Source organism: Lotus japonicus, chromosome 2 (genome assembly GCF_012489685.1).
Source record: "Lotus japonicus ecotype B-129 chromosome 2, LjGifu_v1.2".
NCBI classification, from domain to species: domain Eukaryota; kingdom Viridiplantae; phylum Streptophyta; class Magnoliopsida; order Fabales; family Fabaceae; genus Lotus; species Lotus japonicus.
In genome coordinates, this window is record NC_080042.1 from 75,476,623 (window position 1) to 75,547,862 (window position 71,240).

Below are 71,240 nucleotides of genomic sequence, written 5' to 3' on the forward strand. Positions count from 1 at the left end.
TCATCTAATCATATGAAATGTGTATTAAATGACATGTATGTAATGATAAATCAAAGTACTTGAAATCTGATGGATATCACGAATTATACTTGTGAACTAACAACGCTTTGTGGTTTCAAGCAGTCGAAATCGTTAATTGTTGCTTTTGTGCTTCCTACTTTGAATATCACTTCACTGACAGACAGTAAGGTAGGCGGTTAGCAACTGAAATGACAACCATTTAATGTTTGAGATTGAGTTGTAGTTCTAAATGAATTACCTTTGATCAATTTGGCGATGGAAAACATACGCAGCTAGGTGCACCTGCTTCGATGAAAGGTTCATTTTTTTTGTTGGTCTGAATTTTGTCCTTATCAACTGGTTGAGAACATTAATTAGGTCAACACTGTCAGCCAATGCAGTTCAGCATACAAGTATGTAAATTATGCCAATGTAAAATGGTTCATTTACTCTTACTTTGTCCCCTGTAGTTGCTGATGAGTTTGCTATATGTGTGTCTTTGACACCATTCGAGGTAGTGATAAGCAGCGAAGGACCCAACCTTGACGTAATGGCTATTGGGTTAAGATTAGTGGCTTTCAGTACTTGTTCAGTTTTTTGTCGTTTTTTAGGTGCTGCAAATGGCAAAGTTCTGGACACCACTTGACCTTGCGGACCCTGGGATTGTGAGACAAAATTAATGTGTATACATACAAGTGTGTGTAAACAAATTGGAGCAAAACCAAAGTACTAGTGATCACCTTTTTTTTCTGAGGGGCCCTTCCACCAGAGCCATAGTCCTGGCTTGTCTGTGATCCTATGTCTTTCAATGTTTCTTCTACGAATAATGTTGTTCCTTCAGACATGAGTTGTTTTGGTGGTTCATCGTAGTTTGAAAGACTTCTATACCAGTCATACCACTGCACACTATGGTCAAGTTGTTGTTCTTCATCGTCATCTGTTTCGTCTACAACTTTGTTGTTGTAGTCCTCACTAAACGAACCAGGAGATAGAAATTGACCATTTTGCCTTCGTGCGATATGCGTACTGTTTTCACCAAAGTCTACCTTTGATGCTGTCCGAATGAAGTTGCCAGGGGAATGGTAATCCACGTTTTGGGTATCATATTGTTGATTCCTGTCTTCATTTTCCTCCCTTGCTTGATTACCGGAGTCAATTTTTGTCGCAATTAATTTGTACCTCATCTCCAGGTCATCAAGCTTGAGCAACATGCCCTGAATAGTAACAGAATGGGTTATATGATTATGTATTTGTAACCCTTCTTCGAAATAGAATACAGTACATGTATTGATAATTTTGTTACCTGGTATTGGAGCATGAGCATTTCCTGCACCCCTGTCAACTTTTCTATGAGCACATTTGTGCGTTTTTCACTGTCTACAAGCTGAGTTACGATTTGCTGCCGAGTCAAAAAAATAAACCGTTAGGGTATAAAACCATTAACAGCGCAGTTGAGTTATGATTTTAAGCCCAATAAAAGTATGGTTACTGATCTTACACATAGTTTGTCTGACATTCCACGCAATATAGTCTCCATAGGAGCATGATTAACGTCATTCTGCAATGTTTAGTGGGTTTAGTGCACGATAGATGCTTACACAGATACTACAATCACGCGCACATGTTTACTATAGAAAAGGAGAATAAAAATTAGGACAAACCTGCTTAGATCCCGAAGCACCCATTGCGGTGGATCCTTCTTCACCTTCCATTGTTGTCAAGTTATCAAGTAATTTGTGTTAGAACCAGGTCACCAACCATCCCACCGTCCACCGTATACGCACCGCTTGCTACTTAGGTTTTTAGTGTTACGCGATTTCCCATAAAGTGAGTTTTTGTCATTTTACAGTACCGCCACCCCCTTCACTGCCCCATGGAATAGAGTTTGAAACCTAATATTAGTTGTCATCGCGTGGGCCGCGTGGAACAAGTAAGATTCATGGTTGTTGACCAAGTAGGGCAGTAAAGCGTGTTGTATCAATTTTTTTTAAACCTATCTTAAATTAAAAAGAGGGAATGTACAAGTGTTATATCCTAATTTAACACAATAACATACGATACATTATTTAGGGTTAATCTTGTTAAACATGGACAAAGTATACTTCTCAATAAGTAATTTAGAAACATAACAACACGAGGTTCACTACAAATATGCATAACATACGGTACATAGCGGAAAAAAGTAAATTACAATCCATATCACTGACGCATTACAACTATTCATTGTGTAACCAAGAAACCCAAGCTTGGTGCGCTAGGTTCCAAGAAGGATATGATCGATACACACAATGACTAAACCCATGAACTTGTTGTTGACATTCGGTCCAAGTGAGGTAAATACCCGGCTTTCTTCCCACGAAGACAACGTAAGTCTTCCTCGGTACATTCTTCTCTTTCTGTCCTGCAAGATGAGAAAAAAACATATATGCGTCAAGAAAATTAAACCAAATAAAAACTTGTATTTAGTTTTAAAAAAGTAAAACTAACAATGATCATGGTGGTAGGTTGGCTTTTAATATACGAAGTTCCTCAAGCAGAACTGCATTTTCTACACTTAAATCAAAGTAACGGAATATACTTTGTCGTAATTGATTTTCTAACAACTCAACATTGTGGTGATTGTAATCTATTATTTTTTTCCCGGTTGATGAAAGTATGCGACGTATTAAGAACACCGCCGCATCTTCCCGTGCGTCGTCTTCAGATTTTGCATATCTACCCAAAGATACTGTTGGCCGGCCAATTATTTTACATGACAATGCCACCCTGTATCGATACATTTTTTGCCCGTTGAGGATACATGTGTCATGAAGTGTGTATTGTGGCTCGAGTTGCCTCATGGTGAAGCATACGTAACGCAACCTTACTTGCATGCTTTCCTTGTGCACTATGTTACTATCTACATGTTCCTCAATACACGGGCTTAATTCTGAATTTTAAAAAATTAGGAAAAATTAAACATACATAGAGATAGCATGACATCCAAACATGGACATAGCAAGTGAGAAGAAAATATAAAATACAATCGTTCAGTCCATCTACATTGAAATACTCTTGAGATTTACCAGGAGCCTTTGAGTGGCTACCTCTGGATGATGAAGATGATGGACTTTTGTGTGCTTCAAGAGCTGCTGCACCCTCTTCCAGTGTATCGTAGGACTTGAACAGACATCCCTTAAAACTGTTCACCTGTGCATGGCAATCAATCCAAGACAGATAAATTCCCGGTCTCCTTCCCTCGAACACCACATAACATCTCGTCATTTCTTTGTGGAGGAAGATACACAGTTGTAACAATGGTTGTTCTAAAATGAATAATGGCCTCACCGGTGATATAAAGGCCAAATTTTAAGTGGTTGAAGGAAGGTTGGTGTGTTAGTAAATAAGCAATTAATCTACAGCGAATGAAATCCGGTGGGACACGTTAAAGCAATGGTGGGTGTCTAGGGTGATTTGTGTTTGTAGTGTGCATTTAATATCCTTCAGACACTACAGTAATCGAAACCTACTATAACTTTGTCAGACATCCTCAAAATACGATTTCCAATGCTTGCGCACTCAATCCCTGGTTAGTTTTACCAACCAATCGCAGATCATTTCCATCGCATTTAATACGATTGACATTCCGTACCTATAATGATGCTCGAAACCGGAAACAAGATCATATTTTTGGTTCAGTTACGAGGGAACCGAACTAATGTGAGACATAATAACCATGAACGCACAGTAAACGAAACAATAAAACCAATATTACATACCCACAATGTTTGGCACCCAATGTTTGTCGTTAAGTTTTGAGTACATAACAAAGGGCCATTACAAAAGCAGGTTCTTTATGAACCTCATAAGTAATCGAATGAAGCATGATACTAATACCGCAAACCCTACATAATTGCCAAAAAATAAAACGCTGCACACATGCCTACGGTAACCCAAGGTTGACCGTTACACATTTAGCCATTCATGCAACGAACCCAGTGAGATTCGCTCTTCAGTGTAACACCCAAGAGCTTAGGATTGTAGAAACCTTTAAGAAGATACAAAGCAGTGTCCATCCTGATGCATTCTTTATTGGGCTGACAAAATGAAAACCACAAAGTTCAATTCCAATCTGCTAAGATAGATATAGTCAAAAAACAAGACAATATTTTCCTATGGCACTCACATTCCATTCCGGACGGGAGTGGAAGTCATGCTTCATTTGCAACCAACGAAGCAGCCACACAGCGGAATCAGAGCTGATTGACAACGTCAAAATGGGTTTTTAATGGGTTTTCTGGTAACATTTGAACATAACATGTAAAATGCATGAAGATATAATGTTGTGCTACCTTTGAGGGTAGTTTGGAATACCCCTGATTAGTTCAATCTCCCAGCCACACAAGTTCATTGCAAATTGTTGTAGGATCAGAGGATATGCTTTTGTCCTCATCACTTCTGAGATTGTTGCGCACTGTGGTGAATCCACGCATGTTAGAATAAGAAAAGGCTTTAGCACGAAAAATACAAATGGTTAAAGAAATATATGGTACCACTGATGCAACCAGTGACTTCCTTTCAATTGTTTCAGCAATCCAAAGATTAGTGTCTAAGTGATACACAATATGGTCCTTCAGTGAGATGACAATGAGGAACCAACGTCTGAATTCATCACACACTGGAACATAGACCTTGCAGTGATTGAAGATAACAAAATCAAATAATGTACTAAGTTGATAATATCATTCAACGTTTGTGGTATATTGTGAATGACTAAACACGAAAGCATATGGATTCAAATTTCCTTACATATTTGAGACGTTGATATGCAGGCATCCAATCTTTGCAGTATATTTTGCCAAGCTCGACAAATGTCAGTCCATTGTTCACATCTCTCTGGAATCAAAACCATACACAAGTTATAAACTAAACACCATTGCATTATTCGCGTAACTTCAATGTAAGGTTCAAGGTCTGAGCTTACAACGAATGAGGGAGGTAATGCCCACACACAGGGGTATTGAAGCTCTTGCTGCCCATGAGTAATTTTCATCGTCACCAGTTTTATCATCTATGGCATGGGTATGAATGATGTGTTAACATTGTATATAGATAATTAATAACCAATATCAAATTGCTCCTATAATATTATCAATACCTCATCACTGACTTGGTTCTTAGGGCAAAGGCATTCAAAATTACTTCGTTTGACATTTGTGTTCCCCGCACGAACCAAAATTTCCCTGGAGATAAAAGTTTCCAAAAATGTGATCCAATTTACGTGCCAAGATTCTTCAAGTTATTAACATTAGCTAAACATCACAACCATAGACGTACTCAGGGTCTAGATCCGGATGAAACACATATGCAGCTAAAATGACTTCTGAACGCAGCATGAACATGCCTTCAGTAGGTGGAAAATTAGTTTTCATGATCTGCCACAAGATTCAAAATTATTGATAGCCTTAAAAAATATACCATGGCAGGAAACCAATAAATGACCATCATTCTTTGCTTACCTTTGGGAGCAAGAAACCTCCAGGAGATTCAATGGCATCTTTTGGGTCAGTTGCCTCAGCTATGTCCTCTGAAATTTCACCGTTTCCTACTATCACCCCTTTTCTTTTTTTAAACACAGACTTAGGTGTCTCCATGGGTTCATTCACTTGGGTCTCCATCACGTTGGTAGGAGAAGTTGGACTAGTAAAGAGTTTCTTCACGATGGTGTCTGATGCTTTAAGCACATCCTACATGCAACACATACTTGTCAATATAAGAACCAAACATAACTTTGACAATAAAGACAGAACAACCATTGACGGAACTGGTCGGTGACGAGTATTGTATCGGTGAGCAGATGCAACGGCCTGTGGCACCCTTTCATTGTCAACACCAAGTTCTTCTTCTTCCTCGATGACATCTCCAACAACAGCTGTAGGAGTTGAGGCAACCATGGCCAACTTTGCTATGGCCTTTTCTATGGTCACCAACGACAACCGCAAGGCATCCACGCGAGGATCCCTTTTCTATAGTGCACATTTTCAGAAGGAAAAAACAACATATCAGTAAAGGGTTTAAATATCTTTTCACTTCAAGAACAAAGATTCAGTTTCATTTAAGAACCATGGTTAAAAAATGGTGACTGAAGGTTTAAATATCGAATATAGTACAAACCCATAAATCTTACGTTGTAGTTCACTAGCGTTTCGGTGACAGCCTTTGTCAGAGACCTAAAAGCAACATTGAACTCCTTCACTTCATACTCGACAGAATTCATGTTGGTCACATTCCCGGTCCTACAATATAATTAATAGACCAGTTAAGAGCATCAGGGAAAGAGGTTTAGTTTAAATACGAGATATCTCAAAGAACAGGAACATATGAAGACTTAAAACCATACCCATCATCCACCGGCATCTCTACACCGCCAACGGAATCCATTGAAAGAACACAAGGGTTATTAAGGTAAAGCTGAGGTCCCCGCAAGTTGAAATGAATGGGCACTACTCCTAATGTTTATCTTAGCGTCACACAAATGGCGGGTTCTAGATAACCTGTGATACATTACAAGTGATTGGATGCAAGGTACTATAATATTAGTTTACTCACCCTGACATAAGTGGGCTCATAGCTAGTACCTATACCTATACGCATATAAACAAGGTGCTTGCTACGATACCACAACACTTGTGTGGGTATGATACACGAAAAGGTTGTGGACCAATCACATCCTCCGTATTTAAAAAGAAAAAAATGAAAATATAAATTATTTTTGTTGTGGACCAATCACATCCTTCATGTATGATACATTGTGGGTATCATAGAAACCACCTATAAACAATAGTGGGCTTACATAACTTATAGCAAATTGCCCTAAATCACAGTAATATGGAAATTACTCAGCACTTTACTCAGGTGGGTAACATTAGGTAACGTTATTAAGGGTTAACAATTATCTGTCGCGGTATTTAAGGGGTATTTAACACTATTTAAGTAAACATTTTGGGATCACGATGATAATCGAAAATGTGATAAAACCGTCGAAATTAAATACCTATCCATATTTAATTAGGAAATCTCATAATACATCTTAATTACGTTTGGTCAACCAATTTTAATCAAACGTGGCACCAATTTCCAACCGCTTATTACTTTTTAACGCCTTTATTACTTTTTCGTCAACCAATCTTAATCACAGCTATTAATCAAAATTTCAATGGTTCCTTTACGTTTTCAACGGCGCATCATTTGACCAATTTCTAAAAAAGCAAGTGTGAAGACCTATCCAATAATAACCAAATTCAGATGGATGTTGTTGCAAATAAAATGTGTAACCCAACGTCTGATTAGTGAAACTCAATGTCCAACAACTACATTACTTCAGCATAAGAGACCATAATACAACACATTTGCAATGCAATCATCTGGGGAAATTAATCATCTACTTTTTAAAAACAACACCCCGACTAACTACACAGAAGAACGCAACATACATGACAACAAATATTGCAACCAATACTACAAAACGAATCCAGTTCCTGCAAACCATTACATTATGGTTTGGCTCCGGCTCACCAGAGAACCTCCGCTAAGCATCTTGAGCTTCTTCCAACGATCTGTATGATACATACATGCTTCCCCGGAAACCAGCAACCTGATTATAACACTCGACCCATGTAGAATAAACACCGGGTTCACGGCCAACGAAAACGACATACGTTTTCCTCGCCCGACGAAGCTCATTATTCTGCATCCCACCTTCACGCCTTTTGTACAAAGCTTTGTTTGTTCAGTCTTTCACTCCTGGCCACTAACAAGTGAGAAGAAATGGGAAAGAAATGGGGCACAGCAGATTTAAGAAACAGTGTAGCTAATAGGTTTTGGGTTTCACCTTAAAGATAGGGCCACAAATAGGGGCATAGACCTCCGTCAAATGAATAAAAAATCTCACTTGCCAGAATAATGTAATTTCACTATGAAGAATTATCACATCAACACTGAACACACCCACGTGACGAATATCATTTCTTGGGCCATATTGAGCCACGTCCTATTATGTGCACTGTCAACTATAAAAAAGTTGTTTGCCGTCGATTAAAGCCTTTTATCGAGAAAAGAAATAATTACTGATCTTACGTCATGTCAAAGTGAACAAAAGGAAAAGGGGGGGGGGGGAACCATGACCCCAAAAACTTGCGGTGCCGCCAATATTATTTGAAAATGTTAGCCAACTCGCATTGAGCACCCATTCCCCCCTTTTTTTCATGTCACGCCATGCATAATATTGCAACAAGAAAAATGTTCTATACACCTTTCTTAGATGTGGAGAGAGATGGAATAACCATATACATCTGTTTCCATACTGAAAGCACCTTCGACTTCAGTTCAAAACGGTCTTGATTTCTTCTCCAATTCGCTTTCTCACCAACGTCAGTGTTCAAGGATCTAGAATCGTAGCTACGAGATGACTACGACGAACATCGGCATCCCCATGAATCTTCCAGTTCTCAATGGGAAGAATTAGAATCGTTGGAGCGTTCAGATGAAAGCAATTGTGGGTTTTTCAAGAAGTATTGGATATTGTCGAAACTGGGTTTCACTTCAAAAGGTATATATGAACCCTAATACCAATTGTTGTGAAAATGCACAACTTCATTCAGACAGTACGATAGGGCGAGAAAGCAACACAAAAGCTTTGTTCACGCAGTTCGGCAAATTGTGCCTACCTCTGCGGCTATAGAGTAGATATAGCTCCCTTTATTGATTCTCGATAATCAATTGTGTTTACGAGAGCAGTTTATATTGCAGTGTCCCCTCGCACACTGCCAAATTGCGGCGTACTTGCACACATCTGGTGCACACCAGCACACTTTCAGGGTTAGAGGTCTTATCTATTTATAGGACACTACTAATTCTAATATTACAAGATAAGATAATATTAACCATAAAATAAGATTATAGAATCCGTCTACACTCGTGATCATCAATTGCTCAGCTCCTGAATCCTGATTTACGGGTTTGTGTTCCCCATTATATCAAATACTAATAAACTGAATATGTGGCCTCAAAATAAAATCCGTGGGCCCCAAATTTTCTTAATCAGCCAATTGCCAACAAGAACACCTAACAGACTAACACACGACACCATTAGGTCATAACAAGTATAAGATGCATAAAAAAACAACCCTAACATCAAACACTATAAACACCACAATAGCGCTACCTGCAGCTACGGTGTATGCTTACATCCATGGTCACGCGAGAGGATGAGTGAAGGCTGCGCATGCAGAGATGGTAGAAGAAGTGGAAAGAACGACAAAGTTTAGTGGCAAGAACAACAGAGATGAGTGAAAACCCTATAATTTGTGGGTTAAAAGACTAAAATAGCCGTAGACAAACCCTAAAATGAGTTCAGAATTTTATATTCCGAATTAATTCGGGATTTAAATTTCCGTCAGTGCAAAATACAATGTAATATCACACTTTTAAATGGGAAAATACTTCGGTAACTCAACTTCCAAATTATTTCGGGAATTACAGTTCCAGAACTGTTTTATGTGAGGTGTCATTTCTTATTAGTGGGATTAGTGGGGTGGGAAATCTAATTCCCCTCAAGTGGTGGCCTAGTTGTCCTAGAATGACAGTATCTTGTATAGGAACAGTAGTAGCCTTCCACGTGACATTTGGGTTTCTAAGTTCTAACAGGAGTTTTCGGAGTAACAAACAAAGTCTTGCAAGCCTAGGGTACCTTGTCTTAGGATGAATTCCCCATTGGGAATGACTTTGAGAGAGAACTTTATGTACATTATTCCTTTTGGGAATTTTAGATGGTAAGCGAATGCATCTAGAAATTCCAACTGATAAATGCACCTAGATAGTTACGTGAAAAGCTCTCAACATCGTAAGTGACATAAACCTTTACTTCAGTGTTTGTGTTTAATACAATCAGAGGATTAGGTGAATGCTTTCCTAAATAAATGTTCTTCTTTGTTATCTCAGTAATCGGTTATCCTTCTTTTACCACTTTCCTCGTATTAAAACTCATAAAAACAATTTATCATACATATTTTCATCTGCTTGGTCAATATGTAACTGGTAGAACCAATGTTCACAAAATCCCTAAGTACGATAAACCCGTATCTGCTTTGCTATGATTGAATCATAACAGTTTAATTTCAAAGCAAGCAGTACTAACAACGAAAAAACCTTTATCACCTACTCGGTCCCCGTCCTTAAGTAATACAAAGAACCTTTTCAATCAACTTTCGGTTTACAATTACCAGCTTCTAATTAAGAAAATTATAAACAAGTTAAGAAGAATGAAGGTAGTAAAATGCTAAGATCTTTTAGGGTTTAGAGTAGAGTAGGACAAAAGGATAAAGAGGTGGTAAAACCTTTATCACCTACTCGGTCCCCCGTCCTTGAATTGCAATGTACATATGACTTCTTATCAAAGTCCCGGCGTGCCTTAGTTCTTCAAAACTTCAAGTCTTTTAGGGTTTAGACTAGGACAAAAGGATAAAGATGCCAACATATAGCTTTTGAGTGGACAAATTCCTCTCCAATGTATTAGTGCTCCACAGTCCGGCTAATCTGGATCATCACAACCTTTGACCATTCACTCAGAGCTTCTTGTCTTCATATCCCTTATCATCATATCAAAACTTCTTATTCCTAATACATTTGACTTTGCATCAGAGTCAGAACTTGTTTGCCCCACAATAAAATTACATACGCTATATGATATTAAAATAATATTCTTCCCATCAAATTGTTATGTTTACACACACAACCGACCACAAAACATCAAAACCTTCAAAAAAAAAAAAAACCCACATTAAAACAAATTAATCATTGAATTAGGTGGGCATTGATTGAATGTGGTTATTTTATACATTGCTACTACCTGGCCTTCTTCAATAACACTACCGCCTACAACAAAAGCTTTTAAGACCATCCATTTATTGGACTGTTAGAAGTCCAAGCTTTTAAGGCCCGAAACACAGCTTTGTCGTATACTTGGTTTGTTTCTTCAACCTCCAGAGGTCTCTACCTCCTCCTCCTTCAGCGTCACCCATGGAAGGTCTCGTCTACGTATTTACAAAAACATAACATGCTTTTACACGAATACTAACAATAAACGGCAGTCATAACTTCGATAGATAAACCCATTTTTGGGTAATGACATCTAAAACAAATAACGAATGGAAACTAACTACTTTAACATCTGGGTTACCATTAAATCTACCAGGATTCAGATGTTGTGGACTACTGTTAAAGCCACCAATTTATCCTTCTACCCAAGAACAATTCATTTCAACTAATGTCATTTATATCCTTCACTAAGCGAGGGTCAGTACAGTCATTCTCAAAATCATTTCTTTCCAATATAAATATAACTACCTGGAAATAAACAAGGAATCTTAAAGGAATATGCGGTTTCTATGGTCACAAACCGTTCATGCACCGGTGCAAGACTTTGGGCATAATGCACCCTATACGAAACCTATGGGTCCGGCTCAACGGCAAGCTCTACATGGATTTTCCAAAAAAATGGAGGATGCAAAGTTGATACAGAATAATACATGCTATATGAAAGTAAAGACTGAAGTTTACTCAGTGGACGGAAGCATGTGGAATCTTATGAGCAATGAAAAAAGCTAAAACGTTTATTGCTTTGACCCACAAACATCACTATTTAGTCTTTTTGGCATTTCTCTACTACTTCTTGTCATGGATAGCTTAACTGCGTGTTTGATTTAATGATGTTAACTTTTTTCTTTAATAAAAAATGTGAGAATGAAGAGAAACATATCCATATTATCAGGTATAGCTAAGTGAAATGTTGTTGAAATTAGCAGCGACTCACTCTTAAGTATGAGCGTCAGATGATATTTTTGTTGAAAGTTGCTCACCAATTCAAATTTTATTGCAACGCAAAGGACTTAAAATCTCAACCAATAAATAGGTGAGAGTTAAAATGAAGCTAATTAAGCTTGACATGATTTTTTTTGTGCAAGATGTTAAAATGGTTTTAAATTTTTGTATTGACAATTCTATAATTAAAATATACTCTATACCACCTTAAAAATCTGATTAAGACCTAACTTTAGTTCATTGGCTGTCTTGTCTTATCATAATAAGAAAAGTAAGAAATATTCCAAATAAATATATGCTAAATCGATATAAAAGAGAAACGTAGAAGATATTGTAGAGTGGTGACAACATGACAAGTAGAACCATAAACCAAAAGACAAGTGGGCAGATGAGTTTATCCAATTAATACATACCAATTTATGGACCTAGGCCTTTGTTCGACTAGCTGTATCCATCTGTGCATCCCCACACATATTTTATGTTCTTAAAAACTAGATTAGCATTTCATACAAATGAAAAAAGAAAAAAAAACTATTTGACACTAAAATCTAAATATGAATATCTACTTGCATATCTATGAATATAATAGATATCCAAAATTATATATATTGTGTGAAATACCTTCAACAAAAACACATCAAACAGACCATTGTACCCTAAAGAATTTGTGCTTTTTTAGTAAATAAAATATAAAAAAATTACATTTAAAGGACGCATCACATTTCCATCGGTACCTATCCAAATTCTTATATGTTTCATGTGTTTAACTTGGACTTTTGATGCAGGGAAAAAATTCATGAAGAATCCAAAGTTGCTAAGGAAACCTTGTTTTGACAAAAAAAAAAGTGTAATGCAATCTCCATGTGTTGTAAAACTATGCAGATACAAATGTATAACTGTAAAACGTCATTCTTGTCATTCTTATTTCTATAATAGTTGAAACAGAATTTTCTAAAGCATCCAAGATTTGAAATAGTTAAAACAGGAACCACAAACAGATAAAGAAAACATTAGCTGCATTTCCACTTTCTTCACCCCCAACCAATCCCACGAGAGGGGTGGAAAAATCTTTGGAGCCCACTGAAATCTCTTCCTTTCCCCTTTTAATATGTGTATACCAAAAGAAGGATGAGGCTAATTACCAGCCTCAGTCCTTTCCTCTCTCCCTGAAGACCAAACCAAACAGACCATTGAACCCTAAAGAATTTGTGCTATCAGTAAATAAAAGATAATAATTTACATTTAAAGGACGCATCCCCTATAACTCTCAAGCTTGGTCATCCCATTTCCATCTTCGCGCTACCTCTTCAAGAACAGCTGCCCGAGCTTGGCTTCTTCTTGCCTCGTCCTCCACCCAAGATCTGCAACATTTGCACTCTTCATCAGACACCCAATTCAAAATACATCCACAATTTCTAGCAGATTCACTAATTTATGCATCAAATGATGACTTTCTAATGACTGATTTATGTTTTTTTAATACTACAAGATCAAGACGTGCCAGAAACTTAACTCATCCTGCACTAGATCATTCCACACTTCAATGCTTGGTTATGCATATATTTGCATCCAAAGACAGGACATCACTAGACATAACACTAAGTCACTAACCTGGAGCATGGTTGCCCACAAGGGCAAACAATTCACATGCACGAGGAGAACAAGAGAAAACTTTAAGAAAAATAATTAAAAAGCACCTTATGGCTGATGTTAAATGGTTTTATAAAAAAAATTGGCTTGCGAAAGAATCCAAGGACATCAATTGACCCATGTACAGACACAGTGAGACATACTGGGTTGTTGTAGCCGTAAAAAAAAATCATGTGCCACTAGCTTCTAGATCAAACAAGTTTCAAAAACTGAAGTCCAGATATAAGAATGGAATTAGAGGTAAAAGAAATGTCAATAACCTGGACATGATTGGCCTAAGAGAAAACAATTCAGATGCACAATGTGAACCAAAGAAAACTTGCAGAGAAATAATTACAAAACACTTAAATTATTAATTGGCACGTTGGTTTTCCAAAGAACCCAATGGCATCAATTGACCCACGTTGCTGACCTCAGTGAGACAATGTTCAGTCTTTTTAAAAAAGAAAATCAAGTGTCACTAGCTTCCCTCCCAAACAAGTTTCTAAAAATGTAGAATTCCCAAGACAAGACGTGATCATGGTCATGGACGGAATTAGAGGCAGATTGTGCTAGGTAGAGACGCTATAGACATAAGGATTAGTTTCTACTCTCTACCCAAATGTCCCTCTCAAAATCTGACTCAACCATCAATCAATCTTGAAAAAAATGTGTTTTGACTGTTTTCCATCATGCAGAAAAATCCTTCAGAATTCTAATTGGAAAACCATAAATCGAAAAAGTATTCCAATGGATAGCTGACTTTACACTAAATGACAGTAATTATGCCAAAAAGGAGACAACAAACAATTCATAAATTACCTAAGAATCTGAAGAGCTTCTTTCTCAGCTTCCAGTGTGGATTTGGTGTCAAGCATTTCTTCATGCTTGAACTCTAAATCTTTGAGCAACTTATGTACAATCTGCTTCTCATCTACATATATGACTCTCTCTGATGCAAGCTTTTCTGATATCTCATCAACTTCTTTCTTTAAAGTAAGCAGCAGTTGCTTTTGACAATCCATTGCTTCCTTTTCTTTTAAATACTCAGCATGTATCTTATCTTGATTGATTGTTTCTTCTTCCAAATTGTTTACTGCATCGAGATAAAGCCTCTCTGCATCAAAACCACGACTTTTCTCTTCACTAAGCTTCAAATCCCAAAACTTCTGTATGTCTCCTCGGCTAAGCAACTCAGACCTGATCTCTTCTGCCGCAGCTTGCCGAGCAGAATTTTCAGCTTCTATTCTTAACAATTCAGCAGATATTGCTTCCATCATCCTGCCACTTGTCAGAGCCACAGCTGCTTGTGCTTTTGTTGCAGGTTTGTTTGGCTGCAATCGCTTGCTCTGTCCTGTAACAATTAGTTCACAGTAGAATCTTTATATGATCATTCTTCAGTGTGGCATTCCTAGATAAATAATTAAATAGTGACCATCCACAGTTCAAAGATAAGATATATAACAAGCCTCACTCTTCATTCATTTACTCATCATGGTATAAGCATAAAATGGGTATTGAAAATTCTTGAGTTCAATTTTGTTACTTATTTGGTTAAGCTTCTGTGGTTCTACATTTGATATCAACAACCTTCATTGTTCCCATTGCGAAACATACGTAAACTGGAATTTGTATTTACTGTGAACTTTAAATGAAAAGAAAAATTTCTGATCATCTATGATTGGTCAATAACCCTTGAAAACATAAAAGATATAAAAAAAACATGCATGCTTGCAAATATAACAGTCTAAAGAAATTTGATTTGCTTAACCAGTTTGTCATTGTCAGACAGACAAAAAAAGCATCATTGCATGGAGGAAAAGCTAGAGAAATGATACCAAATACTTTTCTGAGTATGCTCCTATCCCCTGCCAAGATGTCCACATAAACTGCGAGAGAAGTGATCTCCTTCACATCCATATAACCTGCTTTTTTAATTGATATCTGGACTGTAAAAAAGTCAGGTTTTAAGAGCTGACAGACAAGCGGTAGATTTTATCATGCAAATTAATAAATATTCAAATGATTAGATTCTGAAAAAAGCTTACCTGGTCAATTGACCCAAAGAAAAATTTATACTCCAACTGAGCTCTCCAGTCTATCAGATCTAGTCGTGAAATGAATCTACAGTGCACATATTTCCTATTCAGTAAAATGGCATACGATTGAGAAGTGTAGAAGAGGGATGGCACACGAATTCACCTGTCAGGAAAAAAACTTATGTTTTCTTCACTGTCAGATCCACCAGAATTGGAACTATTCTTCCAAGATAATTTGCTGGGGACCACACCGGCTTCTGCTAAAACTTCAACCTCAAATTGAAAAAAAAAAATTCAATTTCTGATTCCAAGAAACAAACATTTTGGGTCGGAGTTTCATCATTTTTACCTTCAATGTATCGAAAATCTGAGTCTTCAACACTAACATCATCAAATGCAGTAACTACAGATCCAGAAAGTGATAGTACTGGGGCAATCCTGTATTCTAGATTCCTGGAAGATAAAGAAACCAGTTGTTGATGAAAGCCAGGCAAAGGTACATTTTTAGCTTTAAACCAATCACTGATTGTAAAGGGACATGCATGATGCATTATGAACGCACCTTTCTAAAGAAGAATTCAATCTAACTAGCCATCTAGCAAATTCTCTTCGTGTACACAGCTCATTACCTTCCACATCATCTTCAATTATCTAGATCAATCAGCAAAAACTACTAGTTTCATGTCTACGATTCTACCCAAGGTTCCAAAATAATAGCACGTAGTTTTAGTGCTGCATAATGGAACATACAAATATACAAGAGCATATTCCATGTAAGAACTAAGCAGTACAAGTTTAAGTACACCATAACATAAATGTCAAACTGCATCAAAAGTTCTCTGGAGGTAAACCAAATCAAACTTTGTGAGTATCATTCTTAACTAAAACGATATACTACATACATCAAAATTTCACTGGCTCTCTCCCTCAGTTCTTGCTTGCTTTATTTTTTAGCATACATCCGCTAAAAACTTAAGCAGCATAACCACAATCATAACAAATGACTCAAGCAGTGTTTACAAACTAAATAAGTCGAAGACCTAAGGTTCACGAGTCAAAGAATTGTAACCAAACAAAAAGTACCTTCTACTTTTTACGTAAAATCTCTAAAAACTAAATCAATTTTTCTTAAGCTTAAACAAATGGGCCCAAATATTTGTATACCAAAGAAAATAACTAATAATGTTTGTGGGATTATTATCATCTATACAAGGTTTCGGCCCTGTTCCTAGCTAATATGGTTGATACATAAATGAACCCTTCCAGACTTCCAATAAGTAGTGGTTCAATAAATGGTTATGCAGACCATTAACACAATGTAGATGGATACTAGCAGTGTCACTGATTCATAAAAATATTGCTCAAAGAAACAAACCTTGAGTGTTTTTAAGACAGACAATGCTTCTTCCTGGGTAGAATCCACAGAAACTGGAACCGCAACACGTTCAAACTTTTCTACAGTTGCTGATAGTAACAACAACAAGATGAGGACATTGCAAGAAACCACTATAAACACAAGGCTACTCAAGCCTAATCCTAAACACAAAATTGCCAAACTAAGAAAGGAATAATTAAAAAAGCGTTTTAAGTTAGTAATCCCAGACCAATCAGAATTACAAGTCCATCAACACACAAACTAACAGGAACACAATCACAATACGAGACATATGCTTCGATCCCTTGGTAAACATCATAAACTTAAATAAAAACATAATCACGGTAATTGTAACACTAACAGGGGGCAAATGCAACAGTTTCCAAAACAGCCTCAGGGGAGGCCTCATCAGAAATGTGGAGCTCTTCAGCAACCTTGTCGCGATGCTCTCGAGTTTCAATAGGACTACTCCACATTGCTTGCAACGGGCTCGTGAGTTGAACATTGAAACCTAATCAAAAACCAAACCAAAACACACATCAATTTCACACCACCAAAAACTAGTTCACACATGGAAGTGAAAGGTAAGAGAAACGAACCTTTCCTGGATAGTGAGAAAGTACCAAATAGAGCAAGGAGAAGAGCGAGGGAAGTGCCAACACCCACTACAGCATTCGAAGGAAAGCCTTTGTGGGTGGTGGTAGGGCGGGCAGGGGAGTCGAGGATAGCCCAGCCGTTGAGATCGTCGGAGCGGGAGAGGGAAGCGGAGAGGTGGAAGCGGCGGGGGAAGAGGAATTGGGTGGGACGATGAGGAGGGTTGAAAAGGGGGCGATGAGAGAGAGTGGAAGGGAAGGGGAAGCAGAAGGAAGAGTTTGTTGAAGAAGAAGTGGGAGGAGGCCACATTGTTAGGGTTAGGATGGAGGAGGAGGAAGGTGGTGGCTGACGCGGTGGCTGACGGAGGAGCAGCGGCGAGAGAGTAGAGTAACTACAGGGACAGACACCGTGCTACCTAACCTCAATTGGAGTATGGAGTGTGTGTTCCTGTCTTGAAAATTGTTGTACTAGTTTCACCCAATGTTTTGGGAATCTATGTTCTTAGACTTTACCTTTAATTTTCTTTAGGAAAAAGATGGGTTAGCTCATTCCAAATATGCCCTAACTCCTAACTAGTGAGCACAAACCAAGATGAATATAATCTTTGTTGTTTTGATTGAGATCTGACCACATGGCCTAAAGCCATCAAGTCCAAAGACAACAAAGTTCAACGTCGCGATTAAGTCACAAGACAAAGGAGGATAAAACTTTCATCGTTTTAAATAGCTGGCTTAACACAATAGTTAAACAATTTCAACCATAATCAAGGTGTTTCGGCCAAGGTTAAACTATTGTCACATGGTCTAGTTATGTCACATAAACAGGTGGCTAACTCCTAGTCGTTGAACATAAGAGGACAACCAAGTATGTAAGGTTTACACTCATTGTAAGCTAAAAGAGACTATTAATTTTCTCTCCTATTGCTCTTCAATAGCCAAGGGATTCTCTTTGGTCTTGAACTAATTTAAGTTGCAAGTACTTCCATCGTTGCACCATCAAACATTCAATCGAACACCATTCAACTAGTATGGGGATTTTATCACTAACCAGGTCTCAAACTAGAGGAAGATCAATTGACGTTGTTTGTGAGAATCTAATAAAAATAATATTCTTATTACCATAGTGGATACTCACCACACAAGGACATCAATGTCGATAAACTAATATTTGGGGATAATGGAGTAGGTAATGTTGGAGTAATAGTGTGTTGTAGAACTGGGATAATATGAAAGGGATGAATAAGGTGTAGATGAGAAGAATCTAATATGTGGCCTAAGAGTAGAAATGTTGAAATCTCATAGAAGTGGAAATAATGGAAAACTAAGTGTGGCGCAGAAGAAGGAACGAGATCGATGATAAAAACACCAATTGATAGGGTGATCATCCTATCAAGTAAAAGAACCTTAATTTCTAATATGAAAGGCTAAAAAACAATTGTATCAATTTTCTAATTAATTTCTCAAAAACAAAAGATACAATATATGGCTACCAAGAGTGAGATCTTCCTACATATGACACCATTTAATTACAGGGAACATTATAAAAAATTAATAATAACATAACCAAATAAAATATAATAAAACTATATAAAAGCCTTCAGCCATTTTTTTTTTGGTCAATGGATGATTATCATTAAAAACAGGCCGAAAAGCCTTCAGCCTTCAGCCATTTGGTTTGTAATTAATCTGTTTGGGCCTATCATGAGTGAGTAAAAGTGGGAAGCCCAATAAGAGGACAACTAGTTTATACAATTTTGCAATATCTATTTTGTCCAAAACAAAATAACTCATATCTTCTTTAAAGTTCAAAATGCTCACTATGACCACAATGTAAGGCATATGAATTTATTGATCAGAAAAGGCAAATCAGCCAGTGTAGCGTTTTATTGATTAAGATGACAAACACCTCGTGTCTAAGTACAAAAGTTTGCTTTGAAGAGATGATTGATACTTAGGTGAAACAGCAGCCAAAATAACAAAGCAACTTAGGAGGGCAAGACCCAAACCTAAGCTATTAACAACAATGGACTCAGTGCTGTGTTTAGGTACATTTCTCTTTGTTTGTAATAATGTCAATTTCTCCAGCAATCCAGTTTCAGCAGTTGCTATTGCCAATCCATAAGTGTATAGTCCCAGGAAGATATGCCAAGGTAAGATCCTTATCCTCGCTGAACGCGCCTCTCCCCGGTGCCAAAAATTCAAGAACCCCATCAACCACTGCACATATATGGCGAAGATTATATAAGAGCTGACCTTCACTGTAAAATCAGCTCCAAAATATAATCTCTTTTATTTTTATAGTGCAAATGGAAATATAATATTAGTAAATGATAAAATATTTTTTCCCCACCATAGGTATACTCCATAGGGAACCCTTGGAGTACTATCAACCATCAAAGCAGAGACCCCTCTCGACAGGGTTGTTTTTCATAAACATGGATCCAGGGATCGAACTTAAGACTGTAAGCTCAAGAAACCAGAGCCACTACCACTCTGAACATTGCTGGTAAAATGAATTATTACAGTGAAAATAAACGCTAGCTGTTACAAATTATTTAAACTTTGGTTGTTATTTTTGGTTTCATTTGATCCAACCTGGGATGAATGTAAACGACCGACACATTTCCAGAACCAAAGTGTATCTTTGTGCTCTTTTACCCCCCTTGAACAAGTGCTCTTGCTTAAAATAATATTCTATCCAATGTTTTATCACAGGGTACACTATTAATTAAGATAAGTGTAGGTTGCTTACATGTTACTAACATGGTATTGGTAGGATCATTTCCTTATTTTTCAAATATTATATTATTATAATAAGCTCTAGTTGTAAAAACAATTATTATCATCAATTAAATTCAATTCTCATTATTTAAATTAATTGTACTTTATAAAAAGTACACAACTAGAAATACAGTATCAATATCAAAAGTATTCGTTGAGTTCAAAACAATGACAAAAGGATTTTAAAAAATTATAAATTATAAATATTTTTGTAGCATATTTTTTTATATACATTTTTTTATTAGACTACATACAAGTGACTAGAAAGTGAGTTAGGGGCTGAAATTCCACTTAATAATATATCATATGTCAAAAAATTGTATTAAAAGTATCTTACTAACATTTGCAACAAGTATAGTTTTCTTACGGGACTTCGTCTAATGAATTTGTTTTTCATGATTTCAAGAAAAATGGTGGGTTAACGCAATATATGTCTTCCTTCTAAAAACTAAAAAGAGACAGAGGGGCCACAATGTCATCATCAATATCAATTATCGAGCCCCTATTTATGAACATAGTGACATTATTGAATTCAGCTTAGTTAATTTTGCCAAAATAATTTCATTAAAAAACCAAAGATTGATTGAAAAGTAGACCAGCTTCATTAAAACAATTTATCCTGATTAATGAGCGCTATTAAGACATATATAACTGGATTACAATTGAGCATAGTTTTCAAAAGATTTTAATTAAGTTAAGAAAATATGAAGAAATAATCCTGGAAGAATATGAAGATGAATTAATTACCTGAGCTCCAAAGAGGGATACACAAAGCAAACCCATCCATGAATGTAGGCTATAGAAATTAGCCACAATCCCATTCTGTCCCTGAAATTTAGTCCAAATCCCAAAGATCCCAGAAGTCAAAGCCACCCCTTGAAGACACAAGTGCACTGATTTCTTCAAGCTCCTAGACCCAGGTAACCATCTATGCACCAAGATTGCTGCACAGCATTTCATTTTCAAATTACAAAAAATCACCTAATGACCAATAACATGATATAATGTATCACATTTCAGGGTTTCTCTGATAATTAAAACTAGTTTCTAGCTAATTAATTAAGCTTACCTTCTCCACTTAAGATGATAAATCCAATGACCATCAAAAGAGGATGAAGAATCTGCAGTAAAAAAACACACAGGAAAAAGGAAGCTCCTTTAGCTAGCTAATTGGAAAAAGGTAACTTTCTAATCAGGGAATGAAGAAAGGAAGTAATGCAGAAAAAAAGAGCAAGTTGTGGTGTGTACTGCATAGATGAGGTCTTGTTGGGAAAGGGAGTGAGTGAGGAAGCTGGATTTGAAGGCAAGAGCCCAGAAGAGAACAAGCAGTGCTACTGTGAGCCCTGAAATTCTTGCAAAGAAGAGGAGAGGTACTGATGGGAGTGTGGGAGAGAGATTGGCCATAAGAAGTGGTGGTTGGTGTTGGTGTTGGTATCTCTGTGTACTCTACTGAGAGATGCCGACAACTCTGTTCTAGATCCACCTTGGTATGTGACTGTGTACTGATTTCAGTGGTAAAGTGAGTGCTGTACTAAAGGGGTTTTAGGGAAATTAAATAACTATATGTTAAAGGGTTATTTTATTTAGCTTATATGTGATTCTTTTAGGAAATTAGATGTATGACACTACATAAGTTTAAGTTTACACGTAATTATCCATTCATCATAATTTAAGTTTGTCTTTTTGTATGGTTGTATTGAAAATAAGGCTTGAATCCTAAAAAAATATTATTTGTTTCTGAAATATCAGAATAGTTATGGATCTAATTGTCTTTTCATTTATCATTTAATATTATGATTAGTTTAAAAAAAATCTCACATTAAGAAGAATATGGTACAAAGGCTAATACATCAATCTAAATAAGAGAAGAGAGTATGGAGGGACTTCTTTAATACTAACAACATTGTTCAAACGAAAAGAAAGCCTAACTAAATATTAAATAACTAGCAATGAAATTGCCAAAATGACAACAAACAAAATTTGAAAAATATCAAAACAAGAAAACAAATTCCTACAATCACAAATAATAGAAGTAAAATAAGAATTATTCTTGGGATGATGCTTCCAACCCTCAAACAATTAAAGACAATCAGTTCCAAAACATACCCTTCTGAAACAAAGGTCTGAAGTCATAGAAAAGTGCTCACATGAAGCAAAGGGCATTCGCTATAATTGGAGACAAAACCTCCACCAATGTTGACGTTGTTGCCGCCAACTCTTCCCCATGCTCATCCCTAACAATGAAACCAAAATTTGCCAAGCTCAAAGGAGAGATAGGTGCATCAAAATTAAATTATGATCTGGATGAATAAGTAGACACTAAGAAACAAGCCATGAACTCATGCATGTGACACTCACGATCAAGACGAAGACCAAGGGGAGAAGTGAACCATGCACATCCCTTTGATCACAGAAATAAAAAACAAAGCATAGTGAATTGACTCCTTAATTGTGAGGCATAATGGACACAAATGATCAACCCTTAAACCACGATGATGTAGCTTAGCTCGCATCGGGAGAAGATCTAAGCAATTTCGCCAACCTTTTTTTTTTCACAGCGAGGGATCATGTTAGTGCCACAATTTATGCCAAGTCTCGTAGGAATGGTCTACATGGACAAGGACGAACCAATCGATGAAACCTTCTTAGATGCGGATAAACTGGTATTCCAATCTTATAGAATAGATCATGTCTAGATTATGAGGCCAACATAATAAATCCTCTTTTTTTTAAAATCACAAGTAAAGGTTTATATATCTCCTTCTTCTTGCGTTGAGTTTAAATTTTGTATTCTAGTATAGATTTATTTTTAAATTATTTTTATACATAAGTTAATTAATAGTATTTTAATAAAACTAGTGAGTAATGGTGGGACCGTGGGACCATGGAGGGAGAGGTGGCAGAAGAGGTTTGGACTTTGGAGAGAGTGTGAGGATTTAAGCGAGCTTATACGGATACAAGGATAGAAGAACTATCAAAGTTTAGCGTCGACCAAGCTGACACTAATATGTTTTTGCTTACATAGTTAAGCCGTGGATCTTACTGCACTAAACTGTGAGTCTTCAGGAAAATGTACCTGCAAATTTACTATCCGAACCTAACATATAGTTGCTTCTTAAATACGTACTTTTGCCCTTAAATAAGTTGCTTTGGCTGTCATTCGTCTCTTCATTTAAAATATGAACCTATAATAAGTTGGATTATTCAGTTGTCTAGTGTTTCTGGCTTGAGTTTATATGAGGCAAGTTAGACTCTTGCATATAAATAAAGAAATCAGTCTCCTAGCAGAAAATAGAATACATAGTCAAAAGTTCAAACTAAGTGTACATGCTGATCAGACCATTTTTATTTAACCTGACAAATGTACATGAAATTGAAGTTGTGACTTCATATGAATAGTGAAAGTGATGCTAATGAGTAATGGAACATCCAAACTAATTAGACAGTCATCCTGAATATTTTATGAATGTAAGTTCAACAGTCAAATATAAGTATACTATTTATTCATTATAATATTTGGTTTGATTTTTCAGCCTGCAGATCAAGAAATAATTAGCTCATCATGTGAGACTAGTACTACCCAAGGTAAACAGGAGTTATTTGCTTTGTGTTAGAGCTGGTGGAGGATAACTTCTTGGTATAGAGCAAGAAATTTCATCTCATAATGCATCTGATTAACCAAGGTGCTTCCAAAATTCCTACCAGAAATTATTATTTAAAGTAATGGTTCTTGTGAATCAGTTGATGGCGAACTTCTACCCAATCAAAGTATAAGATACAACAGGTGGTCAGTTCAAGTTGATACATGCTTAATTCTCATTAAACAATGTTTCGTATTTAAGTTTCATATATGGGAGAAGAATCTGCTAGGAGAACTAGCTCCAACAAAATGTAGATGCTCTCAATTCGACCAAGTTGTTTCTCATGGAGATACTCATGCTATAACAACCAAATTTTGAGTTTCTTGACCAAAGTTTAGGGATGATTACTATGAACTTTGTCGTTGGTTTTACTTTTACTAGGACTTTGGAGGATTATAATTAATTGGTTACATCAATTTTTTGGCCTGTACGTCAACTTTGCACTACATTCAAATGGTTTATAATGTCCATGTGGCATTTAGCAGTTTCATACCTTGGAACCAAAGCCAAAATAATGTTTTAAAAAAAGGCCAATCCAAATAAAAAAGAACTAGGAAACTAAATTCCTTGCAAAACATAAGAACAGTTAGATAACAACAAGAAGAAGAATCCTCAAAGCCAGCCTCGTGTTACATCAACATATAAATTTTTAACACCAACCATTGCTATATAAATAGGTAATCCCTCATAAGTAAATATCACTTAACATACAAGCATTTGATATCAGAGAAAGGTGGCAGAAAGATGGAGTTTTCTTGCAAGGACTTCAAGGTGGGTAACGTTGAAGGAGAAAAAGTACTAGATGGTGAAACCATTCCCTTGGTGCTGAAACCTTCAGAGCCTAACAAGAGTGACTTAGCATCCTTGCTATTGGGTCTGAAGAACAAGAAAGATTGGTTTGAACAAATGATCATCAAGAACAGTGCTGTCCTGCTTCGCGGTTTCGATGTGAAGAATGCTGAGGACTTCAATGAAATCATTGAAACCTGTGGATGGGAAGACATTCGGTATGTTGGACCGGCACCTCGCACACATGTTTACAAGAGGGTTTGGACTGCCAATGAAGGACCCCTCTCAGAGTTCATTTATTATCATCATGAAATGGTTTTGGTAAGTCAAAATTATCATACTGATATCAGCACCATGATTATGTCATTTAACTAGTTTCCTGATATCAAAATCATCATATTCAAAGAATCATTTCAAATAAATCTTTCCAAACAGTTTTCCTTTACTTTTATAATGTGTTCTTGGTAACTCTCAACTCAGTTAATCACTTAAGCAGCATATGATCACAGAGAATGATAAAAAGAACAAAATTTGAGATCAAAATGCAATACAGAGATTTTTTTCACTTAATGAATTCCATTAGTGAATCTGATTGATCCTTTTTTGGGAACAATCTTAACAAACATTTGACCAGATATGAGCACATTAGAAGTATGTAAAAATGTACATAAGTTTAGCATGACAAGATTCTCTGAATATACCTCTACTTATGATATAAAATGTATTCATACTATGTCATGTTCTCCGTAGCTTTGGTCACACCAATGGGGGCAGAAAGTGATGATGTGATTTGAACTAAGACTATTGATTTTTTTAATGTACATCTTTGAATTGATTCGGCATCCTACAACGTATATCAATATGTATAACTTTTTATTATTTTATAATTCAGCTTCTTACATCATCATACAACTTCTTCTAGAGCAATCAAAACTGTGATTCAATGAAAAAAAATTATAATTAAATTGGGCCAATTATTTGCATTTCCTATGGAGATTAACTTTCCCTTTGTGTGTTTTTAACAAAATGGGGGATTCAAATAACCAGTTTAAGGATAATCCCAAGAAAGTGATACTCTTTTGTGAGACACCTCCCCCTGAAGGAGGAGAGACCCCTTTTGTTCCAAGCTTCCGAGTGACAGAAAAGATGCTGAAGGAGTTCCCAGAAGAGGTGAAGTTGATGGAAGAGAAGGGTTTGAAGTATTCATTCACAGCTCTTAGTAATAACAATACTGGTTCCATGAGAGGTAGAGGGTGGCAGGATGCCTTTGGGACCTCAGATCCCATTGAAGCTGAGAAAAGGTATATTTTTCCTTCAAACACCTAAATTCAATGCCCACTAATTTTGCACATGCATGTTGAGTCCATAACGTGTGTCATATCCATCCAGGTCTCTAAATTTCCAATTTAAGAAACATACTAATAGTCATTGAAGCCAGCTATTAATGCAGCTTAGTAGAATCTCAGCATGAATCTTAGCCATAAATAGAGCAGCATGAATCTCATTGAAGCCATACTATATAGTAGATCAATAAGCTGCATTAATAGTCATGATAGTTATCTATCTATATAAATGTGTCTACTTATTCTTAAATATGAATTTAATTAGTGAAAATCTCTATATGCCATCATTTGTGGCTTGGCCAACCAATCAGTGGTTGGTTCAAGTGATACATGTTTAATTCTTCTTAAGCAAGATCTCATGTTCGAGTCTTGTGTATGGAAAACCCTCCACTGGGAGAGCAAGCCCCACTAGAATGAGGACATTCTCGACTCAAACATGATTGTCTCTCTTAGTCGGCTTGAACAAAATTGTCTCTAATGGAGGATACATGTGTTGAAGAAAAAAATGTGGTTTGGCCATTGAATCCTACATGTTTTGATTAAAACATTTTTGCAGGGTGAACGCTCTAGGAATGGAAGTGGAGTGGCTTGAAGATGGTGGGATGAAGACAATTATTGGACCAAGAAATTTAACAAGGGTATTTGAAGGAAGGAAAGAAAGAAGAATGTGGTATAACACAATAGTAGGCATGCACGGGAAGGAGTTCAGCTCGGCCACAATGGCAGATGGAACAGAGATTCCAGAACATGTAGTGAAAAGGTGTGGAGAGATCATTGAAGAAGAAAGCATACAATTCAAGTGGGAGAAAGGAGATGTTCTCTTCTTTGATAACTATGCTTTGCTTCATGGTAGAAGGCCTTCCCTTCCTCCCAGAAAAGTGCTGGTTGCTACATGCAAGTAATTTCAGAGATTGTTGTGTTGGTACTTGGAATATATATATATGCCAAGAGAGAAACGGTGGAGAAAATAATAGCTATATATGAATAAGTGTGTCATTCACCAATATATAATCATGGTCACTTTTATATACTTCATCGAATAAAAGTATTCTCTATGCAGAACTATATTTGAAGGACTCACCATTGAGAATAGAAGTGTTCTCTAAGCTTTACAAATGATAGTATATTCATGATGAATAGTGAATACAGTACATATTAAATGTATGAAGTATAAATCATCCATAATGTAACCAGAGAAACATTTTCTAAAAACAAAATTTAAGATATTTACTAAATGTAGTTAGCCAAAAACCGTAAATTCTTCAAATAAACCAACAAAGTATGGCAAGTACATCCCAAAGTGGAAAACAAACCACCAAATCACACCCAAAAAACTAAAAACCTCAAAGGTATCACAACAAAAGAAGAAAATATCCAACCAACAAGATCTCAAAAACCCACAAAGCCTAAAACTCCCACTCTAAAACTTTCCAACACAAAATATCAGTTTAACATACGTGAAAGTTTAAATTTAGTGCAAGATCTCATTTTCATTTCTAAAAAAATAAATTTTTCATCAGTTTAGAGGGTTGAAATTTTATATTTCAAACGAAATTCAGGTTTGGAAAAATAAAAATAAAGTTTTAAAAATAAAAAAAAAACAGATTTCACAACTTGAGTTATAGGGATATAGAGCATTTAGTAGATGAAATTATATTATATTTAGAGTAAAAAAAATTCATATATGATATCTTATTTGTAAGAAAGAACATAATAAGTACACGAATGAAATGTTTTTCACTGAAAAGGTAACTTAAGTTTATTAAAAAATGCAACAAATGTGATATCTTTCAAAATATTTTCACAAGACACAAAATTGTTGTTAAAAGCTTTCTAAATTTTGTTTGACCTCTACTGTACCACAGAAGATCAGTTTGATCTATCCCTAGAAAAGGGCGAATAAAATAAAGGATTGATTTTAAATATAATTCATGCATGTATGAATAGCTTAAACTGGAGGGATATCAATCACTCCCATACCTGCACAAAACCGACTCCAACAACAGCAACTTGCATTGACAATGCAAATACTATTGACAGGAAACCAGAAACGAATTATTGACGAAACGCTCACAAGCATAATAAACAATGCACCGCAATAAATTTAGTCTAAACTTCCCTGTTGATATAAGCTAAATCAAATGGTATAAGTTCACCATTCCATCAAACTAAGCGGCTGGGTAGAGGAGTCACAAGGCGGTAACAGGTAACATGACAAGAAAAGGATGTCCGACTTACTCGGCGAAACAAACATAAAGGAAAACACAATAACCAAACATGGTCTATAACATAAGTACTGAGCTTTATTGGGACTCTGCCTTGGCTCTTATTCTCCACCATGACTAAACAAAAACTAACCAGCACGGAAAGGCCCACGGCCCCTTCCTCTTCCATAATAGCCAAACCCTCCTCCTCTTCCATAAAAACCACCTCGAGTACGTCCACCACGGAAAGGCCCACCACGGCCCCCTCGACCACCACCACGGTACCTCGCAGAATCACCAAATGTCTGTACCCCAAATCAGCAAATGAATTGAACATAGTTCTTAAATAGATTAGAAGGAATATGAAAATTACCTCAGTATCAATCTTAATCTGTTCAGAGTATCTAGTCCTTCCGTTCTGTGAAGCATTATCACTCACATTGCTCGAGAGCGAATCAAAGAAATCATCCTTGTTATAAACAGGCTGCAACAACCATGAATAGCAGTCAAAGCCATAAGTCTGACAGCAAAGATATGTTCATGGAATAACTGAATGCACATCAAGTTGCACACAAGATAAGATTACCTTAACCTCAGCATTTGATGAGTCATCATTGTCTTCTTCTTCATTGTAATCTTCATCAAAAGCATTTTCTTCCCCATCTTTATCTTTTGAATGAGACTTATTGCTTTTACCAAGATGGCCCCATACTTCATCCTTTTTGAATTTCTCATTCATTGCCGTGAAATCAAAATCTTCAGTGAATTTTGTGACTGGACGAAAGCCCTGCAAAGCATTACTTTTTCATGACTGGATATTCCAATAATAAATATTTTTTGGAAAGACCAATATTTTTTGCAAACTAACCACGTAAAAGTCCTTCTGGCATATTTATTTAGCTAATCTTAGTTGACCAACAATGATTTAAAACAAACACACATGGAATAAGTTTCACTATTTACTTATAATGAGTGAAAAGGGTTGTGAAGTCCTAAACTTAAAACTAACAACAGACAACCCCTCCCACCTAGTCACAACCCCACTCCGAAAAGAAAAACTTCAACACTCTAGTCTTCCAACAAGTTCAGTCATGTATAAGGGGGTTCAAAATCATCCAAAAAACAGGGGGTTCGAAATTATGCATAATAAAGGGGGTTCAAACCTACATATTAAATGCAACACAATAAGCAGAACATTACCGCAGTTCCTCTTCCTCTTCCTCGTCCTCTATAGTTGTAGCCGCCATAATGAGTTTGGATTGGAGCTCCACCAGCCTTAAGAAAGTAAAACCAAATGTCAAAAGTCCTTCTCAATCAAAAGAATAGATGCTAAAGAAATTAATAGAATAAATTATCCATGCTTGCGGTCTAGGCATGACTGACAGGGTGCTATATTTGTTAGGTAAAATAAGAAAACAAACAAGTTGAGAAAGGCACATCAATCATCATAACTCATGTATGGCAGTTTGCCAATTAAAATCATTGACAACTAGACCTAGTACTGCTTTAAATTCTCTGCAAAAAAAACACAAAAGATAGGGGCTGGGATGAAAAATGTGCATATGAAGACCATCTAAAATTACAGAGCACGATTTCCACATATTACAGTACATGCAAAACCAAAGGGCTTTTTAATCTATAATGCAAAGATAGGGGTGCAGTCCTTCCATACAGGTCCTGTAGACAGCCATCTAGGTATTGGATACAGCAATTTTCAATATTTAAGGTATGAGTTGGTTATGTATCTATCTATCTAGATATGGTAGCATTGTATGAAAGACAAAAATACATAAATTTCAAAGCATAACAAAATATAGAGTTAAATATTTGTAGATTGAAGTGAAATTACTACAGTACAAGAATTAAACCAAACTCAGAATATTAAAGCAAAAAAAGAAACTTGTTAAAATGGGTCTGATTGAGTAAGGAGAAAAATGAGAATGGGGGAAAACCTAACTTCAACTGAAAACAATGGATTAGCTAGTAATCAGACCATCCCCAAGACATACTCAGGAATAGCCAGCTTAATCAGAACCATATCCAAGCCACGGATCCATTTTTTATTTTTAAGAGTTTTAAAACATACTTCATAAGTGTTCAGCTTGAAAAATGGAGTATCCATACATTAGAAGGTGTGTGTGTGTGTGTGTACTGTGTAAATGAAACTGTATAAAGATAAGAATGATACCCGGAAATTGGGCCTTGAATTTACTGGCAATGGCAGTATCGGTGGCTGAGTTTCAGCAGAAACTGGCCGAGATGGCTCAGCAGATGATGTTGAAGACACTTGAACCACTTCAACATCCTTATTAGGTGCCTGTGAAGGCTGAGCATACGAAACTTTAGTTGGTCCAGGCTGCAATAATTGACCTGGGGTTACCAGAGCAGGGGCTGGTGTGTCTGTATGGATAGAATGAGATGATCCAACAACTGCAGGAGAGAACTGTGACACAGTTTGATTTGGCAAACCTGAACCTGAAATTGCATTAGGTTTGCTGGAGACTGGTGGTGTTAAAGCAGAAGAGAACTGTGATACAGTTTGGTATGGCAAGCTTGAACCAGAAATCACATTAGGTTTGCTGGAGACCGGGGGCATTAAAGCAGGAGAGAACTGTGATACAGTTTGATATAGCAAACCTGAGCCTGAAATTGCATTAGGTTTGCTGGAGACCGGTGGCACTATAGCATTTACATCTGGACCAGAATTGGTCAATGGGGTCAGTGATGGAAAGTTAGAAGCTAGCGAAACTGCTGAAGTTGAAACATTTGTTGCCTTGTTGGCTAATGCAACTGGCAAAATTTCTGAAGCTAGGGTAGCAGAAGGTGCAGGAGGCAATGCAGAAGGTGCGCGAGGCAATGCAGAAGGTGCAGGAGACAATGCCGCAGGTGCAGGAGGCAATGCAGAAGGTGCAGGAGGAAAATTTAACAGAGGTAAAGAAGCAGATGTTACACTGGTTGTGCTTGTACTCGCAGGTAGCAAAGAAGATGGCAATTCCGGCAAATTAGAAGATACAGCCGGTGAAGAGAGACTAAAATTGGGGTACTGCATAGGCTGCTGAATAGATGAATGCATTGCTAAACCAGGTGGTGGTCGAAGCAAAGGTTGCTGGTGTAAATGAGGAAGACCACCCGGGGCACCATAATATCCTTGCCAATACACCGGCATAGGAAGCCCACCACCACTTGCATTTGGAGCTGGAGAAGCTCCCCATGATCCTATGTTCCCTCCAGGTTGATACAAAGGCAAGGGTCCTTGAAAATTTGACCCAGGAAGTCCAAGCTGTGCAGTATGATGGGAACTGAGATCAGTCAAAGACCCACTTACAGCAGAAGGCAAACTTGTAGATGTGGTCGCTGGGCGAGGATAGTGAGACTGCAAATACAATTCCATATAATTAGGATGTGATTAATTTAATTCAACTTATTATTCACACAAATTTCCCCACCAACCTGAATGATAGCTGGGTCAATATTGACTTGTGGAGTAGGCTGGACAGGTGGAGAAGATTTAACCTGTAAATCCTGCAGAGAAAAAGTTACAACAGATGTTTCAGCATATGGACATAAATCAGTCAAAGACTCCATGCAGTATCATCTAAACAAAGCCTGGTCAGGTAATAACAATAAGTCAATAACTTATAACATAAGAAAACCGGGATCAGCTTTCCTAGTGTTCCTTCTTCCTGTATATGCATGACTCATTATTTCTGTGGATATAGAATTGTACAAAGAAAAAAAAACGATACAAATTTACAAAAGTTGACAAAAATTAGTAACCAGCAATGACTATTAAGAAAAGGATATTGTATAATTCTATGCATGATACCTTGATGTCAGATCCACGGAAAAGTATATACTCATAAACCTTGTCGCTTGGGGGAATTTGTTGACCATCCATTTTCCTTCCTTCTGTTCCAAAAGATCGCACTGCCACACAAAAACAAAAGTATCAATCCACCAATCCAGCTGATGATATTAAACAACAAACACAGAAGTACTTGGTAGTATAACTATGGAAGCAAGACAGCAAAATTCAAAGCTGGAACAATCCACATGGTTCCGAGAAGATCTTGAACATAAAAACCACGCAACTTTTAACCACTGACAATAAAAGGAAACAAAGCAGAAACACGCAAACAATAAAATTCTATAAAGGCCCTTTCCTTTGGCGTTCTTAAACATACATGTTCCATTTATATCTCATAGAAAGATATGTTTGCCAATTATAATCCTCTTTAATAATTAAAACAATACTTTCCATTTCATTCAGTGTGGTTTCAGTGGTTGGAAGCTTTGACATTAATCTATCACCTTGAAAAGCATCTGGATTTTGCTTCTTTTATTGTTGAATTTGAAGAAGTGGTTAACTGAACTAAGGTTTATTTATAATTCTCGAGTTTGTTATTTGCTACTCGAATTCATCAGCTGTACAGACAGCAGTAGCACAGCAAGTAACAAACTCAGAAATTACAAAAACCCTAGGTCAGAGAATCACATGAAACTTTGGAAGAAGCACAATTCAGATACCCTTACCAAGAGATAAGTTAAAATCACAACAATGGGACACTATATATCGAATTCTGGTCCAGGGCACACCACATATCAGTAAAACAACACAGATGCTGCTGGAAAAAAAATCACAGAAACCCTCCACAGCCTTTATACAGAAAACCCAAAAAAAACAATTGAAGAGATAGGTTAAAATCACAACAATGGGACACCAGACAACACTTTTCTCAAATCGAATTCTGGTCCAGGGCACACCACATATCAGTAAAACATGCAACCCACATGCTACTGAAAACAAAAAAAATCACAGAAACCCACCACAGCCTTTGAACAGAAGACCCAAAATCAATCGCGAGTTCGCAACAATTGCAAGATAGATTAAAATCACAATTCACAACAATGGGACACCAGAAAACCCGTTTAACAAATCGAATTCCAGTCCAGGGCACACGAAAAATCAGTAAAACATGCAACCCACAAAAAATCACAGAGACCCTCCGCAGCCTTTGAACTGAAAACCCAGAAACAATGGCATGCCCACAACAATTCCTTCCCTGTGGCAGAAGCTTACAGCCCACAATTCAGAATCAACCAATTCAATTCAAACAAAACAAAAACTAGCAATCTGCAGAGTGAATTGAAAGATCTGACAGCAAATTGAGTAGAAACAAAACAAAACAAAACAAAACAAAACCCAGAAAGAATTATACCGTTGCGGAGGCCAATACTGGATTCATCGGTGTTGATGTTGTAGAGAATCCCCTCGTATCTGATCTCACTCTTGGAGGTCAAGCTGATCAAGCAACCAATGTAGGAATCAGCCGCGGCGGAGCTTGAACGAGAAGCGCTCTCTTGCGACGACGACATGGTGGTCGCGGGTGGGTGAAATTAGGGTTGAGGTTTTGGGATGGATCCCTCCCTCACTCACTCTCGCAGTTTGAAGACGCTCGCTATGTGAATCGGTTTCAACTGGGTGTGGGTGTGAGAATGGTGGTGGTGTTGCAAATGTAACACAAATGCTGTGAATCGTGAATATAAATATGTGAGCTGAGGTAGGATTTTGCCTCTTTTGGGGAAGATTTTTTTGTTTTTTCAACCTTCAAATTGGGGAGCCAATTATAAAATTACACCTCAGCATTTGTGTTGGACTTCTCACTTCTTACCTTTGTTAAGAACACCTGACTGTGAGGAGAATCAACTTCAGTGGGTTACGTGTCATTCATCCAAACTCTTTGGGCTTGGATGGTTTTTCTTGTTTCGTGTGTTAAATTGTTCTCGCAATTCTGATCCGGGTGTGGTGAATGTTAAAGGTCTTCTCAAGAGGGTGAGGGTTAGGAATCGAACTCTCAACGTAAGAGTTTGAGCAAATACGTTTTACCACTGCGACTAACACTCATTGGGTCGGGGTTGGTTGTTTGAAAAAATATTAGTGCGTGTTTGTTTTTCAATTCACGCCTATTACGACATGAATAGAAAAAACACGAATTTCAATTATGGATGGAAATAAAGTGGATCGAGTTCTGCGTAAATAGGTTCATTGAGAATTAAGTGTGAGTTAACTCTCACATTGGTTGAGAATTAATGGAGTGGAGATTTTATAAGAGATGCGACACATAAACTCATTGTCTTAAGGTTTATTGTAACAATGAGGTGTCGGAATTCTACTAGTGCCTTGTTTCTTAGGCCCATAGACTCTCCTGTTAAAAATATGTGGCCATACTTTGCCTAATATTAGTCTACTTAAAGGTTCGTTTGGTACGTTGTATTAGGTATGATAATATAAGCTTATACAATACATTATAGAGTTATCAATTACTCACTCTCTAACAATTCTCTCTCGATGTTTCTTGTTCTTCCTCCTAGGGTTTTGATGGGGTGGTCGTCGCGCCGCAGCAACCCCTCTTCTTCGCCTTTCCTTTTCCTTTCCTATGTTGCCTCTGTCCATCTCGCTCTTGTTTCCTTCCTCTTCCTGCTCATGGGTTTGACAGAGGCTCGCATCTCGCGCACGACCAAGCATTGCCTTCCCCCTTGAGAGATCAGGGGTTGGGGGTTCTGTAGGCTCTCTTCATATTTGCAAGGTTGACGAGGTTCGCGGCAGTGGGTGGGGGCAGTTCTATTGCTGGTCTCGGTTGTGTAGGTGGTCTGCCTCGTCCCTCGTTGCGTGCTTCTGGGTCGGGTTCATCGTCTTCTGGTGGAGTTTGATCTTCACCATCTCTAGGTTGGTCGGATCGAGTTCCCTTTTGGCAGGGATCCCGGGCTATGGACTAGATCGGGTGGTTTTTGTTTGGGGTTTATTCGGAAGAACTTCGTCCATTGCTGCTCCTCCTTGCCTCACTGTGGTCTTGATCTTTTGGTCATGGTTTCTTGCTGCCCCTGCTTCGAGGTTCGTGTTCTGATGGTGGGTGTCGGATCCCATTTTGGTCGGCCGTGTTCTCAGGTCCCTGTCTGAGATGGTTATCTGTTTTTATGCTTTCGTTCCTTTTTTATGTTTTCTTTTCAGGGTTTGTTTCTCATCCTTTGGCGGTGGTTGGTTTGTTGTTGGGTTTTTGCCCTGCGTGGCTGGATTTGATCTTGTTTGGGATATTTTCGAGTTATGTAGGTGATAGGATCTTTGGGTGGGTGTTAAGAGGTTATTGGGAGGGTTTTGGCTATGTTGGCTGAGATTTTTGTCAACCTTTTGGTTGGTCGGGATATTGTACTCATTTTAAGAGGGGTTGTTTCTCAATATTTCTTATATTAATATATATATATATATATATATATATATATATATATATATATATATCTTTTATAAAAAAAAGACTTATTCATTGTTTGGTGCTAATTTTGTATTTTATAGGCTTATCCATCAATCCACTCTTGTACATTAAAATGATAGATTATTTAATCACCATTGTCACCTTAATAGCACGAGTACAACCCCCACCCTCCATCACCGACACCACTACTACTGCCACCACCGTCATTGCCACCACCCATTAACACAATTCTTATTTTGATACTATCCATTATTATTCAATATTTTATAAATCATAGGATTATATTAACATAAACAATATGATAAATTATACAGTATATGACCCACGATGTATAGTATTAATTTTTTATCATATCAGGTCTAATACAATCAAGTTTTATATTATACAACATATCAAACGAGTCCTTAAAGTTTATCAAATAACTATTTGATAAAATCATCAAAATAGTTGACATTATCAAATAATGGTAGTAGTAGTGGCGAATGTGACAATAGTAATGGCAGTGGTGGTGTTGTAGCGCGGGTTGTGGTGGTTGAGGTGGCGATAGTGGTGGCGGTGGTGGTAATTATGGAAGTGATAGTGGTGACGCGGTGATGATGACAATGTTATAGGGTGGTGGTAGCGTCAGTGGCAGTGGTGGAGGTGGTACTTCTGGTGGTGGTGAGGCTCTGGTGAAAGGTGACGATGGTGGTGGTGGTGGATTAATATTTTCACGTAGCTTATACGTTGCAACCTTATCAAGTCTTATCCCACCTTAATATGTTTAATTAAATAGACCATCATTTTAATGTATAATAATCGATCAATGTATACGATTATTTTAAAGTATTAATGTATAAGGTTATCCTATACAATGCTAGCACCAAACAATGAATAAACTTATAATGCAGTATATAAGCTTATACTTTTGAAAAAGTTTTGATTTTTTTTACTTAATTATTATTAATTTGGTCAAGCATGATTTTGCTCTAAGGTTATAAACTCGTGCAAACAGTCTCTCATATTTTTATCTTTAATTTCATGACTGTCAAATCTAACAATGAATGATTAAGATTAAAACATTATGTCATATTTAAAAAGTTACATGACATTTTTAAATCGTTATCATGTGACGATAACATGACTGTTAAATTATTTTAATCTTAATCATTCATAATTATATCCTACGGTGATAACTTATTCTCATTTTTTCATATAACATAAAGTATTCTCATAAGATATATCATCATAGCATCAATACATATGTTATTTAATTACATTTATTTCAATTGTATAAGTCAAATCTAAAAGTTTGTGCAGACAATACATGTTTTTTTAAAATAATAATATTCTATATTTAATAGTCAAAATATTTAATACTCAAAAAAATGTTCAATGAATTGTAATAAATAGAATATTTACTGTTTTTTGTCATTATTTAATTCAATTTAATTTTCACATTGAATTCAAATGTCTGATAGTCTATATGTTTAATTTGGTGAAGTATTGAAATAATTATTCATTTAGAGAAGAAAAAATAGTTTCATAATAGTTGTCTTACTAGGAATTCAAGAGAACGCAATAATTGATGTTTTTCATATAATGTTCATATGAAAAGAATAAATGAAGAGAGATCAAAACACGCTTGAAAGTTTTTTGGTGCATCGGAAAGATAAATTGCATCCTTTAGGAATTGATCTATGGACTTCTCCCACCCAACCGACATGTCCAGTAACTCTTACCACTTAAGCTATCATACGGGACAAACACTTGAAAGTTCAAAACAGGAAAACAAACAATATGTTTTAAAAATTTAATAATATTAATTACATTTCTTAATATTTATGCAAACAGTTATTTTAAAACAAATAGAGTATAAAAATACAATATTTCAATGATAATTATATTTAATAAAGAATGTATTATTTTTTATATATTAGTCTTTATCAATATATGCAAATAGAAACTTCATGCAGTTATTGGTTATATAAAAGAATAGTTTTTTGGAAAAACTTGTAATAATTTTTAAAATTAATATTTGAAGAATTTTTAAAACAATATTTATTAATTTTTTATCAAATAATTAAATTTTAAAATTATTTTATAATGTTATCAAATATTTAACTCTAGCTATATTAATGACAGTGGTGATGGAGGGCGATAACATTGGTGGTGAGTGTGTAGTGGTGGTAAGGTGGTGGTGAACAAATCTTTATTATTTTAATTTGATCATTATCCTCCTCATTGCTAAAAAAACTAGTGATGAAGTGAGCGTCACAAATGATTTAGCTTTTTGATATTTAACTTTTAAACAAAATTGGCTTACTAAAATATACGTTGCATTATACTTGTATATATGTCCACTCTAAATTAATCTGATATATTATATTTATTTTTATAAGTGAAAATTTTCCTCATAATTATTTAATTTTATCTTCTATGGACTATATCAAAATTTAATTTAAAGTACAAATGCGCATTATTTGTAAACTTTTAAATAATTAAATTTGGACGTAAATTAAAGTTCAAGAATAAAAATAATATGTATGAAATACATATACAGTTTGAGTATATACATTTGAATATTTGATTTTCCCCTCCATTTTGGGAGAAATATTGGCTCAACATAATGCTTGCACAGCTAGTTTAGCTATGCCATTAACCCCTGCAATGCCAAACATTTCTTTTGTCACTGTAAATCCACAACTACTTTTACCTAAGCATGTAGCTTCCACAATTGATTGGCTGTTAATAACTTCCCAAGAGCCTTTCTTGAAAGAACCACATCTACCTTTTGGGTTGCCAAAGCTAGCAAATTGTATTTGTGAAATTACTTGTCCACCTTGACATGATAGGTCTAATTGTGCACCTTCATTGACATGAGCACAAATCATTCCTGTTGTTACTGTTTGGAAAGAAACATTTTGTGGATTTCCACCTATTTCTTCAAACAAGACAATTGTGTTGTTGTCATTATTGTTTAAGAATGACCTTGGAACATGGTACCACCGTTGTGATGGATTTCCACAATTAGTGTTGCACTTTTCCTTTGCATAATTCCCACGATAGTCACATGTGTCACTACAACCATTGGAAGCAGTAATCCAAGAAGGCCAATAACGACCAATGCTGTGTCCATTGACCCAAGCATGTCCTTTACCCAAACCTTGTAAGTCGATCACCACAGGATTTGTTCCAGAAGGAGATTTGAAGTTAGCTTTATACCAAGTCATAGGCTTTCCAATAGGATAAGATGATGAATTGGTGTACCATGATACATTTGTGCGTGGTTTCAAATCATATAAACGTTTTCTTTCGCCATTCAAACCAACCTTGTAAGACCAAAGGTTCGTTGATAAGTCCATAGTCACATTATTCTTTCCAATTAATTGAACAACACCATCTGTTATGCCAGTCTTTATCTCATCAAACCGTGCACCATAGTTTGGAAGCCCAACAGTGGCACTGAGCAAAGTTATGATGTTTGTTCCATTCTTTAAAGACACTTGTTTCTCATATGTGAATTTGCTTCCCCATTGACTAAATTTATATCCAACATATCTCTTATTCACATAACCATGAAGGGTATGACCCATGGTGTCCACACGAAGAGTTGCATTGCTCCAAATGGAAGTGTCATTAATATCGACACTAGTCATGTACCATAAGTAGTCACTAGCATCCAAGGTTAGTTCCTTCTGCTCGAGAAGCTTGTGTGCTTTGAAACTACCACTTCCATGCATGGTGTCTTTTTTTGGCTCCATCTTCCATGCCCAGGTGAGCTTAGTAGTAGCATCATCGTCAATCTTTTTCACCTTTACAGAGGTCTGACTATTAACTTTTGCAGTATTGAAAACTTCTTTGTTACAACCGTCAAGAATGGTCACGGACCAAGCAGGGACAAAGTACTTGCCATCTTGTTGTAAGTCAACATTTGCATCTGTTTTATCATCAGTATTACTCAAGAAACAGAACCTCGCCCCTGTGGCATCAGTGTATGTTGTTAGTTTGATTGCATTGCCCAAATCCTTATCAGTCCTTGTTCCATTAGTCAAGATCTTTTCCCCTAATTTTATTGCTGCATGCATTTGCTTAAGATGTCCCCATTTAGGTTGGTTCAAATTACCATACTCATCAAGTGGTGCATCATATTCATAAGATGTTGTTATATATGGGCCTCCTGCCGTGCGACCAAAGTTGGTACCTCCATGGTACATATAGTAATTATTTAACACCCCACCTTCTTGGAAAAATCGTGCAACTGAATAAGCTGAATCTTCAGCACTTCTATGAGGAACCCTTTCACCCCATTTTTGGAACCATCCGATCCAATTTTCGGTGAACATTTTGGGACTCTTAGGGTTGTTAGGTTGGAAATTTTTACAATAGTATCCATTACAGGTATTTATAATGGGTTGAGGAGCATCACGTTGCTGACACATGATCCACGGGACACCGATATTTTGTGCAAGAGCCATTTGTGCACACCATTTAACATATGCTTTTCCCGCGTCTCCGTACTTCCACATGATGTCTCCATATTCATTCTCTATTTGAGCGAGAATGATGGGTCCTCCTTGTGATGCAAACAATTTAGTTTCTTTGGTCATTTCCACAATCTTTGTAGTGAAAATTTGCATTTCATTCTTGTAAACCGAGTTATCAGTTCTCAACTCAATCCCTGGCATATTATGTAGCCACACTGGGAAGCCTCCATAGTTCCATTCAGCACAAGCATAAGGCCCAATTCTTATAATGCCATACAAGCCAGCTTCTTGGATTAGCTTGAAAAATTTGATAAAATCTAAATTTCCTGAAAAATCATATTGACGCCGAACAGGTTCATGACGGTTCCAAAATATATAAGTTTCAATGGCATCCAAGCCTCCATCCTTAGCCTTTTGAATAATATCAGGCCACATCTCCACTGTGCTTCGAGGATAATGGACTGCACCTGAAAATATAATACGTCTTTCTCCATTAATGATAAGAGCATTTGAATCATAAGTGACCTCCCCAGCAAAGCACCTTGTTATAAAAAATGAGATTAACAAGAGAAACTCTATCCAAGAAGAATGAGCCATTGTAAACATGTATGTTTATTCAATCTTTGTTATTGCCTTATCGAAATGCATACCAACCTTATATAGGAAAGTCAATCCATTAAAATAGCCAATAAAAAGCTAATTTGGATTTATTGTTATAACTGAATTAACTCATATGAGTTTTCTTATAAAAATACATGGATAAGATCTCCTTAAAATTGACTAGATGTTGTTTTGACCCCTTTAATATTTATCTATTTGTTGTGCTAGGCTGCTACACTCATGATGTGTTATATAGCATGTGGCATTGATTTATTAAGTTTAATAGTTTTTATTGGTATAAAAAAATTCCTCCACATCCCGCACAATGTTATTTTGTTATCTAAAAAACCACTTATCATTATGAGAATGAGAATCGTCAAGTAGACAAGCTCTCAACTAAATAGATCAAATCATGCAAAGTCTAAGAGTTATGCATCATGTAAAATCCAAAATAAAATAAAGTGAATATAAACAAGATAGGCTAAACCTTAGAATCATATTAACTCAAAGTCTTGGTTTCATAAAATTAAAACTTGTTTATTAAAAGAACTCACATGAGTCTAGGACTTGTTGTGTTTGATTTGATTGAATAAAAAATAAATATGATTGTTTAAATTCTCAGGTCTTTCCGACCCGATGTATAAAAACAAAATGATTGTTTAATATATATTTATTTACTGAAATTAGAATAATTATTTATAATGTTAAAAAATTGTAAATAAACTTGTGCAGCGCACAGGTATTATATATAGTTTAAATATATATATTTAGACCTGATTAACATTCTATTTAATATGGTCAATTTAATTACATATTATATATTTCTTTGAAAATATTTTAATTAATTTGCTGATTATAACTTCTATCTATAACTTTCATATTTTCAATTATGAGGTATTAATGTATTATAATTATGAGTTTAATTACAATGCATTATCAGCGCGAAGAAGTTTTACACTTATTATTCAAGAAAAATTCATTCATATGTTATGTCATAATTAAATTTAAATTTAAAATAAAAATGAAAAGATGTGACCGGTCATGTGCAAAACATTTACTTATATTATATTATTTTAGTTTTCCTCATGTAAAACTAGTATTATAGTATTATTTAAAAAAAACGTACATTATAGTGAAATGTTAGTATTAAAGTTTTTAAATCAACTTATTTGAAATCTCATTGATAATTACTCTCTTATATCGAATTCGAATTCCAGACCGTGAACTGCAAAACAAAAACTAAACCCTTTCCCATTCCCTTTTCCCGTCGTTTAATCTACGGCCAACTTTTCCGGCGACATTCTATCGCGCCGCCGGCACGATGTTCACGCCGCAAAGGAAGGCGTTTCCAACGCCGCACCGAGTCGGGGCCGGGAAGACTTCCGGCCTCACTCCCTCCGCGAAGGGTAAAGCCGTCGCCGTCTCCACTGAAGCGCTGCCTCCGCCGCCGCTGGGTTCTCTGAGCGAAGCCTCTGGCGAGGTGGCGATGGGCTTCGACGCAGGGAACTTGGATGACTGGATGAAGTTTAGGGAGGCTGGGTTACTGGATGAGGCGGAAATGCAGAGGAAGGACCAAGAAGCACTCTATGAGAAGGTCTCGAGGCTCGAAAGAGAGGTTAGTTCATGAAAATTTATGCAGTTTTTCATTTTCTTTTGTGGTTCTGAATCGTTTTTTTTTTTCTAGGGTTTGTTTGATTCTTGTGTTATTGCTTGTTTTATAGCTATTCTGTTGTATTAGGTTTTATAGATGAATGCTTTTGTATGCTTTTCGCGGTTTTGTGCAAATTCGATTATAGTGGTGCTGGCAATTGGAACTTGGTATATATGATTAATTGATTGATTTAATCTATGATTTAGAAGAATGATCACTTTGATTATTTTACTGGAACAATATTGTAACTTGGTAGATTAAATGAGTATGGGTGTTTAGAGAAAACGGCTCTTATACGTGGGAAGAAGCATTGTAGTTGATAGAGCAATGGAGGCAAACACTTCCCGGCTTCCTGGTATTGTGTCTAAATGCTAAACAGGGATTGAAATTTGAAACTACAACATACTTTTGAAGTTGGGTAGTGTGGTGGACCAAAAACAGATAGAAAAGAACTAGTTTACTGATTTTGCAGATACATATAATTTCAACCCTTGTCAACGGTCTTTCCAGTATTTAGATTCAAAAGGAATTTTACAGGGATGATAGTTTCAGCAGAAGGTAATGAAGGAGTAGAGGAAGAAGGCATAGTAGGCGTGAGCAAGAGAATTGGTGGGAGGGAGAACGACCTCTCAAATGCCTGTGGTGTCCTTGTGTTTTCTTATATTTTCTTGAGAGTTTTATACTTCTATACACTTACCAGTTACCAGTTACCAGACCCCATATACTGATAACACCTTGATTTTGGGTTAGGATACTTGATATAAACCAAACAGGCTCTAAGGGAATTTTCGGTTTGCAGGAATGTTGTGTTTTTTTGGGTCAAGATGATTTCATGGTTGCAGGAATGTTGTGTTTTCTTAATGTTACTATGAAAGCATGTTCTTGTGGAAACGATTTGTCATCTCTTTAATGATTAACCATTGATGGATCCTTGTTTCCTTTTTTTCTTAATAGCTCTTTGACTACCAATACAACATGGGCCTCCTCTTGATTGAGAAGAAAGAATGGAGTTCAAAGTTTGATGAACTGAGGCAAGCACTAGATGAAACTGAGGAAATTCTAAAACGAGAACGGTCTGCACATTTAATAGCATACTCTGAAGCTGAGAAGCGAGCGGAAAATTTGAGGATAGCATTGAGCACAGAAAAGCAGTGTGGAGAAGATGTAAGCTCTTCAAGTATATTATTGTGTTAACTTTGTCTGTACTTTTGCTCTTCTTTTTTCCTTTGATGTGTTCTTTCTTCTTACTTTGGTTAGTTTTGAAGAGCTGATAATAGGGCTGAGACTGGGCTATATAACTTCTCCTGTTGTTTATTTCCATTTTTCCTTGAACTTATACTTTTGATCTTTAAAAATTAATAGCTGACCTGATCTACCCTAACTGTTATGATCATCTTTTACGCATTATGGGTATCGTATGATTCTTGTGAATTGTTTGGATTTGATTAGACTTGTTAAGCATATTCTGACAAGAATAGTTAAACTACTTTGTAAGTGGTTGAATTGGCTCTTCTCAGGGTCTCGGATTATTTTTACTTTTTGTTGTATTTGTCTTTTTTATTTATTTGAGATTTTGTTTGAAGAACTGAAGAAATGGCTGCTATTTCGAGAATGAAAACTCAACAATTTGCTCTATTATAATGTTGACCGTTAAACGCCCTCACAGTCACAGCTCTTTATGAGAATTTGAATTTGCTTACTCTAAGTATGTATGTGTGATGCCTGTATGATGTGGTGGAGCATAGGGTCTTTGTAGAGCTAGAATGGCTATAACTTAGTTCTTCTGTCTTTTCAAAGGTTACAATGATTGTGGAAAAGTAGCATCCGATGTTGCTTATTCTTTTCAAAGGCCTGTCTCATCTGACCACTGTCTTTGCCTTACTATCTTAGGATTGAACTTGAATGAAAAAATCAAGAATGTTATACTTTTCATCTTGCGACTTGTTGTCTTTATTGCAGCACTTCATGTTATTAAATACTTCACTAATATGTTTCTTATCCAATTTTATGTGGAGATATATATTTTTTGGTTAAAACACTTCTATGATAAGATTTGGGGTTTGCTCTCATGTGCTGTTAAGGCTGTCCACCTAAGTCGTCTATTTAGATGTTCTCTCATTTTATTCTGATGTTGTTGAACTTGATCAATTGTAGCTTGAGAGAGCTTTGCGTGAAATGCAAAAAGCACATGCCCAAGTCCAGTCTTCCTCCCATTCAAAGCTAGCTGAAGCAAATGCATTGGTGGATGGAATTGAAGAGAAGTCTTCAGTGGTTAACAAGAACTTGCATGATGCAGAAGCTAAGCTTGCTGAGGTGAACAGAAAAAACTCAGAGCTTGATATGAAATTGCGAGAGTTGGAAGTTCGTGAAAGTTTGCTTCAAAAGGAGCGCCTGTCTTTAGCTACTGAGTATGTGCCATACTCTAAACTTTATGGCCATTTCTAGTTATCATATTATGTTAACTCCTCTACTTTGTGACTCTATTCATTAAATTGGAATTGCATTCCTATTACAGTAGAGAATCATTTGAGGCCACTTTCTACAAACAAAGGGAAGATTTGAAGGAGTGGGAGAGGAAGCTACGGCAAAGAGAGGATATTGTATGTGATGGTAGACAAAATTTTGTTGGGAGAGAAATGAAGGCAATTGAAACTGAGAAGAACTTGAAGCAGAAAGAGAGAGACCTAGAAGTGCTGGAGAAGAAAATTGATTCATCTAATTCTTTGTTAAAAGTAAAGGAAGCTGAGATAAGTAAAAGGGTAGCCGATTTAGATGTGCAAGAGAAGGTGTGGTTTGCAATTTCTTATAATCTGTGTCTCTTTTTGTATGTAAACATTTAGTTGATCTGATGTGACCCTGTCCGTTATTTGTGTTGTGGTTATGGTTGCAGGAAGTGAATTCTTTAAAGAGCACGCTGGAGATGAAAGAGAAAGCATTACTTGCAATGGAATTGAAACTTAGTGCTAGGGAAAGAGTGAGTCCGTGCACCTGGTAACTTTACAATAGAATGAAATGTTATGCAAAGCTTTTTGCATGAAAAAATCTGTATGATACATTAATTTATAATTGCTGAAGCCATTTTGACTGCGGGAGTTAAATCAAGAGGTATTGAAATACAATTATACAAATCCTCGGGGACATGCTCATCTTCTTGAAATATTTAAATTTCAAAGATGCTAAGCATGGTGCATATGCTTCTGGGCATGCTGAGCTGTAAGAGTGGTTTTGTGATATAGAGTGGGATGGCAATATCATCCAGCATTTGTTTATATGAACAAGGAAAACAACATTATGAAAGAATTTAGTTTCAGCATCATATTACACCATCCCTAGCAGAAATGTGTCCACACAAACACTCTGGCTGTAATGTTATGCTGATAGGTAACAACCTATCTACATGTTAGAGATGGCTTTTATTTCACCTGATTGATAATAAAAATTAAAGAAATTTAAAGTTTTGAATAACTACCTGTCTACCTGCTTGTCAATCCATATTTTTTTTCTGTTAATTCATTTTGCTGCAAAAGGGAATAATAAATAACTTAGTACTACTACTTTAAGAATAAGTTTGCGTCGTAGGAAGAGACCAAACACTGAATCCAAGTTCTGGCATTCTATATTAGCATATGATAGTTTAAATTAGTTTTAACTGAATGCCTTTATGGTCACTATGTAAAGTTTTTTTAAGTACTTTAGGAATAAAAGCTTTACAAACTGAAATTTTGCCAAGTGGGCAAAGAAATTGAAATATGAAATTACTATATAAACCCATAGTTCTTGACATATGATGTGTTCTGTAAACACACTGCATTTAATTGCTTCAGCAAACTGCACGAATTTGTTGCATTCTTACTTTTGTGCTGTGTTTCCTACAGGAGGGGATCCAGAAACTCCTTGCTGAGCAAAAGGATAATCTGGATTTAAAGTTGCAGGAGTTTGATCTTGAAATGGAACAAAAGCGGAAATCCCTTATTGAAGAGTTTAGTAGCAAAGAGGAAGCCTTGGAGCAGAGGGAAGTTGAAGTCAACCATAGAGAAAATAAGGTCGGAAAAGAAGAGCAGGCTTTGAGTAAGAAGGCTGAGAGAATAAAGGAGCAAAATAAGGAACTTGAAGCAAGGTTGACATCTTTGAAGGAGAAAGAGAAGACTATCAAAATCAAAGAAAAAGAGCTGGAGAAGGAAAAACAACAATTGCTTGCTGATCGGGAGAGTCTGGAGAATTTAAATGTTGAACTTGGGAAGATAAAAGCTGAGATTTCTCAGCAGGAGCTGCAAATATGTCAAGAGACAGAGAATTTGAAGCTTACTGAAGAAGAGAGGTCAGAGCATTCTCGTCTGCAATTGGAACTACAACAGGAGATAGAGCATACAAGATTGCAGAAGGATTTTCTTATGAAGGAAGCTGAAAACTTGAGGGAGGAGAGACAGAGGTTTGAAAAAGAATGGGATGCACTGGATGAGAAAAAAGCTGAAGTTAGTAAAGAACACAATGAAGTTAATGAGGAGAAAGAAAGATTGGGAAAACTGCAGAACAGTGAAGAAGAAAGGTTGAAAAGAGAGAAACAAGATATTCAAGATCATATAAAGAAAGAGCTTGAGAAGCTTGAACTGGAGAAGGAATCATTTAGAGATTCAATGAAGCAAGAAGAACTTCTTTTATCAGAAAAGGTGAAAAATGAAAAGGCACAAATGCTTGAAAATATTGAAAGAAAGACAAGGAATCTCAAGAATGAAATCCAGAAGAGGCAAGAGGAAATGGAGAAAGACCTGCAGGAAAGAGAGAAAAAATTTCAGGAGGAGATGGAAAGAGAGATTAATAATATTAATGTCTTGAAGGGTGATGCTGAGAAGGAATGGGAAGAAGTGAAGTCTGAGGGGATCAGGTTAGAGAATGAGAGAAAGGAACTTGAGTCTAACAAGCAGCAGCTGAAATCAGGCCAACGTGAGATACATGAAGATTCAAAAATGCTTATGAATCTCAGCCGGAAGGTTAAGAAGGAACGTGAATGCCTTATGGCTGAAAGAAACAATTTTCTGGCACTTGTTGAGAAGCTAAGGAGTTGCAATGCCTGTGGAGAAGTTATTGGGGACTTTGTTATATCTGATATTCAGTTACCTGACTGTAAGGAAAGATGTGTTATGCCCTTACCTACTTCCCCTGTTCTGAATGATAGGCCTCTTAAGAACACAGAGGACAACGTTGGTGCTTCTGACTATTCTGGATCTGTGAGACCTGTGTCTTGGATCCGCAAATGCACATCCAAGATTTTTAAATCCCCAAGCAAAAGAACAGATGCTGTTAGTGCTTCAGACATGGCTGGGACATCGCCACTGCCAGATCTGAATGCTAATACAGAAGGAGCTAGAGTTATTCTTCAAGAACGACAACTAACAAGGGAAATGGTTCATCTCTCTTCAGAGACACCACTCGTCCAATCCGATAACATCGTTAGAGAGGTGGATAATGAGTCCCAATCCATAGATCACAGCTATGTGGATAGTTTGGTAGATGGAGGTCCAGATGATTCTCAGCAGTCAGTTCCAAAGCTTGGTCGGCGCAGAGCTGGGAGGAAAAGCAAATCTGGAATTGTTAGAACACGCTCAGTAAAGGCTGTTGTTAAAGAGGCCAATGAGTTCCTAGGAAAAGCTTCAGGGGAAATTGAAAATGCAAGTCTGCAATCTCTCGATGCTGATCATGTCAAAGACAGTCAGGAAGACTCCAGTCACACTGAGAAAGCCATTGGTAACACTGGAAGGAAGCGGCAGAGGGCTCAAACTTCGAGGATAGCAGAAAGTGAGCAGAATGCAGGTGATAGTGATGGACAATCAGATAGTATTACAACTGTTGGCCGCAGGAAGAAGAGGCAAACGGTTGCTCAACCTGCACATGTTACCGGAGAGAAGCGATACAATCTTAGGCGGCACAAGACGTAGGTTTATTCTCAGGCCTTTTCTGGGCAATGACTATATCATATCATTGTGAACTAAATTATATCTTTAGTTGGTCGTGATTTCTTATTGCAGATAGTTCTCTTGATTTTTTTCAATAAACTAGTTCTCTTGATTTCTTTAGGCTTGTATTAGTTCTATTTCTACAGGATTAAAATGGTTGGAATATATTGATTCTTGCTTATTTTCAAACTGAAGTACTCTCCCTTGACCCCCCCCCCCCCCCCCCATTTTCAAACATCGTGATCAGAAGTTCAGAACATTGCCGATATCAATTAGTCTTTCCACTGTAATTTGTAAGTTTTAGTTTTAGTGAGAGATATGATATGAACTACTTTTGGCATTAATATTTAAGTACTAGACTGATTATTGTGTTACTATATGGAGATAAATCTACTGGTTTCAGATATTAAAAAAATGATTAAGATGGCAGTTTCTGATCATTAGTATGGTGGTTAAGAAGTGAGTTGCTCATTTGAGCAACTGTTTAACGCCATTTAATTTAATGTGGAAGGATGTTATAGTTGTTATTGCGAGTATGTTGCATGTGGCTGGTAATAGTACATTTAATTCCATGATTTATCATGCATCATGTCCATTGAGTGGCCAGATTTTCTGGATTGTTCTGATATCATGGCTTTTCTTGAGCAGTACAGGTGAGGTTTCATCAACAAAGGCCGCATCCAAGGGAGGAAAGAGCGTGGGGAAAGAATCTATTGGTGGTAAACCGAAGGTGGATAATCAAAGTCGTGAAGTGGTCATAGAAACTTCATCTGGAGTAGCTGATGACAATGTCCAAGGCACATCTCTGCTGCAGGTCTCGACAGCGAAGACTGTGGAGTTCTCTGATGATAGAGTTGTTAGGGTAAAACAGCCTTCCTGTTTTGGTCAGAATTTCTAGATATATGTTCTATTTTATTTATTATTACCTATATTTTTACAGTTTCAATTGCCAAGAGACGTTATTGGTGATGATGGTGCTGAAACCACCTCTGTGGATCCAGTGGAAGAAAATGCCAGGGCGGAACATGGAGATGAAGATGGAAGCAGATTCCATGAGATTGAAAATGATAATGAGGGGGAAGAGGAGGTGGAAGCGGAAGAGGGCGAGGAAGATGAAGAGGAAGAGGATGATGAAGATGAGGATCCTGGTGAGGTGTCTATTGGCAAGAAGATTTATAAATTTTTTACAACATAATGGAAGTAGTTAATTTTCTCTTTTGATATCACAATAGATATCAAAGTCCTATTCCTTTTAATAGGAGATTAGGTGTGCAATATTTGTTTGGCAGTTATTATGGCTGATAAGAAACATTATAATCTTGCAAATTAAATTGTACCAGCACGGGTGATTTGTTTCCTAAAGATGAACTAATATTGATCTCTGTTGAAATTAAGTTAATAACACTTTTAATTAAATTATGTGTGAGATAAAAAAATACATAATAATAATACAAGAGCATATTGGGAAATTGTCACAAAAGATTTATTTGATTCATATAAAGTAACATACTTCCCTCTCCCCTCCTGGATTCTGGCTGTTACTTTCCCATCAAGGTCTTGAGTGAATCATTGATATTGGTCATATGGATCCAATTTAGTGATGTGTGTCTACACACCCACCTATCCACCTACACCTAGGCATAATTTGTGATGTGATATTTTTTTTTGGATTTTTAATTTTTTAAAATATTTACATGGATTATAGGTGGATCAAATCTCCACTCGAACCCTATGTTCATTTTTTTAAAAATAAACGGGAATTATTTAAAACAGTTGGCTGAAACTAAAAATTAGTGCCAAATAGCCACTTCCCTAGTCACGATCAAGCATATGTAGGAGAGTTGAAATGAAGTGTGTTTAACTCTAATTTTTAATTATTGTGAAATTAAGTGTGTTCTTTATATTATGACCTATCTACATAGATTAACATAATCTTAGTGTACAAGTCTAAGATGCGATCGTCATGTCATCGAAATTTTATGTCCGTTTTTCAACCCCTAAGTCAGAGTTAGAATTTCGCCTTGGCTCTGTTTCCTTGCATTAGTGTATAATTGTAAAGGATGGATTTTATTTTATCTCGTATATGAATTGTAACTTGTAAGTGCTAAATACATTTTCATGGAGCAGAAAAATAAAATATTATTTCATTCATATAATTACAAAGGACTATTAAGATAATGAATTAGAAGTATTTATCATTATTCATTCACGATTTATGGACATTTGTGTTTGTTGACTTTTAATATAAAATTATAATCTTATCAATCAAATCTCTTTGAGCAAGATATCCGTCACATCTTCATATATACTACAGTAGTTTTCAATTAAATTCATGAACTTCCGTAATTTATTACAAGATATAATTAAGTAGTCTAGCTAGGATTAAATACAAATGGCTATAAAGGGCACTTATATCCTGGAGGGTTATTATACAGCCTATTTTAATGAGAAAAAGTTTGATACACCGACGGTGTAAAGTTTTTTTACACCGTCAACCAATCAGATTTTAAGGATGTGAGAAAATCTCTTTTTTCATTTAATTTCTTTAATTGACATGTCACATCTTTGAAATCTGATTGGTTGACGGCGTAAAAAAACTTTACACCGTCCGTGCATCAAAATTAAACTCTATTTTAATAGCCTAAAACCATATTGTGTTACATTTAGCTTAAATCACACAACAACAAAAAAACACAATTGCAATGAAATATATTGAAGCCCTTTCATATTTTTCAAAAGAAAAGGAAGATTTAGTGATTTTATGCATATGAAAATTGAGAAAAGACCAAATTTACTTAATTTTAAAAGCAGATGAACTTAAGTATTTAATGGTAATGCACTGTCAGTATAAACATTTTTTTATACAGACGTCCAATGATAGGTTGTTAAGTCATAAAATAAGCTTTTAATTTAATTAAAATAAAAATGATCATAAATGCATTTGAATACGTGACATTCCGTTATTGGACGTCTGTGTAAAAATGTTTTACACTGACAATGCACAACTATTAAACTCTGAACTTAATTAGTTTGAAAAAAAAAAACTAAAAAAACTGTAATCACACGTATTAATCTAAACTAAGAGGATAAAAAAATGCAACTAACTCTAAAAACATATAAAGCACCATATTCACAAAACTATCATAATAATGAAGCCACATCTTATTTTGTTATTTGGAACTTCTTCACACACTATTTAATTGAACACATTCTTCTTTTATTAAATGCAATTTTCTGTCAAAAAAAAAATGCAATTAAGGGGCCTAAGTTTGTTAAGCACATGGTCAAAGGGGACAAACATCCCTTAGCCGAGAGAGACACTTGAAATTTCATTGTTCTTTAGAAGAAACCCTTACGCGTTAACTTCTTTATGAACTGTCCTGTGACCTTATTATTCTAATATAGTAATGCCCTTGCTTTGAGTGCATTCAGCTTCATTGAAATTTATACACATTTCCAAGTTCCAATGATACTTTGCCTATGATAATGAATGACAGTGCAATTTACAGACTCAGAGGAAATTGGGGTTTTCATTCAATATGAACCCAACATTAAGATCTCAAATTCTCAACCATGGCTATAGCCTGTCTCTATTGGAGTGTTCTCTTGCAACCGGTAAGTATAATAAAAAATTGAGAATCCTTATACTAATCTCCTGACTCTGAATTCACATTAAGTGGATAAGTTTTTTCTGATAAATTTTTCTTTATAGACACCATCTACGAATTGAACCATGTACTAATATTTAAGAAACTCAACTATCTATCAGCTGTGTTAGACCTTGTTAGTAAACTCTTTTATAATTAGTTTTATATATAGTTGAATTAATTCTAGGGAAAAACTACCGGGAATAACTTCGTCTTTCTAAGTTAATTCTGAAGAAAAAGAGCTAATTCAAACATCTAAATGTGCTAGATTTTTTCAAATCAAGAAGGAATGAAAGCATTGTGGGGTTTATACAATTTTTGAAGGAAACAGAGTTTTCTTTTTAGGTGTATTTTCACAAGAGAGAGTGGGCCAAGGCACACCCCTCAAGTCCAAGCTAGCTAAAAGGGAAAATTGGAAGACTTAGAGGATTCAACTTTTGCCCTTTATGCTGCAGTGCTGAAAAAGGTTCCAAATTCTGGCTTTTTTCATTAATGAATTTCACCTGAGGTCATGTCAAATTGTCAAGTGAGAATTGAGAAGAGAAGTTCAAATTGAATGAAAATTCTCTGATGGCTGCTGAAGCATCTGATATGCTTGTTCACACTGACACACCCGAAATTATACAAACAGAATGATTCATAATCATCACACACCAAAACTCAATTGGAGAAGAAACTAAACATAGGAGAAAATCTCCATACTGAAAAATAATATACACATTAATAACCATATATATGTGAACAATCTTTTCTATACAGTATAATTTAGAATAATAGCCCAAAAAATTCAGACCCTTTAAGGATCTATTACAAACCTTAATTAAGTCCCTCACATAAACACAGAACCAAAAAACTCATACTAAAGAAAAAAAAATCTGGAAAAAAAATCATAGAAAATGGACTTGTTACAAACTTAATTCTGTGGTGTTGAATCCACCACTTCGTTATGCCTCTTTGAAGGACCTGAAGGTGGCACCCATCCCTTGGGGAAGAAATTGAAAACCATGTTTGTGTTGTGCTTTCCCTGAGGAATCCGAAGATCTCTTCTTTCATTCATTTTCATTCTCATAGTTTCCTCTGTTCTGATTGCAGCACAAGAGCCAATAAGGAGGAAGAAAAAAAAAAGAAACAGAGAAAAATTTCTGCAGGGAAGCTGCATGGAGTTAGGATTGGAAGAATGAGAATTTGCCATTGAATGAAGGGATAAAAGGATGTTTGTTCTGAAATTAATACACTTTGATTCTGTATAAGAATTAAGGGGTTGGTGAGTGTTGAGTTTTTTGAGGAATTTTTTTACTGAGTGTGAAGAACTATGAAGAGGTTTTATATATGTGTGTATGCATGGGGAACAATGGAAAAGTTAGGCAAATGAGATTGTGTAAGAGTGAGAAATTTGAACAAGAAAAGTGAGATGCACGCTAAAGATTATAGAAAGAAACTCATTGCATTTTAATTTGTGAAGGTCAACGGTTTGATGCAAAATAATATTTAGTTCTAAGTATTTGGCGCCGGCTACGCTTGCTGTTGGACTTGGAATACCAATATGACTGAAATTTCTTATTTTTTGGTATATGAAAATGATTTTCTAGGAAAATATACCAAAGTGTGTCAGTGTCATTGTGGAAAATTGAATGTCACTATCACTACACGTGGCAGGTGTTTTCTCTCAATTTAAGGGTGCTTATGCAAGCTTTATGACTTCTTCAATTTTGTTATCATCCTGCATGTGTTATGCAAATAGGTGAAGCTTATTTTCTTTCTTCCTTGTTGTTTCATGAAGAAATCTTGTTTCACACGCAGGAAATTTTGGATTCAATTATGCAAGCATAGAAGTATGTTTGGATAAACTTCACTAACCGGATAAGTTCAATCAAATCACCAAAAAATGTGTTGTGTGGGGGAAATTGTGAGTGAGATAGTGGTCTGAGCGATGCGATAATGGTCGTTGGCGCTCCAATCTTCCTTGTTTGAGTAAAGGGGTTCCTGTAAAAAAACACCAAACGCCTAAGTCAGTGGTGGATGACAAGCAAGAGTTGAAATGTGATAGATTTGTTACATGTAGACTCTTGGCTCGTGCCCTTTATATAAGTGAGGGTTTCATGGCTTTTGAGGTAGCGGGGAACGAGGTTTAAGGTTCTGCTCGGTGGGGTCCTGACACACGTAGATTGTAGAGGATCATGGATTGAAGAAGCATTGTTTCATCGTGTGGCCTGAGGCTCATTTGGTTGTTGACCTTGATGGGACACGTGAATGGGACGTCCCAATGTGTGGTGGGGCGAGGGTTTATCAGGGAAATCATGGGAGAGTGTCAATTCGGGGTTAGTTTAGAAAGTATGTGCGTGATTTGTATAAGTTTGGATCTAGGATCAGTCTGTTGCTCACGAGGCCAACGCTTGGCAGACTTCCTTCGAGAGGCATCCTGCGGGGTTACACACTCGACATGTGAGCTTTGAGCAGGTGGAGGGTCAATTATGATTAACTAGGGAAAATCAGGGATAACTTTCAGAACAATAGTTCCCTTACTTTAGCATTGGTATAGCTGATGATGGCAAGAGACAATTAGTGGTCATAAGCTGTTACTATATGCTAATCGAAATTGACTTCCAAAATATTCTCTTTCATTAGAATCAATTCTAAAATTCAGAAATTACTCACACAAAAATAATTTTGGCTCCAGAATTAATTGCATGCATTGGGGTGCACAAATTTAAAACATTTATTTGACAAAAAATAAAAATAAAATAAAGCATGCAATGAGATGGACTCTATAATTTGATCCACTATTTGATGTGTGCCATTTGGGGAGAAAGAAACCAATCCTGCTGAGACGACCCTATAGGCCTTTGCAAATTAATGGCTGCATAAACTTCCATTTGTGACAACAAGAAAAAAGGCTTTTCATGAGTAAATGGCCTTAATTATTGGCATTTTTGTTTTCAAAGCTACTTTAATATCTTAGGTGTCCATCACTTTGCAAGAGTGCTTATACACAAGATGTATTGATTTCAAACGATCGACACTTTTTTGACATACTTATTAGTTATTAGCAGTTGCGACGGTTAAAAGTCATCGCTAATTCACACATTTAAAAAAGTATTAAAATTCATATGTCTAACTATCATCTTCACTTCCAAATGGCCAATTTATTGTCACTGTTCTTATGGCAGCATTATTGGAGTGGAGTATTAATTTGGTATACTCTGGGACTGTGAAAATCAATTATTTTTGCGGGTATCTTTTGCGTGAGACGCCATCATAAGAAAAACAATAGCAATTTCTGGGTCCACTATCATTTTACATTCAACTCGCTGTCACTAATTGACATTTGGATTGATACACATACACACACATATAACAATATATATATCATGATCTAACTATGATACTATTTTTTTTTTCAAGATCATGTGATCCTTCCACAGTTTTCTTTTTGGGGGAAATCACTTATCACTTATTATAATTCTATATACTTACAGGTTAATTTACTCTTGTGCTTATCCATATACACACATGCTATTTCCAAGTATGTCCAAAATATTTTCAAATGTTCTTAAATCTTAATAGGTGCAAGCAACCCCAATTTCCACAAACTCTGAACAGCATCATTTTAACGTTGTTTTCTAATAATAGTAACACTAACATGAACTTCCAAAAGATTTGCATTCATATATATAACTACTAGAATTAGGTAATTGTCTACATTTGCAAGCAATACAAGTCTACAACCAGAAACTTTATTTTAATTGGATGCCAAATACTAGTTTTTCATTTTTAAAAGAAGTGTCAGATACCAAAATTCATATGAAACAAAAAGCTTCAAAATTTTGGAATAATTTATTGAAGAATACAGGGCAGCTGTGTGATTGCACCAGCTAATTTAATCTCTGCCCCACTTTGTATACTAGTGCCCTTAATTGAATTATTCTTTGGATGTTTGAGTACGGACATTTGGACAATTAGGGTAGGTGCAGACTGAAGAGCAAGAAGCATTATTGTTAAAAGTGTGTAACGAGTTTATTCGAATGTGAACTGATCAAGTGTATTAACATCTAATCTAAGTACGATGGAAATGAATGAAAATGTCAATGTCACACATGACACATACAATTTTAACCTAACGGATAGGGATGGCGGCAGTTTGGTGGGTTGTTATTCAATTCAAGAAAACGAAAATTGAAAGAAAAAAATACTATCATTTTATTGATCATGTATCAGATGGTTTCTCTATCTTGTTGGTGTCGTGCGACTGGTAGGGCTCTCATCGGTTGAGCCTACAGTTGTTTTCGACTTTAATAGAGACTTCTCTTAGTTGTGTTTGGTTTGACACCTTATGGGGAGTTTTTAGAGGTTTTTGGACGGTTTTTGTTGTAACGTCTGGGTTTATGTCAGCTTTGGCTGAGTTGTTTCTCAACATTTTCTATTTATATATGTATGTGTGTGTAAGCTTGTCAAGAAAGTATGTAAGCTTATTGATAAAGTATTTGCAGATAATTTTTCCGAGTTGGAAAAAAAGTAATTCATTGTTTCATTTATGACATTATCATTTCGGCATTTCCCGAGATATTAAATCAGGAAAAAAGTTCAATTTATGCGAGTTTTACCTGATGTTAGCCGAAACTGAAAAAACAACAATAATTTCACTTGTTGTTAGATTGGTACGTTTTGTATTAACAATTCAAGTTTCAACAACATCTACACAGTGAGTTTTTTCTGCAATGGAAGTTGTTAAGACTTGGTTCCGCAACAAGATCGAAGATGACTTTCTCATAAATTTAATAGTTGTATATATTAAGAGAGAAGTTACTAGAAATATCAATGTTATACAACAATACATAATAACAGGGATTTCCCAGGCATCACCCCCACAACCTGTGGGGATTCCCATCACAGCCCAAACCATTTTCGTATATTAACTTGGGATTAACTTGCAGGTTTCTTCTTTACAACGTACCACACCAACCCCCAATAAAAGTTATGGTATATGTTGGTATGAGGAATGATATATTTGAGGAAAATTGAATCCTTCCTATGCAGCCTTCAAGTCAAAACCTTGGGGTTATTGCATCTGTTCTCAAGACTGTTGAAGTGTGGAGGCAGAAGTACAATTTCAATGTGATTAGCACGGAGATGAAGAGAGAAATATCCTCTTATAACATTTTGACATTTCCTCGAGCTACAAGGTCATACAAAGATTTGTCTACATGAATATATGATGGTATACAAGACAATGCAGACAATCAAGTTGAAGCTCAGAATGTCGCAGCACCACAAACACATCAAATACTCATGGTATTCTGAGCTTCAGATTGATTGTCTGCATTGTCATGGATACCATAAGATATTCATATATACAAATCTTTATATAATCTTGTAACTTGAGGGAACACCAAAATGTTATTAGAGGATATTTCTCCTCTCCTCTCCATGCTAACCATATTGAAAATGCATTGTGCCTCCGCACTTCAACAATCTCGGGAACAGATGGAAACCCCAAAATTTTGACTTGAAGGCTGTATAGGAAGGATTCAACTTCCCCCAAAGATATCATTCTTGATACCAACGAATGTCATAACTTTTATTGGGGGGTTGGTGTGGTTGTAAAGAGAAAACCTGCAAATTAGCATATGAAATGAGGAATCACCACAGGTTGTGGGGGTGATGCCTGGGAAATCCCGCTATTAACATTGTGCATAGTTTCTCGTATCAACAAAGGTCTAGGAAATTTAGGTTGGAAATGAGGAGTTATCAAGTTTCTCACGTAAAGACTCTCCTAAGTTATATGAAAATCAAAATAGGCTATGAATGGATGAGAATCAAACAAGATTTGGTTTCACAAATGCATGTAGTAGCTTTGTACTGATTATTAGAAAAATGATTCATGAACCACTCCACAGTAAAACACCCCTAAACACCCTTTTTTCCTGCGGATTTGGCCAAATAATACACTGAACTAACCACCTAAATACACATGACTAACCATAAAGCACAGAACCGTGTAAAGTTGAAATTCCTAAATTAGGGATTTCAATTTTACACGGTTCTGTACTTTATGGTTAGTCATGTGTATTTAGGTGGTTAGTTCAGTGTATTATTTGGCCAAATCCATAATTTAGGAATTTCAATTTTACACGGTTCTGTGCTTTATGGTTAGTCATGTGTATTTAGGTGGTTAGTTCAGAGTATTATTTGGCCAAATCCCTAATTTAGGAATTTCAATTTTACACGGTTCTGTGCTTTATGATTAGTCATGTATATTTAGGTGGTTAGTTCAGTGTATTATTTGGCCAAATCCGTAGGAAAAAGGGGTGTTTATGGGTGTTTTACTGTGTAGTGGTTCATGAATCATTACTCCTGATTATTATGCAGGCAACGTTGTATATAGCTGAAGAAAATAAGCTGATTGAAGTTGAAAAAGTTATCAATCATGATGGTGTTGGACTGTTGGTTTAGGGCAAGGAAGTGAGAAAATACTATTGGAGCACTCTAGACATATCTAATGAGAGCATTTTATAGGAAAATTTTACAATGCACGTGGAATGTATGGATTGGCGTTTTGATTTGCATAATAAATGTACTAAGGGGAATCAGTTAATGCTTTGAAAGAATAATAAATATTTTCTAATAATATTATATTATATTTTCTTATCACGTTCAGGATATAGTTTATTAATAATATAAATGAAAGTTAATAAATACTTAATATTATTATTTATCGTAATATTTGTTAATAATGTTATTAATAAATATTTGTAATTAAATGCATTTAAACTTTGAATCATAATAATTAATATAGGTAATAATATGGTTTCAAAAATATAGTTAATAATATAAACTACATTGAATAACTAATAAATAATATTATTAATTATATTATTGATTAATACTGTCGTTTTATAAATCTTGAATGTAATCCCTTTGAAAAAAAATCTTTAATGTGACCAGCAAGTCAATACTCCCTCTGTTTCTATTTATAAGTCACAAATAACTAATTCTCTTAGATTAAGAAAAGTAGTTACTAACAATAAATTTGTAAAGGAAATAATTAGCTTTCCTAGACTACCCTTATTTACTTTCCTATGATTTTCTCTCTCCAAGTTAATATTCAAAAAGTTCATAATCTCTTTCATATTAAATATGAGGGTGAATTTGGAAAAAATTATTTAATGTTTCATAAATATTAGAAAGTGACTTATATTTAGGAACAATTTTTTTTCAAAAAATGTGGCTTATATTAAGGAACGGAGGGAGTAATATAATAATAATAACCTTTTATGGTAATATAGTTATCTGTTTTTTAAATATCTATTAATATTCTTAATTTTGATGATAAATATTAATTATTTGTCATAAAAAGTTTGTATATCAAATTCTTATAATATTTTAAAGGATTTGTCTAAATGACCAATGAGAAAGTTTTGGTTAAATAACTAATCATCCAATCACGTTGGAGATAAGTGAGTTGGAAATAAATTAATAAATAAAATATATAAATTTCAACTCACTTATCTTCAATGTGATTAGACGATGGGTTATTTAACCCAAACTTTCTCATGGGACATTTAGACAACCCCTATTTTATATACTTTTTTTTCAAATAATACACACATGCGTAAGATTAACAGGAAATAACTTATTAATAATATTATAAAAATTTAATAACTATTGAATATTATCATTTATTATAATATTTATTGATACTTTTATACATAAATATTTATAATTAAATGCATTTAAAGTTCGAATAATAACAATAAATATAGTTGATAATAAAAATTACAATGAATAACTAATAAATAATATTATATATTATTAATATTATTGACTTGCAAATGATAGTTCAAGTGGTAAAAGCTAACGGACATATATTTATTCCTGAATTGAAATGAATTTGTGACTCCCAATCATCGATTTATCAAGCTATAAAAAAGATTCAACAAAATAACATAAACAAATTGACTATCGTTTCATAATGTGTCAAAGAGAAATTGGTACAAAGAAGTAGTAAGTACACTTCTTAATATCGAATCAACAGATAGCAATCTTTTAATTTGTTGTTTGTCTGGCTTTTATGAAAGCTTTATGTAAGCAAAAGATTAAACTTCAAGAAGAAATTGATATAGCAACATTAGAGTTTGCACATTAACTTTCAATTAATAGAGAAGATGTTTTTTTTTTTTCACTGGATAATTGCATTGCAGTTAAAATCTGGACGGGCCAGAACAGATTATCAAAGGGGCTTAAAGAGCCCAATATATCTGAGTACCTGAGTGAAGTAGGCCCATTTCAATTTTTTAAGCCACCAAAAAAAAGGGAGGGCAGCATTAAAGTATGCAAAATGAACTTACTGCATGTTTGGATTATAATGTTAAGTGTAAACTACTAGGGTTCGACTCCTCGAAAATGAAATGAGAGAGTCATTTTATATGGTAAAATAAGTCATCACAACAATTAATTGAGTTGTTTTATTAACTTTTTAAAGTAGGTAATTACTAGTATTAATATTTTTAGTCTTTGAATTTTGATGAATGTCATCACTTGTGTGGGAAACAAATGCATGTCTCAGCAAATGTTTTTTTTAACTTCAAACTTGTGATCTCATCCTTATGAGGTTTAACTTGCTTACCACTAGACTAACCACTATGAACACAAAAAATAGCTTAGCTAAATCACATTGATTTGTTTGAACGTGATTTTGAGTCTCAAACCATTAATTTCCGGTTGAATCAAATCATGATTTACAAATTATTATCGCCAAATACTCTTAACAAACATTCTATGAGCATTGGTCTGATTAAAACAAATCGATAATTTCCTTTACAATGTCATCCATGATAGAATCACCTATCTCCATGTGTATCTCCCAATTCATAATGTGGAGGCTCGTCCACTCTTCTGATATGACAGAGGATTCTGCATGCACCAGGTGAGTGATCTTTTCAACCCCTTTATATTGTTTCTCCAAGAAGCTAAAACGCTCATGTATAATATTTTGAATGTCTTTTGATGACTCTGAAACTGCTTTAAACGAAAGATTTCTACCTTCATTTTTATGAAACCCTCTGTCTTTTTCTACACAGTGTAGCTGATTCTTCTTCTGTTGGACCCTTCTTGCATGCTTAAATGTAAGAATATTTGAATTCACAAGTAGCTTTCTGAGATAGGTTGAGAATGCTGGGTCTCTAACAAGTTTCTGGGATAAAGTTTGAAGAGGTGTTACTGGGAATTCTGTGCTTCCTAGGTGACACACTGTTCCATTACAATGAAATGAAGCTAGTTAAAAGATAATAGATGCATGTTAATACTTTTTGTCTCTTCTGATTATAGTGAAAATGTCTAACCTGCACTTGGTTGGTCTTTCCATTTTGATCCTCTTTTGCACTGCTGCCAATTCTCTTTTGAGCTTATCCAACGTGGCTTGGTGCATGTATCAACCTGCTAGTTTAATGGGTGAGCTTTCTCAAATTATAGTATGCTAGTGTTTGGATCAACTTATTTTTTTCCAAAATTAATTATGACACCTAGACAAAATCTTCTCCCCAAAATTGATTTTGTCTTTAAAATCAGTTGTAGAAGGATTTCCAAAATTTTAGAGGTTTTCGCAGCCGCAAAGCGACTGAAATTGTACCCACATTAGTCCCATTTGTTTTTTTTTTATAACTTTTATTAATTGTGACAAGCAATTTAAGACCTTTGAAGTAAAGGTTGCATATGTATAGTAATGGGATGGGATGTCAATGTGAATTTCTCGCTGTTGTTTAAGTTCAATTCTTGTTTGGAAATCATTCTCCGATTGATTATAAAGGCATAATCAATTTTGGATAGAAGATTGATTATGTGAGTAGCTTCTGGTTTCAGAATTGATTCTGAGGAATAAAAGTTAATTCAAACATGTTACTATATATTTGTAGTTGAATTAAAGAACTTACCTCTGATCTTCTCAAATTGGGGAGTGTGAATGACATGTTTACAAGAGTTGAGCTATCATTTTCATAGGGGAAAACCTTGTCCACAACATCACTATTAGCAAAATGATGAGACAAGTTGAATCTTCTCAGTGAAAAAGGCTCATTTACTTGCTGAGTTTCCCTGATGTCTTCTGCTATTTCATGCACATAATATCGATCACTATTGTGTTCATCACAGCTTGAGAACTCATGGTTGTCAACTATGGGAGTGAACTTGTAAAGTAATGATCTTAGAATCTCTGTAACATGTAAGAACCTTCTCCTAATCTTGTGTACATCATTTTTGATCGACCACTTCAGATTCTTTGCAGAATAGAGGCTGTGAATGCTGCTACTACCAGAGTTGCAGTTCTTGAACATGAAACTTCTTTCAGTGAGGTAATCTTGCAATGAAAAAGGCTCTTGCTGGTGTTGGAGAAGTTCTTTGAGCTGCTTTGCAGATTGTGGCTTGGAAGAATCATCCATATGAAGGACCTAAAAGTGCTAAAAGAGGGGAAAAATGTTTAGACTTTGAATGTAGGATTTTTTAATGAAAGATGAGGAGCACTATTAGCAAGTGGAAGCTAATTGAACGTGCCTATCTTTGATAACAGGTTCAAGGTAGAGTTGGAAATTGGAATGCAAATAAATTGATGTGGATAGAGAGAGGAGCGGGAGAGGGAGAAAAGAGAAAGGGGTTGGTGCAGTGGGGAAGAGATATTCATGTACTTCAAATATTTTACCTGACTGGGGGAACAAAAAGCTAAAGCTTCTGAACCTAGTAATTGATGAGTGAGGCCAAGTGGCAATATCTTTAATATCTTTTGTGCATGTTTGTAAATTCTTCTACTATTGATTATAAAGTCAAAATCAGTCCTAGGGAGAAGCTTCAGTGAATAGTTTAAGTTGATTATGATGAAAAATAAGTTGATCCGAACGTGCATATTTCAGTCTCTTGATTGCTTTGGTTTCTTCCAGATTATGTATTGTACTGCACTATACAATAGGACATTCTAATGGCTTTTGCTTTTTCTCTTTTAGATGTTATGTCATAATGTCAATACTTTCTTATTTGGTTTTCATAAGTGAGGAAAGCCCTTTATCACTCTGCCACGTCCCTCTCTATTTACTTTTCTAACATTTCAGAATTTTTGTGGACTATTGATAAGTGCAATTTTTACGTGTTTTTCATTATCATTATAGACACTTATTTGACTAGTATGCTTGCATTGTTGATCATTTTATCCCCAAAGTAGCTTGCTTAGAAAATATTTAGTTTTAGCATAAAAATAATGTAAATATTATGCTTTTAATATTTAATGTCTTAATTTTGATGTAGGAGTAAGATGATCACTTAAAGAAGGCTTGAATCTTGAGCAAGAAAATAAAGTGAGGAAAGTTGGCTCAAATTTAGCTTGAGCGGACTGGAAACAGAGCTGAAAAATAAGCAAAGGAAAGAGTTCGCTCAAAAGTTGGCTCAAGCCACCACTTTACAGTAGATTTTCAGCATAGTTCGCTTGAGCCAACTTGAGTTAGCTTGAGCGGACTGAAGGCGGTCTTAACTACTTCAGCATGAAGAAAGGTTCGCTCGAGCCAACTTAGCTTGGCTTGAGCTAACTAGGGTCGGCCAGAAATTCTATAAAAGGCAGATCACGAAATCTCTTCCATCTCTCTTCCATTTTTTCCTCCCTAAACATTCATAGGAGGCTGGGCTTCATGGGGGAAGGGTCCCTGGGTCTAGGATTGAAAGATTGAAGCTCCGGAGCGTGGCGGCGACCGCCGAAGGACCGTGACAACCTCTCGGAGGCGATGGAAAGCTTGGGAAAGCTTCTATCGCCGTAGATCCTTCGTCGTTCTTCTGGGTTTCATCTCTTCTTCCTTATCCCTTGTACATGTTGTTTCTATTTTTGTATTTAGATTATTGAAACTTGATTCTTTGATTTGTTATAAACTCTTTTCATGAATGTAAATGATAATCTTTCATGTATGGTGTTTCTTTCTATGCTTCATGCTTCTAACCAATCAATTGATAATCAAAAGAGTTCACTAATTTATAAATAGATCGGAAGGTTGATATGAATTAGTGTATGCTTAGTTCAATGAAGGTAGAACACCTATGTCTTAGGTCACAATTTGTGTGTTAAAGTTTTGCTTTATGTGCTTCAAGTATCAGTTATTTGCGTTAGATTTCCGAGGACTAGCATGAGATCGGGAGATAAATGCAGGTCCGGTTCAAGAGAGAAACCACTCACTGAACCAATTGTCTTAAGGTGAGAATATCTTAGGTAAGAGCAATGGTGGACTTCCACGTGACAGGTGGGGTTCTGAGTTCTAACAGGAGTTTCCGGGTGAGAACGGAGATTCGCAAGCCTAGGATACCTTGTATTAGGATAGATTGGTCATTGGGAATGTCTTTGAGAGAGAACTTGAGTTATATTATTCCTTTTGGGTTTTCTAGATGGTAAGGGATTACGTCTAGGAATTCCAACTGATAGATTCACCTAGGCTAGGGATAGTTAGGTGGATAGCTCTCGGCATCATAAGTGAAATGAACCATTACATAAGTGTTTGAGTTGAAAACAATCAAAGGACTAGGTGACGACATATCTAAATACATTTTCTTCTTTGTTACCTCAGTAAACCTTCTTTTACTGTTTTCTTTTATATTCAAAATCACAAAAACAATTTATCAAACATCTTTGTATCCGCTCAGATCAATGTTTAACTGGTGGAAGTAATGTTCACACAATCCCTGAGGACGATAAACCCGTATCTGCTTTGCTATGATTGAATCATAAGGGTTTAGTTCCAAAGCAGTACTAACAAGGAAAAAACCTTTATCAAATTTGGCGCCGTTGCCGGGGATTGTGTTTGAAATGTTGGTGAAACTAGTGGAATGTTGATTTGAGTTGTAAGAAATGTAAATAATGTACATATTCAATGTTTTGTTCTTATGTGTCAATTTCACTGATTTGTTCTCGTTCTTAATGCTAGTTGTAGCCTGATCACCTATAACATGATTTGAGATTTGAAATTCTTTGAATCTGACCTAGAATGAATTAGCTAGTGAATCTAATCTCAATTAGGTCATTAGTCATGAAATGATGATTTTGATACATAGGTTTGTTTTATATTATGTGAATTGTACATATTTGTTGTTTTCTTATTCTTGTTTTCCTGTTTTTGTTTTTAAATTCCCTAAGGATTCCTCACTTTTGGTTCTTGAGTGATATTTTGCAAGTTTACATGATGAATATCCTCTTTTGAGTTATTTGAATCACAATAGAACCATAAGTTTTGGAAACCATGAGTTTTTGATGTATTTTTAGAACTAGGATAGTGATTTTGTGAAGTTATGCCAAAATCTGAGTTTTTATGAGCTTCACAAATTTTATCCAGCATATGAAGATTGTTCAATGAGTTTGGATACAACAAATGTGATCAAATCAAATTTTGGGGGTGTGACTTGTTGAATTTGTATGTGGAATGGAATGTGAATTGGATTATGTGCTTTTGATTCTAACAATCTGCAATTGAGACTTGACACAGGTCCAAAATAGTGTTTTTCATGCATAGGGAGGAATGGAAAGCAAGGATGGTAAGTATTGCAAAATCTGAGGTATGAGGTTGTGTTAAAATAGAAGAAAATCATGTCTTTAAATGAAATTGCTGCATAATTATGCAGGTTGCTCTCCAAGACCTTTGAATTTTCTCATGTTCAATGTTAGTTTAGTATATTTATGCATTGTGTTTTGTGTATTGTTGTTTTGGTTTGTTAAATTTCAAGTTTGGTTTGATTTTAGCTCTTTGCAGCTCTTGAGGTTTCAGTTTTTAGTTTTATGAACTGAGTTTTTGGTCTTGTGGATTCAACGTCTAAATGCTAGATTTTAAGATTTCTACAAGTTTTCCTTGATGATTATATCATGTTCAATCAAGTTTGGGGTAAATTTTTAGCATGGATTGGTTTTTGGGGTATGCAGTTGTGAAATACTTGAGAAATTCCCTTGAATCCTGTCAAATCTGCATAATTCTCTTGTAGTTTGCTCAAGCCAACATACAGTTCGCTCAAGCCAACACTTATCAACCCCTAGGCGAACTTGACTTCACGATTCTGGAAAAACTTGGCTTGAGCGAACTCTAAGCCAACACAACTTTGCTCAAGCGACCAAAACTTTGCTCAAGCCAAGTACTTGCCCAGAAAATGCATCTTCCACTGGAAAAGGTTGGCTCAAGCGATGCTTAAGCGAAATACATACTCAAAAACATTGTTTTGAGTTTTGAAGTGCTACAAAGGGTGTTGTTTGAAATTTTATTATGCTTAAGCTCATAATTTGATTATTCTTACCTCTCTTTTGTGTTCTAACGTGGTTTTAAGTGACTTGAAGGCAGGTTCATGATAATATTTACATTTGGCTTGAGGACAGTCCTAATCTCTTGGAGGGGGTGAGAGCTTTGATGAACAACCTTGGATTAAATGCAAAGCATCATGAGGGAGTACTTTTTGTTCTTCTTTCTTTTATTTTCAATATCTTATTAGCATTTTGGTATATACATAAATTAAAACTTTCTGTAGTCATTGATATCTGACTGATTTCATAGGGCATGGTTGATGAAATATCAACTAAATTGCATTATATGTGTTAAAATGTGAATTAAATTGTTTGATTCCCTGATTTAATTGGTGTTTGCACTCAGAGATAGCATGATTTGATATGATTGTATGATTCACATGAAATTCATAGGCATAACATGAAATTTTTTGAAAATCAGGGAATGCTTTGAATCCAAACCAATGTGAGGGAGTGTTCCTAAACACATGTGAGCTGAGAGATTCCTCATTGTGTTGCATGATTGGTTTTGTTTGAGTCTCCGATTATCATTGTTGTATGCAATTTCCTGGAAATGATCAAGGCATATTTTGTTCGTTATATACAACCACTTAGCCATATAACCTACCATTTACATTTTAATTCCATTGTTAGCCCCTTTGAGCCTGGAGAAGAATATTTTTGTGATTTGTTCGTGTTTATAACCTTGAGCCTTAAAAGAAAAACAATGATCTCACCAAAGTTGAATGGGTTAAGAGAGCACATGTTCAAGATATGGTTGTATTCAAGTTGGGGGGAGAAGAATAAGAGTGTTATTCTTGTGTGGTTTGTGTATCAATCTGTTTGTACATACTTGAAAGTGAAAAAAAAGATGAGAAAGGAGAAAAAGAGAATTAAAAAGAAAAAAAAAAGAGAGATTGATGAAAAGGGTGAAAAGAAAACAAAATGGTGAATGAGAGAGTTGGTTAAAGCAAAAGAGTGATCTTTATCATTTATGATTGGTTTAAAGTGTGATTGCTCTCTTAGCTTGTTGAGTATCTTGCATATCCAGAAAAACCAAATTTCTTTGAAGCCTAACCACATTACAACCCTCAAAGACCTTAGAGATCCTTGATTGAACATGCAGCCTTGATAATTGCGGAGACGGGTAACAAAATTTATTTATGTGATTCAGTGAGTGAAATGAGTGAAACACTCGCCTTACTTTGAACATAATGAAATGCTGAGTGAATGAGTATCCCTGGTTGGAAAGGAATGAATTGTATGTTTATTGATTTTCATAGTGGATGTGCATTTGTATCATTGTTGTGTTTTTCTTTTGTGGGCATATCATTTCTAATTTTGGATCCTTCAATTTAAAATCTTAAGAAATCTTGCAATTTGAGCTTTTGAGGATTCAAAGACCATGCCTGTTGAATGAAAGTCATGACCTTTTGTTTGAGGACAAACAAAGTGTTAAGTTGGGGGGAGTTGATAAGTGCAATTTTTACGTGTTTTTCATTATCATTATAGACACTTATTTGACTAGTATGCTTGCATTGTTGATCATTTTATCCCCAAAGTAGCTTGCTTAGAAAATATTTAGTTTTAGCATAAAAATAATGTAAATATTATGCTTTTAATATTTAATGTCTTAATTTTGATGTAGGAGTAAGATGATCACTTAAAGAAGGCTTGAATCTTGAGCAAGAAAATAAAGTGAGGAAAGTTGGCTCAAATTTAGCTTGAGCGGACTGGAAACAGAGCTGAAAAATAAGCAAAGGAAAGAGTTCGCTCAAAAGTTGGCTCAAGCCACCACTTTACAGTAGATTTTCAGCATAGTTCGCTTGAGCCAACTTGAGTTAGCTTGAGCGGACTGAAGGCGGTCTTAACTACTTCAGCATGAAGAAAGGTTCGCTCGAGCCAACTTAGCTTGGCTTGAGCTAACTAGGGTCTGCCAGAAATTCTATAAAAGGCAGATCACGAAATCTCTTCCATCTCTCTTCCATTTTTTCCTCCCTAAACATTCATAGGAGGCTGGGCTTCATGGGGGAAGGGTCTCTGGGTCTAGGATTGAAAGATTGAAGCTCCGGAGCGTGGCGGCGACCGCCGAAGGACCGTGACAACCTCTCGGAGGCGATGGAAAGCTTGGGAAAGCTTCTATCGCCGTAGATCCTTCGTCGTTCTTCTGGGTTTCATCTCTTCTTCCTTATCCCTTGTACATGTTGTTTCTATTTTTGTATTTAGATTATTGAAACTTGATTCTTTGATTTGTTATAAACTCTTTTCATGAATGTAAATGATAATCTTTCATGTATGGTGTTTCTTTCTATGCTTCATGCTTCTAACCAATCAATTGATAATCAAAAGAGTTCACTAATTTATAAATAGATCGGAAGGTTGATATGAATTAGTGTATGCTTAGTTCAATGAAGGTAGAACACCTATGTCTTAGGTCACAATTTGTGTGTTAAAGTTTTGCTTTATGTGCTTCAAGTATCAGTTATTTGCGTTAGATTTCCGAGGACTAGCATGAGATCGGGAGATAAATGCAGGTCCGGTTCAAGAGAGAAACCACTCACTGAACCAATTGTCTTAAGGTGAGAATATCTTAGGTAAGAGCAATGGTGGACTTCCACGTGACAGGTGGGGTTCTGAGTTCTAACAGGAGTTTCCGGGTGAGAACGGAGATTCGCAAGCCTAGGATACCTTGTATTAGGATAGATTGGTCATTGGGAATGTCTTTGAGAGAGAACTTGAGTTATATTATTCCTTTTGGGTTTTCTAGATGGTAAGGGATTACGTCTAGGAATTCCAACTGATAGATTCACCTAGGCTAGGGATAGTTAGGTGGATAGCTCTCGGCATCATAAGTGAAATGAACCATTACATAAGTGTTTGAGTTGAAAACAATCAAAGGACTAGGTGACGACATATCTAAATACATTTTCTTCTTTGTTACCTCAGTAAACCTTCTTTTACTGTTTTCTTTTATATTCAAAATCACAAAAACAATTTATCAAACATCTTTGTATCCGCTCAGATCAATGTTTAACTGGTGGAAGTAATGTTCACACAATCCCTGAGGACGATAAACCCGTATCTGCTTTGCTATGATTGAATCATAAGGGTTTAGTTCCAAAGCAGTACTAACAAGGAAAAAACCTTTATCAACTATAGATATAAAATTGATCATGGGGTGGGTCTTGCAATGGCACTAGTTATATTACTTTACTCCTTTGGCCAAAGCAGAAGTGATATAAGGTATAGGCATGGGGACATAATATTTAGGCATCCAATACACTGTTTCCTGACTTGTTAAAGGAGGTTTTAGCCTTCTAAGGTGGGCAAAGTGAATCATTTGAAAACTAAAATAAGGGCTCATTCCAAACCCCATTATCATTTCCTATACGGTGCACGTTTGAAAATCCTTCTACAATTGATTTTACAATTAAAAATCAATTATGTGGAAAAGCTTCTCTGATTAGATCCAAGAGTTGATTATAGAAAGAGAAATTGAAGCAAAGCATGCTAATAAGATTTTTAGCAAGCAAGTTGGAGGGAAATGATGTGTAGGTAGGTAACATGTTGTCTGTTGTATGAGTACATGCAAGCTCACCTCAACAGATAGCCAAACTCAGCCTTTATCCAATACAATAAAAAAATGACATGAAGTTCCAAAAGAAAATAAAAAGCACAAAATATATATGTAATAGTTTTTTTATAACCCTTTCCTAGCTGGAGGGGTACCATTTTGCGTTCACCTTAAGATAATGCTTGTACTTCTTCTTTGAAAGACGATACGTCTCAGCATCCAGATGTCTCTGACATTTAAAGCAGAACCATAATCATTCACTTATGGCTGAATTGCCTGTTTCATGATACAGTCATTGGCATGCTATCTTCACCTCTTATTCTGTGTTCCTTTCTGTATTACATAATGTCATAAATGACATAATGTCCTCTTATAGGGATAGATTTTGATAATGAATGACATAATGTCCTCGTCATTTTAGTATATACTAGCCCATGATGACTAATCACTTATCTTTCTTGGAATTGCAAGGTATTTTTGAATTGACCCCAAGTTACTTGTTTGTTTTAAGAAGAAAGCCTGAAGAGAAACCAAAATGTCATGTTTAGATGTCAGAACCATACTAAGTGTGGGGTCTACTATACAGCAGATAAGAGTTGTGGAATTTACACTAATAAGCATCCACCCTTGAATACAACATAAAATAAATTGATGACCACGATGATGCATTTGACACCAGATCACCAGTAGCTTAAAAATGCCATGATGTATTAAAATTCCAGAACAATCCTCATTCTTGCAAACACTGACATTGCTTGTATCTTCGCCTAATAATATGAGTTTTTGAGGTAGTTAGTTCATGACATTGTTGTAAGTTGTAACAGAATTTTTATGACAAAGTTCTAGAGTTCAATTCTCACTACCCTTCATTATTCGAATACAAAGTTGAATTTCAGCAAACACCTTTCTCAATTGTAATATATTAATATTACTAGATGTCCTTTCTGAATGTCCTTTGTTTTTGTGTAGTATAACACTATAACTGTATAAGTAACAGATTTCTAGTGAGATTGAGTACAGTGAAGTTGAAAGTTTCAGCTCAAGAGCATCTCAATTTTGTCCACGGTGAATCATGACAGTGGAGCTTTGGTCTATAGATCAAACCACTTGGATTCTTGCAAGTTTCTTTTCCTGTTCAGCTGTATTATCTGGCTGGCTTTTACAATCACTCCACTTTACTAAACAGGATCCTTTACAGCAATAAGTCTGTCTGAAACTCAGTATCATAATGATAAGGAGATGCAATCAGAGGAAGCAGATCACATGGAACAGAAATCATCACAAGGATCTAAATAGCTATTTTCTTGGATAACTGTTCTTCTAGCTATCTGACTCTCTCTTTGGATTTTATTGCTATTTCTGTTTGAAATTTTTTATATTGGGCTAAACAAAAGGCATGTCCAATCTCCTAACCCACTTGCCCATGGCAATGATCATGGGCCAGAGAACTTCACAAAATTGCATTAATGTATTTAACTTTACATATCACCTACATCTATGATCTATCCAAAGTATATATCTAACTTTTGTGTTCATGTAAAGGCTTTGTTGGCTCAACAAC

At 35.8% G+C, this 71,240-nt stretch overlaps 7 protein-coding genes across 8 annotated transcripts; 2 read left to right on the top strand and 5 right to left on the bottom strand.

The window, feature by feature from the left end:
* Positions 1–12,749: 12,749 nt before the first annotated feature.
* Positions 12,750–18,038, bottom strand: LOC130739603 (uncharacterized). Its single transcript, XM_057591937.1, has 10 exons — positions 17,499–18,038; positions 17,261–17,410; positions 16,900–16,988; positions 16,087–16,175; positions 15,874–15,977; positions 15,688–15,790; positions 15,534–15,609; positions 15,324–15,429; positions 14,308–14,839; positions 12,750–13,217 (listed from the first exon to the last, which is right to left on the bottom strand). Exons 1-10 carry the CDS (start codon positions 17,800–17,802, stop codon positions 13,124–13,126), a joined length of 1,647 nt encoding a protein of 548 aa, XP_057447920.1. The 5' UTR covers positions 17,803–18,038; the 3' UTR covers positions 12,750–13,123.
* A 1,274-nt stretch (positions 18,039–19,312) lies between these two features.
* On the bottom strand, positions 19,313–21,813 carry LOC130739604 (probable transmembrane ascorbate ferrireductase 4). The gene is made up of 4 exons (XM_057591938.1): positions 21,522–21,813; positions 21,343–21,394; positions 21,021–21,217; positions 19,313–19,709 (listed from the first exon to the last, which is right to left on the bottom strand). The coding sequence occupies exons 1-4, from the start codon at positions 21,675–21,677 to the stop codon at positions 19,383–19,385; spliced, it is 732 nt and encodes a 243-aa protein (XP_057447921.1). The 5' UTR covers positions 21,678–21,813; the 3' UTR covers positions 19,313–19,382.
* A 2,790-nt stretch (positions 21,814–24,603) lies between these two features.
* Positions 24,604–27,113, top strand: LOC130739606 (clavaminate synthase-like protein At3g21360). Its single transcript, XM_057591940.1, has 3 exons — positions 24,604–25,024; positions 25,751–26,004; positions 26,603–27,113. The coding sequence occupies exons 1-3, from the start codon at positions 24,659–24,661 to the stop codon at positions 26,946–26,948; spliced, it is 966 nt and encodes a 321-aa protein (XP_057447923.1). The 5' UTR covers positions 24,604–24,658; the 3' UTR covers positions 26,949–27,113.
* A 1,036-nt stretch (positions 27,114–28,149) lies between these two features.
* Positions 28,150–33,780, bottom strand: LOC130739605 (protein decapping 5). Its single transcript, XM_057591939.1, has 8 exons — positions 33,470–33,780; positions 32,077–32,177; positions 31,701–31,772; positions 30,439–31,623; positions 29,451–29,525; positions 28,837–29,037; positions 28,624–28,734; positions 28,150–28,555 (listed from the first exon to the last, which is right to left on the bottom strand). Exons 1-8 carry the CDS (start codon positions 33,624–33,626, stop codon positions 28,400–28,402), a joined length of 2,058 nt encoding a protein of 685 aa, XP_057447922.1. The 5' UTR covers positions 33,627–33,780; the 3' UTR covers positions 28,150–28,399.
* A 4,338-nt stretch (positions 33,781–38,118) lies between these two features.
* Positions 38,119–40,590, bottom strand: LOC130735683 (beta-galactosidase 15-like). The gene has a single exon (XM_057587592.1). The coding sequence runs from the start codon at positions 40,588–40,590 to the stop codon at positions 38,119–38,121; it is 2,472 nt and encodes an 823-aa protein (XP_057443575.1).
* A 1,173-nt stretch (positions 40,591–41,763) lies between these two features.
* LOC130739607 (protein CROWDED NUCLEI 3) lies at positions 41,764–49,576 on the top strand. Of its 2 annotated transcripts, none has more exons than XM_057591941.1 (8): positions 41,764–42,199; positions 43,190–43,399; positions 44,390–44,643; positions 44,751–45,021; positions 45,126–45,209; positions 46,111–48,164; positions 48,835–49,048; positions 49,127–49,576. In XM_057591941.1, the coding sequence occupies exons 1-8, from the start codon at positions 41,906–41,908 to the stop codon at positions 49,379–49,381; spliced, it is 3,636 nt and encodes a 1,211-aa protein (XP_057447924.1). In that variant the 5' UTR covers positions 41,764–41,905; the 3' UTR covers positions 49,382–49,576. The 2 variants fall into 2 exon arrangements, with proteins under 2 accessions (XP_057447924.1, XP_057447925.1); XM_057591942.1 differs by having other exon boundaries at positions 41,778–42,199; positions 44,754–45,021.
* A 10,961-nt stretch (positions 49,577–60,537) lies between these two features.
* LOC130735684 (uncharacterized) lies at positions 60,538–62,430 on the bottom strand. The gene is made up of 3 exons (XM_057587593.1): positions 61,760–62,430; positions 61,172–61,265; positions 60,538–61,079 (listed from the first exon to the last, which is right to left on the bottom strand). Exons 1-3 carry the CDS (start codon positions 62,261–62,263, stop codon positions 60,625–60,627), a joined length of 1,053 nt encoding a protein of 350 aa, XP_057443576.1. The 5' UTR covers positions 62,264–62,430; the 3' UTR covers positions 60,538–60,624.
* Positions 62,431–71,240: the final 8,810 nt, after the last annotated feature.

Excerpts from the sequence above, each read along its gene's own strand:
- LOC130735683 (XM_057587592.1), bottom strand. The coding sequence starts at position 40,590 with ATGTTTACAATGGCTCATTCTTCTTGGATAGAGTTTCTCTTGTTAATC.
- LOC130739604 (XM_057591938.1), bottom strand. The coding sequence starts at position 21,677 with ATGGCCAATCTCTCTCCCACACTCCCATCAGTACCTCTCCTCTTCTTT. Across the intron at positions 21,218-21,342 it reads TATCATCTTAAGTGGAGAAG|CAATCTTGGTGCATAGATGG; the intron begins GTAAGCTTAATT and ends AATGCTGTGCAG. Across the intron at positions 19,710-21,020 it reads TATCCCTCTTTGGAGCTCAG|TGGTTGATGGGGTTCTTGAA; the intron begins GTAATTAATTCA and ends ATATATGTGCAG.
- LOC130739607 (XM_057591941.1), top strand. The coding sequence starts at position 41,906 with ATGTTCACGCCGCAAAGGAAGGCGTTTCCAACGCCGCACCGAGTCGGG. Across the intron at positions 45,210-46,110 it reads AACTTAGTGCTAGGGAAAGA|GAGGGGATCCAGAAACTCCT; the intron begins GTGAGTCCGTGC and ends TGTTTCCTACAG. Across the intron at positions 49,049-49,126 it reads CTGATGATAGAGTTGTTAGG|TTTCAATTGCCAAGAGACGT; the intron begins GTAAAACAGCCT and ends ATATTTTTACAG.
- LOC130735684 (XM_057587593.1), bottom strand. The coding sequence starts at position 62,263 with ATGGATGATTCTTCCAAGCCACAATCTGCAAAGCAGCTCAAAGAACTT. Across the intron at positions 61,266-61,759 it reads CCAATTTGAGAAGATCAGAG|GTTGATACATGCACCAAGCC; the intron begins GTAAGTTCTTTA and ends TTAAACTAGCAG. Across the intron at positions 61,080-61,171 it reads GAAAGACCAACCAAGTGCAG|TGTGTCACCTAGGAAGCACA; the intron begins GTTAGACATTTT and ends GTAATGGAACAG.
- LOC130739605 (XM_057591939.1), bottom strand. The coding sequence starts at position 33,626 with ATGTCGTCGTCGCAAGAGAGCGCTTCTCGTTCAAGCTCCGCCGCGGCT. Across the intron at positions 29,038-29,450 it reads GAAGAGGAAGAGGAACTGCG|GGCTTTCGTCCAGTCACAAA; the intron begins GTAATGTTCTGC and ends AATGCTTTGCAG. Across the intron at positions 28,556-28,623 it reads AGATTAAGATTGATACTGAG|ACATTTGGTGATTCTGCGAG; the intron begins GTAATTTTCATA and ends TTTGGGGTACAG.
- LOC130739606 (XM_057591940.1), top strand. The coding sequence starts at position 24,659 with ATGGAGTTTTCTTGCAAGGACTTCAAGGTGGGTAACGTTGAAGGAGAA. Across the intron at positions 25,025-25,750 it reads ATCATCATGAAATGGTTTTG|TTTAAGGATAATCCCAAGAA; the intron begins GTAAGTCAAAAT and ends TCAAATAACCAG. Across the intron at positions 26,005-26,602 it reads CCCATTGAAGCTGAGAAAAG|GGTGAACGCTCTAGGAATGG; the intron begins GTATATTTTTCC and ends ACATTTTTGCAG.
- LOC130739603 (XM_057591937.1), bottom strand. The coding sequence starts at position 17,802 with ATGTGGCCTCCTCCCACTTCTTCTTCAACAAACTCTTCCTTCTGCTTC. Across the intron at positions 17,411-17,498 it reads TTTCTCACTATCCAGGAAAG|GTTTCAATGTTCAACTCACG; the intron begins GTTCGTTTCTCT and ends GTTTTTGATTAG. Across the intron at positions 14,840-15,323 it reads CATACTCAGAAAAGTATTTG|GACAGAGCAAGCGATTGCAG; the intron begins GTATCATTTCTC and ends TAATTGTTACAG.